General features: G+C 38.9%; 3 protein-coding genes, 4 long non-coding RNA genes and 3 pseudogenes across 12 annotated transcripts in view; 5 read left to right on the top strand and 5 right to left on the bottom strand.

Annotated features, from left to right (window-relative positions):
• The window catches only part of LOC137724407 (TMV resistance protein N), a 4,428-nt gene extending 2,158 nt beyond the window's left edge, over window positions 1-2,270 (top strand). The window contains exons 3-6 of one of the 2 annotated variants that reach the window (XM_088695026.1): window positions 1-65; window positions 164-233; window positions 918-1,255; window positions 1,341-2,270. The exon at window positions 1-65 is cut by the window's left edge and continues 211 nt beyond it. In XM_088695026.1, the coding sequence (XP_088551152.1) occupies window positions 1-65; window positions 164-233; window positions 918-1,255; window positions 1,341-2,030 (1,163 nt within the window). In that variant the 3' untranslated portion in view covers window positions 2,031-2,270. Of the gene's footprint in view, window positions 66-163; window positions 1,256-1,340 lie in introns of both variants that reach the window. The other variant, XM_088695025.1, reaches the window with a different exon arrangement.
• A 13,533-nt stretch (window positions 2,271-15,803) lies between these two features.
• Window positions 15,804-19,471, bottom strand: LOC137726198 (disease resistance protein RPV1). Its single transcript, XM_068465083.2, has 2 exons — window positions 18,812-19,471; window positions 15,804-16,796 (listed from the first exon to the last, which is right to left on the bottom strand). The coding sequence occupies exons 1-2, from the start codon at window positions 19,291-19,293 to the stop codon at window positions 16,202-16,204; spliced, it is 1,077 nt and encodes a 358-aa protein (XP_068321184.2). The 5' UTR covers window positions 19,294-19,471; the 3' UTR covers window positions 15,804-16,201.
• A 632-nt stretch (window positions 19,472-20,103) lies between these two features.
• LOC148697192 (uncharacterized) lies at window positions 20,104-21,911 on the top strand (annotated as a pseudogene).
• A 6,371-nt stretch (window positions 21,912-28,282) lies between these two features.
• Window positions 28,283-33,473, bottom strand: LOC148697191 (uncharacterized). The gene is made up of 3 exons (XR_015963175.1): window positions 30,970-33,473; window positions 29,130-30,790; window positions 28,283-29,012 (listed from the first exon to the last, which is right to left on the bottom strand). It is a non-coding gene; the product is annotated as an uncharacterized LOC148697191 (long non-coding RNA).
• An 11,780-nt stretch (window positions 33,474-45,253) lies between these two features.
• LOC148697190 (uncharacterized) lies at window positions 45,254-45,922 on the bottom strand. Its single transcript, XR_015962116.1, has 3 exons — window positions 45,617-45,922; window positions 45,444-45,521; window positions 45,254-45,333 (listed from the first exon to the last, which is right to left on the bottom strand). It is a non-coding gene; the product is annotated as an uncharacterized LOC148697190 (long non-coding RNA).
• Window positions 45,923-49,677: 3,755 nt separating this feature from the next.
• LOC148697189 (uncharacterized) lies at window positions 49,678-50,556 on the top strand. The gene is made up of 2 exons (XR_015963168.1): window positions 49,678-49,795; window positions 49,934-50,556. It is a non-coding gene; the product is annotated as an uncharacterized LOC148697189 (long non-coding RNA).
• A 3,830-nt stretch (window positions 50,557-54,386) lies between these two features.
• Window positions 54,387-56,648, bottom strand: LOC137727012 (uncharacterized). Its single transcript, XM_088693471.1, has 3 exons — window positions 56,259-56,648; window positions 56,070-56,166; window positions 54,387-55,004 (listed from the first exon to the last, which is right to left on the bottom strand). Exons 1-3 carry the CDS (start codon window positions 56,646-56,648, stop codon window positions 54,874-54,876), a joined length of 618 nt encoding a protein of 205 aa, XP_088549597.1. The 3' UTR covers window positions 54,387-54,873.
• Window positions 56,649-61,212: 4,564 nt separating this feature from the next.
• On the bottom strand, window positions 61,213-70,441 carry LOC137724405 (uncharacterized). Of its 3 annotated transcripts, none has more exons than XR_015963174.1 (3): window positions 70,171-70,441; window positions 69,982-70,078; window positions 61,213-61,548 (listed from the first exon to the last, which is right to left on the bottom strand). It is a non-coding gene; the product is annotated as an uncharacterized LOC137724405 (long non-coding RNA). The 3 variants fall into 3 exon arrangements; XR_015963172.1 differs by lacking the exon at window positions 61,213-61,548 and adding an exon at window positions 68,169-69,526; XR_015963173.1 differs by lacking the exon at window positions 61,213-61,548 and adding an exon at window positions 69,515-69,647.
• LOC137729012 (TMV resistance protein N-like) lies at window positions 62,443-66,808 on the top strand (annotated as a pseudogene). Its single transcript, XR_015963170.1, has 5 exons — window positions 62,443-63,274; window positions 63,367-64,447; window positions 64,549-64,824; window positions 64,914-66,006; window positions 66,103-66,808. The product of XR_015963170.1 is annotated as a TMV resistance protein N-like (transcript).
• LOC148697188 (THO complex subunit 7A-like) lies at window positions 68,251-69,230 on the top strand (annotated as a pseudogene). Its single transcript, XR_015963171.1, has 2 exons — window positions 68,251-68,836; window positions 68,944-69,230. The product of XR_015963171.1 is annotated as a THO complex subunit 7A-like (transcript).
• Window positions 70,442-71,727: the final 1,286 nt, after the last annotated feature.

Below are 71,727 nucleotides of genomic sequence, written 5' to 3'. Positions count from 1 at the left end.
CGGCCGAACTTTCTGAACTTAGTTTGCATCATAGCAAAATTGATCGGCTTTGGAGTGGAATGAAGGTTAGAGAATTGAATAAAAGACGTTATACATTTTATGTTTTTTGTTTATTTATATCTTGCCAGCTAATGATTGTGTCATCTTTTTATATTATCTACAGAACATGTCCTGCTTGAAATATATCGATCTTAGTCACTCTCAAAACTTGACTGCGACCCCAGATTTTACAGGTATTCAGAATCTTGAAAGGCTGGTGCTTGAATCTTGTACGAATTTAGTTGAGATTCACCCATCCATTGCAGTTCTTAAAAGGCTTAAAATTTTGAATTTTAGAAACTGTAATGGTATTAAGAGTCTTCCAAGTGCTCTAGAAATGGAATCTCTTGAAGTTCTTGTTCTTTCTGGCTGCTCAAAACTGAAAAGGGTTCCTGAATTTGTGGGAAACATGAAAAAGTTATCAACTCTTTCTTTAGATGGGGCTGCTATTCAGGATGTGCCTTCTTCGATTGATCACCTAATTGGGCTGATTTCGTTGGATCTCAAAGATTGTAAAAGTCTGTTATGTCTTCCTACTGCCATTTGTAGTCTGAAGTCTCTTAAAAATCTAAACGTGTCCGGATGCTCAAAACTTGAGACAATTCCGGAAAATTGGGAGAAAATTGAGTGTTTGGAGGAGCTTGATTTGAGTGGAACTGCAATAAGAGAGCCACCGTCATCTCTCTTTCTTATGAAGAGCCTCAAAGTACTATCACTACGTGGATGTAAAGGTCCACCGCTTAAATCATGGCATTCATTCCTCCATTTTGGCTTATTTCCAACAAAAAACCCTGACCCCATGGGTTTTGCTTTGACTTCTTTAGATTATTTGTATTCTTTGAGTAAATTAGATCTAAGTGACTGCAATCTTTGTGAAGGAGCAATCCCAGATGATATCGGTTGTTTGCCCTCTTTAGAGGACTTGGTTCTTCGGGGTAATGACTTCGTTAGCCTTCCTGCAAGCATTAGGTGGCTTGATAGTCTCAAGTTTTTGAACTTGGACAGTTGCAAAAGTCTTCAAGAATTACCAGACCTCCCATCAAATGAAGAATTAACTGTAACAACTGATGATTGTACTTGCTTAAAAGTGCTGCCGCATCCACCAAATATAAGTAGATTGAGGTGGTTTTTTTTCAGAGCAGTTAATTGCTACAGATTGGTTGGCAATAAAGCGAGGAATAACATGATATTTTCGATGTTACAGCAATTCCTTCAGGTACTGTCTCGCTCGCTCGCTCGCTCTCCATTTATCTTTCTAAAAGTTGTTTTTCCTGATATAATTGTTCCTATATATGCTACAGGGAACCCCTCCTTTCGTCATTCACAGTTTCAATATTGTAACTCCTGGAAGTGAAATACAAGAGTGGTTCAATATTCAAAGAGCGGGAGATTCAATAATTGTGACGCTGCCTGATGATGTACATCCAACTAGAAGCAAGTTGATGGGATTTGCTTTATGTGCTGTTTTTGCACCACAAGAAAACCCAGCTGCCCTTGAAATTGATTCTTTAGAATGTCATGCATGTGGAATTAAATGTCTTTCGACGGTAACTGGATCAACGAGTGGCAAAACGTCTTTGCTTGTGAAAGGGGTTTATTATCATAAAGCCGGCCAAATTCAGTCAGATCACCTTTGGTTACTCTATCTTTCTTTTAAAGGCTATGATCCTAGGAATTATTGGAAGGGAGGTTTCCATCAAATTGAGTTTTCATTCAAGACCTTTTGTTCGGGGCCAGAAACCAACAAATGCTTGAAGCTGAAGAAGTGTGGGGTGCGCTTGGTGAAAGCAGAAGACGACGACAACTCCTACAATAGCATTTCTCTTTATGAGCCTATGGAAGACCCTCATTGTGCTCTCCCCGAATCAGCAAATGCAGAGAGTGCCATCCATATGAAGCGAACTACTGAACATTTTGATGGCGCGGGATCAAGTGGGAGCTCATCAATCTCTACTAAGGAATCGGTTAACAAAAGATTGAAATATGACTGATCGTCTTGTGCCTATTAAATCATCCGGTTTCTCCAAACAGTGCTTGGAAGTAAAATGCTTTTCTCAGAATTCATTTCAGTAAACCATTATCTCACTCCTCGTTGCAGTTATTAGTACTGTACTGAATTTCCTGATTTTTAAATTTAAAAATTCATTTTCTGATTCACAAGGTGATTTGCTACCCGCCCATTGGGGGCTAGGCAATATATAATTTCATTGTAACTTAAGTAGTGTTTAGTAGCCATATCTTCATGTAATTCAAATGCACAACCACACCTTTTCTCCCTCTACCTAATTGCTTGTTGACTTGCTATGGCGCCCAAAATAAAGCAGCTTCCCTTAACAAATATAAATTCATTGAAAGAATCCCTAAGCAGTACGATTGGATTATTAAACTAAAACCAATGGTAGAGAAAATCATCTATGTTCTTAATGTATGCGAAACGATGTAGAAAATATGGCTCCTAGAGTTTCGGAATTAGATAAAACTAAAATATGTGTGTGGCATTGTACCAAAACCTGTGTCGTAACTTTGAATGACTTTGTTTGAGTTAATATTTGAACATTGGACTTCGATGAAGAAAAGCCCAAGAATACCTGATTAAAGGAGACTTACCCGAAGCCCAGCACTAAGCCCATAAGCAAATTGAAGCCTTCTCAGCTAAAATACAAGCCACGTGCTTGCCATTGAAGTGACAAGTGATAAAGACTAACCTACTACCAGCCAAAGAACACTTTTCAGTGGCATTACAAGTAAAAAATTGATGACTCACTACCCTCCAAGTGCTTTCGGGTAAGAACAAAGTTATAGCAGTCGGGCTAATCTGCCTATAAAAGGAGGAAGAGGCCCCATAGACAAGGACACTCAACCAATCAAACAAACAAACATACAAACTCTGCTCTAAAGCCAGATTTGCATCCAAAAGCTGATATCAACCCAGATTCAGTCCTTTTTAGCGACAAGCTATCTCTTGTTCAGTTTAAAGCTCTGCTATCTCCCTTAGTGGTGTAATATCGATTCCCTTGTGTAAACTTGTTTACCATCCATCCCTTTTTAGCATATAAACCCCTATTAATTCAAAGAGAAGCGATTGCAAGAGGTTCAACCTTGCCATACAAGGTGAAATCTTGCTCGAAGCTTTTTGCTTGTTATCTAAAGTTGTAGATCTATTCCTTAATGCATTCTCATGTATGTATTCAAGTTATTTCCATCAGTTTTCCTATTTTAAGAGTTCCATTTGCATTTGGATATGGTTAGTTTAATAGATATTTTATCATTAAAATCAATCAAGAACCAAGTAAATGACTTAAGGGGATCTGGACTCCCTTCATTCGAACATACAAGACTATGAACTAAAAGTCCTTGTTTACAAGGCAAGAAAAAGAACTTAATGTGGACTTAATCCATCCACGACAATCCTTTGATAACAAGGAGTCCGAGTAACTTGGGGCGCAAGTAATCGACTTAAAACACACTTGTTCTACATCTGCTATACTGAGAAAGCAGTGGCATACCTAGCACTCAGTTAGTTTTGATTGCGAGTCTCAAGGCCTACACCTAAGGCCCCACAAAGGCACCTTTCAGAACTAACTTTGTCCTCTTCTTATAGCACATCAACAAGTAAGAGCCCGACTACACCTACAAAGTGCCAATCCTTTAGGGAGCTGTGCTGAGGTCTGAGGAGCCTTCTCCAGAGAAATCTTCACCCAAACAGACTTCACAACAATTTGCTCAAGTCTTGGGGAAGAAATCAAAGATCATCCGCATCTTTCCTTGAGCTCTTGGAAATATGATGGTTTCATAGTGTTTTCAAGCCTTGGCATATTTCTCGGTGGAGACTGTAAATGTTTATGTTTGGTCTTCAACTTTTTTTGTCAATGCTCAAGTTCAACCATTTTTGATGTTGCAGTTTGCGGAAATGAAGTAACTAAGTGTAATATACAACAGTTCTACTTGAAACCTGCAACATATTAATGTAGGGCCTAGTCCTTTCTATTTTGCCACATTTTTCTTCTTTCCCTCTAGAATTCTCATCTCATGGATGGAGATATTGGACCCTAATTTCTTCTCTCTTTTTTGTGAGAAATGTGAGTAGGAATTTTGCTGTTCGGTTGAGTTTGTAGAGCTTTTATTTGTTAGACATTCTCAGTTCCTGTCGTCGTCTTATATATCGTTCCTTCTTGTTAAGCATTCCAACAATGAAAGAAAATCATGGTTATTGTTGTGTTTCATATAACTGAAGAAAATAATGATGAAATGTGTTTAATTATTCTTCTTTGTTAATTAAGCTTAAGTTGATATCTGTTAATATGAAAAAACTAGCAATATTTGGAAGACTAAACAAATTTATTGGTGTTAAATTGGATGAAGTGGAAAATCTTAGTTGGACATCTGAAAGATCGAGGAAGACTAAACAAAACTTGGGGACGAGTTATCGAGCAATAGAAGCGTATGAAATCAAATTTGGACTCGTCCAAATTATTACATGGTGCATCATCATATTTAATTCAAAGATGGTTCATATTTTCATTTAAGTCATGATTAGTATTAAATTAAGTTCATGCATAGTTTTAAGTCATGGTTCATGTATGAACTTTAATAAGGGTAGTTAACCTATTCATGGAAGGTTGTTCCATGTGTAGACTATTTAAAATCCCTACACATGTACGGAAATGAATGATTCATAAATTAAGAATTACTTTTAAACTTGGTTTATTGAAGAGTGTTTTTCTTCCTATCCTTAAGCTCTTATCTCTTTGGTGGATTCCTTAGAGTGGCGAGTTGTTTATCTTTGAGTGTTCACTTGTGGTTTCTCTTTGATCTCTATTATCCGATGTCAATGTTGCAGTGTGCGGAAATGAAGTAACAACTGCATTTTATATTAGTTGTACTTGGAACCTACGTCATATTATGTAAGGTCTAGTCCTTTATGCTTTGCCACTTTTTTCTTCTTTCCCTCCAGAATTTGGTTCTCATGGATGAATATTGGACCCTAATTTCTTCTTCTTTTCTTTTTTATTTTTTATTTTTTATTTTTTATTTTTGAATGTGAGAAATGTGAGTCGGAATTTTGTTGTTATTGCATTTAGATTAGGGTTTAAATTTCTTCTATTTTTTGTGAGAAACGTGAGTTGGAATTTTGTTTTTATTGCATTCAGATTAGGTGACACACCTAACCCCGATATCCTCCAAATACCTGAGGTAGGCACATGCTGGCTGACACTCGAAGGTGACGAAGCCATGCTAACATGCATGTGAAGTAACGAACATAAATAAAACTTATAAATTTAAATACAATGCTTATGCAATGGAGAAATGTGTTTAGAACATACAACTAATTCGAGACACTAAAATAGGAGTAAAATAAAATTGAATGAACAAAGAGATGGGTCATACATCGAGAGAACTCGAAGATGCCGATGCGAAAGTGCTTTGATGCTTGGATTGTACGCCTCGATTCTAAGTCCTGAGGGGGCGCAAAACAAAACATGAGTGACCAAGTTGATATGTAGGTAGTAATAAAGCAATTAATCTTTAATGTAATATTTAATGTGAAACATGCATATAAATTTTGCGCGAACCACTCAATGTAATATTCAAATACAAACCTTACTAAAATAATATAATAATTTTCAACCGTCAGTAAAAATGATAATGATAATGCATGACATGTTCATAGCATATATCTAATTCAGAATACAAGTGGAAGGTGCTATTACAAGTGATGTCAAAGCAGAGAGGATGTCACGATATCACTGGTAGGGGAACGCCTCGTAGCTCGGATCGTATGCCTCATTCCTATGTCCTAAGGGGGCACAAAACAAACATAAGTGGAACAAGTTGATATATAAATAGTACAAACATAGTTATTTCACAACGTATTAACCCCCAAAGTTTATGCAAACTCATATAGTATAATATGTAATAGGTTTTCTGAAAACCCTAGCATGCCATAAAACCTTTCATAAAACATATATTATATATGGTGTGCTAACTAGTGGTATCAAAATCGCATGAAGGCTCTACATCACGCACCCGTAGGCAAGACATACGTCCGTAGGCAGAACATACACCATGCGCCCATAGGCAGAACATACACCACTCGCCCATAGGCAGAACATTAACCACTAGATAAGCACAAAACATTGATAAAACTCTGATATAACGATTGAATTTCAGAAAATGAACTTTAAAAATGGATCCAGGACGTCAAAATTACCTTAGGAGGGGTTCTGACCGAAACCTAAAAAAGTCAACAAAAAGTCAACGTTACCGATCAATGGTCAACGAACAGAGTTGACCAGAAGTGAATGGTCAAACGGGTCGGGCCAATGGGCTAGGTTAAAGGCCAGTCAAAGGGCCGGGTCACGGGTCTGGGTCACTGGCTAGGTCTGCGTTTAAGGCTACCGAGCTGAAGACCCAAGTTTAAACGGCCTAAGGCCTAAGTCCAAAAGGATTTGGGTTGATTGGGGTTAAGGGTTCGGGCTCACACGGGCTTGGGCTTAAAAGCTTGACCCAAAGGTTTAGATTTGGGTTGGGCTGCAAGGTTGGGTCGAGTCCCAACCTGGGTCCAGATCTAGGTCTGAGGGATTTGGGTTGGGTTGACCTGTTTTAAGGCCACGCTTTGGCCGGTTTCTGGGCTAGTCTTCAAACGCTTGTAACTTTTTTGTTGCTCAACCAAATTAAGTGATCCAAACATGAAAGTTGTAATACTTTATGAGATGAAGAGAATGGTACCTTGCACGATGGCCAACTCATTGTGGTTTGGCCGAAAAATGGCTCGAAAAGGGTGGTGCTTGCTGGAAAGTTTGGAAAAGCTACTCCGAGCTATTTTATGCAGTTAACACGTATGTACAACTTCAAACAAACTTTGATCTAACCTTAAAACACATCCCAAGAGTTTTTAGAAGCTTACCAATGTTGGAAATCATGAAAACATGTTGAGGAAGATGATGAATAGTGACAACATTACTAGAGGGTTCTTCACTTGTCACGAGGTTCCCGAAGCTCTTCTGTCCACGTTGCATTGGTTTGGGGTTGCTATGTATATGTGTGAGTCAGTCACAGAGAGGAGAGGAAGAGTTTGTCGAGAGAGAAGGCACAGGGAAAGGGAGAGATAAAGAGAAAGAGGGAAAGTGAAAGAGAAAGAAAGAGAGAGAGAGCTTTTTCAGAAAAATAAAAGAAAAGGGGAGAGGGGGACTCACAGGTCCAAAAGGAAAAGAGGAAAGAGGGGGGAACCAAAAAGGAAAATGGGCGCTTTTTCAGAAAAATAAAAGAATAGGGAAGATGAGGACTTATAGGTCCAAAAGGAAAAGAGGAAAGAGGGGGGGAACCAAAAAGGAAAATGGGCCCTATATGGCACGCAAAATAAGATCCAAATAGTAACCCTTTTGAAATAAGTATCCCAAACTTAGTGATAAAACACAAAATTTAGGACAGGGTTTCACACCTAGTATGCCATAAAACCTTTCATAAAACATATAACGTATATAGTGTGCTTAGTAATGGTATATATATAAGGCATATATATATATATATACAATATTTGATTCGCCCGAAGGCATATAGAACACTTCTTCATTCATCCGAAGGTTCTACATCATGCGCCCATAGGTAGTATCATTCACCCGTAGGCACTACATCTCCCAGCCGAAGCCAATATAAGTATCTTCCGCCCGTAGGCCTTCATTTGCCTGGAGGCTCCTACAGCACCCACCTGAAGGCATGTAAGTATCAATCACCAGTAGGCTCCTACAACACTCACCCTAAGGCATATAAGTATCACTCGCCCTTAGGCAGAACATACGCCCTTAGGCAGGACCATCCGAATAACCACTAACTAAGTACATAAGGACATTAACATAATATTTCTAATATATATATATATATATATATATATATATATATATCTTAATCGGAGTTCAATAGCTAAAACGTCATATCGTAAAATCACGTCCTCAAGTATGTATGTGGTCATCCATCATTTATACCAAAAGGAATGTAAGGTTGATAAAGCATGTTATTGATAAAGCATGGTAACCAATTCACTCATAAACGTTGCATAAAACGTAATCACAAAATCATGCTTTTCATGTATACATTTCTAATAGTAAAATATGTATTTTTGGAAAGGGTCCACTCACCTTACACCTTTGGCAAAGAGCCGTGCAAATAAGGGTGGATGGAAACGTCATACACAATTGCACCTAAGCACATAAAGGTACCAATTAATAAAACTTTATCATAACATTTGCATTGGGGAAAATAGACGTCGGAAACGAATTGAGGACGTCGAATTACCCTAAGTGGGGTCCCGGGTAAATTTCATAAAAGTGAGCACAAAGAATATTGCAGAGAATATTCCTAAACCGAATATTCCATCTGGGTTGGGCTGGTTCTAATTAGGTTTTGGGCTTGGGTTGTTAGCACTGTTTGAAGGGAAAACTATAATTTACTTTAAATGAGGGCAAATACAAGAAAGACTTACATGTCATGGGTACACTACTTGATAACCATTCCTGTCAATAAAATCATGACATGTGTAAGTTTTTGTACATATGTCAGAGCGTCATGGTGGTGGTGACGTGCCATATAAGTTGTTCTCCAAAACTAAGGAGAAAAGGAACGCGATATTAGTAGGGGTAAGCATTTGAAACGGTACAAATACCATTCCATACTGTTTTGATACGGTTCAGTTTTGTTAAACCCCAAAAATAAAAAATTGATTATAGAACCCGACTCAATTATACTGACGATTGTTGTACCAAATATGGAAACGGGGCATACCGAACAAAAATCGACTTTATGTCTAAATATTTCTGCATTTGGGATATAAATGGGCAATAAATATATAATATTTGGAGCAGGGGTTAGGGCAAAAGGTTGGACGGCTACAAACTTAGAAAAAAATTCGATGATCTTTTTATTTTCCCCCTAAGTTTGGGAATTTTTAAATGGTTTTTTTTATCCAAAATGATCTTTGAGATTTACATAATACATCACTTTGGTCCTTGAGATTAAAAATCAATAGAATTGGTTCCTAAGATTGTCCACCATCCATTATTTTGGTTATTCTGTTAAAAACTCCATTAAGTGGTCCCAGAGCTCATACCGAAAACTGAGAATTTTAGCCGGAAGTTTGGGCAATTTTCAAAGCTTCGTAACTTAATCGTTTCTTAACCAAATTCGACTCCTAATATATTAAAATTAAGATAGGAAAGTGTTGAACAAGATTATACCTATTTGGAAGCCCAATGATTGCTGGAGATGGCCGAAAAATAGTCTGAAAGGTGACTGGTCTGCGGGAAAACTGGAAAGCTTGCCGAAAATTGGGTAAACTTTAAACATTTATAACTTCTTCAATACTCAATGAAATCGAGAGATTCAAACTGAAAATAATACTGATTGACAAGACGAAGAGAATGGTACATTTGTTGACAGCTAACTCGCCGTGGTTTGGCTGGAAAACTGCTCGAAAGTTAGCCGAATGTACAATTCTCTTCGTCTTGTCAAGCAGTATTATTTTCAGTTTGAATCACTCGATTTTGTTGAGTATTGAAGAAGTTATGAACGTATAAAGTTTACTTAGTTTCTGGTGAGTTTTCTAGTTTTCCTGCGGACCAGTCACCTTTCAGGATATTTTTCGACAACACCATTGTGTGTTAGCCCTCCATTCTCTTTGTCTCATCGAGAAGTATGATTTTCATTTTTGAATCACTAGATTTCGTTGAGTATTGAAGAAGTTACGAACGTTTAAATTTTACCCAGTTTCTGGCGAGTTTCAATTTTCCCACGAACCAGTTATATATCAGGCTATTTTCTAGCCAAACCATGGCGAGTTGGCTATTGAGAAAGGTATCATTCTTTTCGTCTCGTCGATAAGTATGATTTTCACTTTTTGAATCACTCGAATTCGTTGAGTATTGAAGAAGTTATGAACATTTAAAGTTTACCCAGTTTCCGGCAAGTTTTCCAGTTTTCCCGTGGAGCAGTTACATTTCAGGCTATTTTCCGGCCATCTTTGGCAGCCATTGGGCTCTTGTTCAACATTTTCCTATCTTCATTTTGATATATTATGGGTCGAATTTGGTTAAGAAACGATTGAGTTACGAAGCTTTGAAAATTGCTCAAACTTGTTAAAAATCTCAGTTTCCGGTATGAGCTTCGGGACCACTTAACGGAAGGACCAAAATAATTAATGGTGGACAATCTCAGGGACCATTTCTATTTATTTTCAATCTCAAGGACCAAAGTGATGTATTATGCAAATCTTAGGGACCATTTTGGCTAAAATTCATTCTTAAATTTTTAAGTTTTGCACGACGAAAATCATATATTTCATAGTGCAAAGTAGATAAAATTCGTGAGGTTAAATACAAATTTTTTCGGGTAAGGCTCAAATTTTCTCCCAAAAATTTTCCTAAAAAATCCAATTTCCCTCTAAATTATGGGTTTACCTGATGAAATGCTTGGATTTTTGTTGGGCAAACTTTATTTCCGACTGTGCTATTTTTTGCTCTTGCCCGAAAGCAACTGGAGGGTAGTGAGTCATCAGCATTTTTACATGTTCTGCCATGCAGAAAGTGCTTTTGGGTTGAGAGTAGGTTGATTTCCATCGATTTTCACTTCTCTTGTAAGCACCTAGCTTTTGCATTAATGGGAGAGCGTCACATTGTCTCGAGATAGGTAGTTGGGCTTGGTGCTGGGCCTCAGGTGGGCCTTCTTACTTTAGCCCTTTTAGGTTTTCCTTACTTTAGGCCCAAAGTTCAAATATTGACCTAAACAGAGTCCCCTTTAATCATTGTTGAGGCTTCAATCCCAGGCGCTTATAATGATGAAATAGCTGTTGCACACGCACGTTATCCCTCGAGACACCGTTCGAAGCAACCATTGAGTAACCGCGCCTTCGCACTAACCCAAGAATTTCAATCGTCAGTTAACCATTTATTATATAATCCCTACTTAATCCCTTCTAACAAAGCTCCAAAGCCATCTCGAGCCTTCGAATTTCCAGAAATCCCAGTATACTCTTGCCTCCTTAGTTCTTCAATTCCTACTCCCTAATCTAAACTTTTCTGATCTTTCCCTCAAACTCTTCCAATGGTACCCAAAGTTGTTCAAACCCAACCTCTCTGCGAAATTGGTGAGAGGATTTCCATTATGTGCCCCTTGCTTAACGGCCTTCATCGTCCTCGGGCATGTCTGTAGACACTTTATTTCTTCGAGGAGGGAGGAGTACACTCTTTAGGACCTGCATGGACTTCAGTGTCATTGAGGAGTAGCCAAGCTATTTTAAACGCACCGGTAGATTCCACTTGTGAATATAAAGCTATATTCTATTGAACTGATCTCCACAAGCCCAGACATCCCCATAGCTTATGCCTTCTTGATCACTTTATCATTATAGGTGTATGCTTCGAGATCAATTACCACGGCTTCTATGACGACGATTTTGGTAGGACTCGCGAAAGAATGCTCCACGATAGAGGCAAAGATTATGGAGGCATCCTCTAAAATTGAGAGGTTGGAGGAAAAAATCGTTAAAATTAAAGATGCACCCAGTGGGAAACCATAGCTTTCAGGCCATTTCCCGATTGTTTTCTGGCCACAGGATAGGTACAACATTCATCTCCTCCGTAGCTTCATTTTGATCTATGGCATGACGTGTAATTGTAGAGTTTTGGGTTGACCGGAGCTTGGAAGCTTTGGCATTCTTCTTCATGGAGACCTACCGACCCACGACCTTAAAACGGGTCGAGCCAGACCCATCACCCTTAGATCGCCCCAACTTGTTGGGCTATGGAACCTGGCCTTTTGGTCAGCCCAACCCCGTTTACCCTAGACCCCAAACCCTCAAGCCCAAGCCTAGTCCTAAGCTACCCAAACCCAATTGTACTCAACCCAAACCCAAAGTGGAACCGGATCCAAAACTTGGCCATGCAACTGGCCTAAACCCATTTGAGAACCGACCCAGCCCGTTGACTTGGTAGTTGACCCAACTCGGATGAAATATTTTGTGGAATATTCTAAAGAATATTCATTCTTGTGTTGACTTTTTGTTGACTTTTTCAAAATTTGCCCGGGATCCCTGTTAGGGTAATTCAACGTCCTGAATCCGTTTATGACGTCCATTTCTCGATTTTCTATCGTTATGGTATAGTTTTATTAATTGGACCCTTTATGTGCTTAGGTGCATTTATTGTGGCGTTTCCGTCTTTGCTAGTTTGCGTGGCTCTTTGACGGCGAAGTATCGGTGAGTAGACCCCTTCTAAAATGCATATTTTACTACTAGAAATGCATACATGAAAAGCATGATTTAATGGTTACATTTTATGAATAAATTGGATTTACGTTTCATGATTATCATGCTTTGTTGATAATATTTTGGAATACCATGCTTTATTGATTTTACATTCTTCGTAGTATATATGATTGATGACTATATACTACGAATGTGTTTTCTGATATGATATTTGAGCTACTAAGCTCCGTTGAGATATATATATATATATATATATATTATGTTCAATGACTTGGTGCGTACTCAGTGGTTACTATTCTGCCTACGGGGCGAATGATATTTCTATTAGCTTTGGGCTGGGCGTTTATAAGTAGATGGCTTCGGGCCAGGAGATATATATATTGGCTTTAGCCGGGAGATATATTGCCTACGGACGAGTATGATACCACTATTTAGCACACTTTATATAATACATGTTTTATGAAAGGTTTTATGGCATGCTAGGGTTTTTGGAAAACCTACTACTTATTATGCTATACTAGTTTTCATAAACTTTGGGGGTTAGTACGTTATTGAATAACTGTTTCAGTATTTCTTATATATCAACTTGGTCCACTCATGTTTTGTTTTGCACCCCCTCAGGACTTAGAATCGAGGCGTACAATCCCGGCGTCAAGGCACTCCTGCATCAGCATCTTCGAGTCCTCTCGATGTAGGACCCATTCGTTTATTCTTTCAATTTCATATTATTTCTTTTTTAGTACTCTAGATTAGTGGTATACTCTGAACACGTTCCTCATTTTCATATTCATTATATTTAAATTCATAACTTTTATTTATGTTCATTACTTCTCATGCATGTTAGTATGACTTCTTCACCTTCGGGTGTGGGCCAGCATGTGCCTACCCTGGTGTTTGATGGATATCAGGGTCGGGCATGTCATTAAGTCAGCCATAATAATTTGATATGCATTCACAATCTACGGAAGTCAAACCTATACATCTTATGTACAACTGCGAGGAATACCACTGGACTAAGTGGCACGAATCCAAAATCTTATTAGTTTAATGCTTATTTTTTGCAATGTCCCCTGAAACTCGATTTTGATCTTATTTTGCACCTTAAAACTCAAAATTTGCCACTTTACACCCAGGAACTCAATATTTGCTTGACTTTGACGAGATTTCTTTGCCACCAAAATGGTGTCAAATGTGCTGACATGTCGGTCGTTTTGTCATATTTGGCATTGTTGGACACTAAAGTTGTAGGATCATGATTTTCTAGCAACTTGGGTAGCAAGAAGGACCAAAGTGTCCATAGCCCATGAAGTTCATACAATGAGACTAGTAAGGCTTCCTAGTCAAAATGGGAGTAAGCTATCCCAACGGGCTGACTAGTTAGAGGTGTAGTTAGATAGTTATTCCGCAACATGTATTACTTGTCTTCCAAGTAAGGAAATCCTAATTCAAGTTAAATTATGATATCTTGGAGATTAGGCAACATAATCACAATCCTAGGAGGATTGGATTGGATATATTATCCTATATTCCCTCATAGGTAGTCTTTCAATTTAATTGGGATTACTCTTTTTACAAGAACTTTCAAGATCTCTATAAATACCTTAATCTGATTATTTATCTCTCTAATTTGACACTCCCCATATGGTCTAATATTCTCTACAAGACTACGATACACATATTCTCTATATGTTTGGTACAATCTCACAGATCCCATATACGCCTAACAAAGACGATGGTGAGGTTGGGCTTTACCCAAAAAAGCTCTATCCAAAACACATACATGCCAAATAGGAATCATATTGAATTTGGATTTATCTGATGATGAGCAAGCCTAAGGTGAGCAAGAACTCGGTAAAGGAAGGGATGAAGAGGGAGCCGAACTCCCAAAAGGTTACCAACCTCAGGGCGATCGACTAGGTTTCCCCTTCGATGTAGGCACTCAAATTATGATGTCGGCTGAGATAAGATACTGCTTCTTCAGTTCCTCTAGCCACGAAGGAGTTATGATGTTGGAAGTATTGTCAGCAGTATAATTCGCAACGTCTTAGTAATAAAGATTGATGGAGAAACTAACCCGATCTCAGAAATAAGGATAGGGTTCCCCTGCCTATTTAGGTCCAACGCATCAGCTAGGCTAGTGAGTATCTCCAGTAGGCTCTTCAAGAATAAGAAGGTTTTCTAATCCTAAGGGATGTTGCGCACTTAGCTGGTAAAAGAGGTTTCTACCAAGTTCGACAGGCAAGTAGTCTTCGAGGGTGTTGGTTGCATCTATTAAGGCGTCAAGGTTGACATTGTCGATCCTAAACGAGTAGTCATAGTCTTACACCTCATGATCGATGTTCGTCGAATCTAGAGCAGTCATCATCGCCTATGCTTGGTATATCTGGGAAGAGCACACCTCATCCTAATCAAGGAAAGTACCAATGTGTGAAACTAATTGGAGTAATGTCAACAAAGAAGGTTGGGGATTCTTCGAAGCAAATTCTTGATCACTAGGAGAAGCTAGGATTGGGGAGGGGGTGAGATTCTGTAGAGTTTTGTTTCTAGAAAAAAAAGGAAAATGAGAGTAGGTTTCTTGGGAAATGGATTACATACCCCAAGCAGCCTATCATGGCCGTAAGAAAGGAAACACCAAGGTGCCAGGATCGTGACACATGGCTATGGAATTAGTTTGCTTCTCGAAACAGACAAGGAATGAAGAGACGACACGACGCATGAGGCCATGCTTACCTGCAACGCATTTAATGAAAGAATGCTCGAGATGAGCAACAAATAGGACAAAATCGACCGGCCACAAGCAACTTCATGATCAAGATAAAGCCCTTGACCAAGGAGTTGAGGGACTTGTTAACACTAGGCCCATTTAGGTCCATCCAAGGACATAAGCCCAAGAGATGGCTAGGAAGCCCAAAGACTTAGGGGTTCAAAGTAGGCTCACTCGACCACTCAGGCCGACCAAGATACAACACGGACTAGTCAACTGAGAAAAGCACATGGGGACGTTGACAACTTTATGGTACAGGTCTCCGTGAGCAAAAGTACTTGAATGCTACTTAACAACATGCATGCCACAACAAAAGCCTAGGACGCGACATAAAAGTAGTTGGGGTAGTGCTAGGCAAGGTAACCATGATCCGAGTAGGTGAAAAGCTGTTAGTAGTCTGGTACAGTGGGATGGAACATTAAATGTTGGTTTGAGAGGTCCCAAAGGGAAGAGGCTTATATAAAGGGGTAGTGACCTCCATTATGGAGGATGGACAAATGAGAGAGAATATAGTGAATGTATTAGCTCAGCACAATATAACCTTGGAATCAATAGATTGTGAAGGAACATAGTGGATGTAACCCAGATTTGAATGGTGAACCACTTACATCTTAAAGTCATTTAAGTCCAATTCATTAGCCCACCTAAAATTATTTATTTAAGTTTGTTAACCTTACAGTTTTGAGCGTTAACAGTTAAGAATCCTAAGCACAAATTAAACTTAAATAAATAAAATGAATATAAAAATTAGGTAAACAATTCTTTTTATTAGAACAAAACGAAGCAGTGTCGCAAATTAAGTTCGAGTCTTCAACAACAACGAAACAAACTTTGAATACAACGATGGACAGTAAAAAACATAGTATCAGGTACAACAGCATTGTACAGAATTCGGTTGGAAAGTAAAAACACACAACAAAAAGAAAATTGCTAAACGTCGGATAACCGTGAGTAATGCTCCCGTTACTCAGCACATATATCTTTATCCAACGAATATCAGGCGACAGTTTTGTGACTAGCATGTACAAATGCCTAGTAGCGGGAGGTTTAGTCAGGGGGTGACCTTTAGTAAAATTCTTTTTTTACTTTATTTTTTTTTTAAGTTTTTCAAGTTTTTTTTTTTTTTTTTTTGGAAAGCCTTCTAATTAGTAAGAGAGCTGAAGAACTTCATCTTTGCTTAATCCTTCCACCACATTCCGTATACGATTTGTGACTAGCAGTTCTGGATCCCTAGTTGTAATGATGATTCTGCTCCCCAGACCAAACCAGTCTTTCTCTCCAGCCAACAAAAATATTTGGTCTGATTGGTCCACGTCATCAAGAACGAGAAGAACCTTTTTATTAAGCACACAACGCTTGATCATATTCTTTCCATCGTAGACGCTCGAAACTTGCATAATATTTTCCTTCAGAATGGATGACAAAAACTCCTGTTGCAGATGAAGTAAACTCTTTGTTTTGGCAACCTCTCCAACATCTTCAAGAAAGCAGCTAACTTGAAAATTAGGGGAAATTCTGTCATAAACTAGTCGAGCAAGTGTTGTATTACCTGTCTCATGAATCCCTTGTATACCTATAAAGCGAACATCTTTTGCCTCATCATTTAAACTTAAATATACTTTCTTCAGTTTATTATCAATTCCACCTGACTTGGGCGTGGAATCTCCCTGCAGTTTGAATGTGGGGTTAACTCTCTCCCACACGTACTGGACAATTTCTTTGATACGGTCTGTTTCATATCTGTGACAAGGACAAAATTATCAGACAGTAATAATATGAATCTAATTTTTTTTTAGTACATCCAATATTTTTACATGAAGGGAGAGGGGTTCAGCTAAGCCACACAATGAGCAGTCTATTTGGTATCGAATTCGTCATCCACGAGATTGGAACCTAAGACCTCTCACTTCTAAGTGAAGGGGAATATCATCAGACCATAGTACTGAGTGGTTGAATATAATTAAACATATCACAAGTAAATAGAGAAGAATTTAGTAAGGACTGTTTTATTGACACCCTATAATTTTGTTGATTGCACCTCACTTACTAAAAACATCCCATAAATGATTTTTAAAGTAAAAATTAATTTAATACAACAACTTAACTTGTCCAAACTACCATTTCACCCCGCACTACCTAACAACAATATGTTCAACATCAAATAAACATCATATTCGTCGTCTTCACAAAGTAGTCTTCAATAACTCGTCTTTATCTTTAGTACAAAAAGAAAATGTTTATTCTCTTCTGTACACCTAGGGTTTCGTTTTGTCTTCAAGAACTCGTCTTTTGTTTGTTTATTCCTTTCTGCACACCTAGGGTTTCGTCGATTATAGGGCTTTCAGGTTTTTTTGAATTTTGAAGTATTAGGTTTCCTAATGACCTTGAAAAAAAATCAGAGAACCAAAGAGCAAGAGAGAGTAATTCTACAGTTCGAAAAAATAAAAGTAAAATAATTTCGAAGTATATGCATGTCCTACATACAAGTTCTTCATGCTGCATCATGTATTGAATATCACAATTATTTCAACATACCATATTCTTTTTGAATTGTCTATACGATAGACTTGTAGTGTGTTTAGAAAATAAAACTATTTAAAAAATATGCAAGGTTACCCTTTTATTTTCACTTAATTACCTGAACATTGTTTTTAGTTCGTGCCAATATACTGCTCGAATTAAATTTTGGGTTAAATTAGCACATGTCATAATATTTGTCATCAATTTGTTAAAAATAAATCAACGGGTTAATACACGATAATTAGCTAATTGGTACACGAGTACTAGGTGGATTGGTTGTTTTCACTACTTTTAGGCGAAAATGTTCTTTAAAAGTGGTCACATGACTCTTAAAAAAAATGGTGAGAGATTTGACAGTTGTGGTATTTTGATATAAAAATTAGGAACCAAAAACAAAAGAAAAAGTCATGTGGTCAAGTGAAAAAACAAACCGAATCGTTTATTTTTTAAGTTGCATTTAATAGATTATTTTTGTAAAATATTACTCAAATTGGAACTGTTTCAAGCATCTAATTGAGTTAAAAAAAATTGACGAATATTATGTTCTACGGAACATTAAAATTTTATCATGACAATTAAATGGGCAAATGATTTCCAATTGAATTGATTTTTTCCAAGGATGATCTACAAATACAGACCTAAAAAATATACCAACTCGGATAGTTAAAGTTCGAAGTGGTATATATGGGTACCACAACTAATCCCCACTTTCTTTTTCAAAATTAGGAATCTCTTCCCTTAAACACCTTGATTGTTTAAATATAGTCAATATAAAGTTTTTATTTATTTATATTAAGGGTAATGTTAGGGAGGATAACATCGTAAACTAAATTGACAAATTATGTGTTGTCAATAGGAATTAAGTACGTTAATCAACACTTGAGTGATAATTCAATCATCAACAACTACATAATTTAGTTCACAAAATTTAGTTACAAATTTAATCAACATAGCATTATGTATTAAATTAGAGCAATAACATTAGTGGGTTAAAAGTTAATTATTAGAAAATAAAGTAATTAGTGGGAATCAAATTCGCAGAATGAATAGACATGAATTCTTCCACTATTGCAATAAAATGACATATGTGCCAATATAAATTTGTGCATGGTAGAACTAAAATGCAACATTAATTTAAATAGAATTTGATTTTCCCTTGATCTATTCAAATTAAAAGGGGTGAATATAAAAATAGAAAAGAGGAGCATCAAATTCATTTTCTTTCAAGAATTTACCTGTCCTCCTTTAACGTCCACCCGGCGAGTTCACCCACTTCTGCTAAAGCATCTTTCCACAGGCGCACATCCTTGCTCTCTTTCCCGAACGTTTTTTCATGGTCGGTGAAGGCTTTAGCAAAACTCGCTCTTATACTTCGTACATCAGAGGGCTCCACATGAAAAAAAATTGGCAAAATTCTTGCCCCTTTCTCTTTCGTGCATTTAACAATATGTGCAAGTTCGGACAAGCACCAGGTGGAAGTAGCATACTCTTTCGAAAGGACAACGATTGCAAACCTCGATTCTTCAATTGCCTTCATGAGTTCTGGATTAATATTTGTCCCTTTTTCAAGCTCTGGGTCGTCCCTGAAAGTTTTGACGTTTTTGTCCTGCAATTTTTCATACATATAGTCTGTAAAACTTGTGCGGGTGTCTACGCCCCTGAAACTCAAGAACACGTCGTACTTCCATTGACAAGTTGTGTTGCTGCCGGATGCCATTAGAAAGTCGCTTCAATCGAATAATCACTGCGAGAAATTTATTTTGCAAGTTGGTAATTGTATCTCCAAACTGATGAGTTATAAAGGAATACAAAACAGGTGGTATAAATATATGCACGGCACCAAGGGAGGTGAAAGGACTGAAGGAAACTAGAGTGCAGAGGGAAGAAAAACTTGGTCTATGCGCGTGTTAGGTGAAACTGAAAATTCGTAGAAAGAGAGCTGATGACTTTTCGTGAAAGAGATACTTCTGACTTTGGGGAAAGCGATTGAACTGGGAAACGCATAGTGGATACTAGAAATATGGCCTACACGTTGTTGAGAGATTAAAAACCGTATGAAAAAAAAAAAAAAAACTGTTTTTGTTGAAAAGTCTCTTGGGCAATGAATGCCCACAGTTTCATTTGTGAAAGTCTTCTGCATGGGCAAAGTTTTCAATGCCCATGCAAAGTGAAAGAGATTGTATAGTCAGACGAAGTTTCATAAATTTCAAGATGCATTAACTGCATCAGTTTGGAGTTGCTCTATAAATAGAGCACTCCGCATGTTTTCATAGAACAGAAAATATAAGAAGAAGAAAACAAGAGAGAAATATCAGTAACATCATCTATTCCTCTGCCTTTTATTTGTTATCCTCTTGTGCTATAAGTTTTAGTGTGACATTTTACATCTACCTTGCACCTACTACTAAAAAGGTTATTCTCTCAAACTTTAACCCTTTTATAACACGTTATCAACACGAGTCTCTAAATATAATTATTCTCTCATCTCTCTTCGCCGAACGAACGAAAGAAAGAAAAAAATGTTTCCTTTAAGGTTTTTACTGTTCATCTTCTTCCTCTGCCTCAACTGCGCCGTGTACCCTCGCGACGAGTTGTTTGCTCCATGCCTGCTCTTAGTTCTCCAACTAACGGTTACATACATCTTTGATTACTTGTTTGGTGTAGAGATTGATTACTAACCCAGTATTTATTTATGTTAATTCTACTGCAATCTAAGATGGTGCGGTACAATCGCCCATCTTGAACTGCAAATTTATTCTTACTGCGATCCAAGACGGTGCGGTATCATCGCCTATCTTGGACTGCAGATTTAATTTTACTGCAATTTTTAGGTGGAGCGGTATAATCGCACACCCTACCCTGCATATTCGAATTTACCTGCTGTTTAATTTCATTGCAATTTTATGTGGTGCGGTATAATCGCCCACGCTGCTCTGCATATTTAATTTTCCTGTTACTTGAGTGGTGCGGAATAATCGCCCATTCTATATTACATTATTTCAATGAGAATGGTGCGGTACGATCGCCCTTCTCATTCACCCTGAAAATCTCGAGCCAGAAGTTTCGAGTGCTTATCATTTTGGCCTGAAGATCAAAATGAAAAATTTGTATGAACCAGAAGTTCTAACATCATATTCCTCCAGGAATACATATTATTGCAAGTTCTTACACATCTCATTTTCTTTCAGAAAAGAAAATGGCGAACTTGGCGAAGCTTGAATTTGCTGCCCTGGATATTACCGGGAAGAATTACCTGACCTGGGTACTGGATACCAAGATCCATCTGGAAGCAGGGAATCTTGGAGATACCATCAGGGAAGAGAGCAACTCATCCTCTCAAGATCGGGCAAAGGCCATGATTTTCATTCGCCGCCATCTTGATGAGGCGCTAAAGAGCGAGTACTTAACGGTTGAAGATCCGTTAGCTCTCTGGAATGCCTTGAGAAACAGATACAATCACCAGACAACGGTGATTCTTCCAAGGGCCCGCTATGAGTGGACTCATCTGAGGATTCAAGACTTCAAGTCAGTGGCAGAATACAATTCTGCATTGTTCAGAATTACCTCTCAGATGAAGCTCTGTGGGGATATTATTACTGAGGAGCATATGCTGGAAAAGACTCTCAGCACATTTCATGCCTCCAACGTGCTCCTGCAGCAGCAGTATAGAGCGCGAGGCTACACTGAGTACAACCAGTTGATATCTGTGCTCTTAGTAGCTGAACAGAATGATGAGCTCCTGATGAAAAACCATCATTCCCGACCTACTGGATCTGCACCATTCCCAAAAGTGAATGCTGCTTCTCTCGAAGTGAACTCCACATCCTCTGGTGGTGATAATCATAAACGAGGACGTGGCCACAAGCGAGGTCGATGGAATAGGAAAGGCAAGAACCATGGAGTTCAGTTTCATAACCAGGTTGCCAGGAATAATTCAAGCCCGAGCTTCAAAAATGCGAATCGCCACAAAGGCAAAGCTCATATAAACAATGCTCCTAGAAACTCTGAAGGAGCCTAACATAGGTGTGGTGGCAATGGGCATTGGGCGCATACTTGTCGTACCCCAAAACATCTAGTGGATCTGTATCAAGCCTCCCTCAAGGAGAAGGGTGTCGATACCAACTTTCTCAACCAGGCTAGACCAATGGATATACCTGATCCAGTGTTTGACTTATCAGGGCAGTTGAACACAACTCATCTAGATGTTTCAGACTATATTGTGGAAAGGGGAAATGAAGTATACCGGTCCGATTGAATCATTAATGTACTTTTATTATGCTGAACTTGTAGTATTTTCAGATTCAATAAAAGTGGCATGTAAATTTCTTGTTATAACTTGCTGTTAACTCTGATTCTCTTACTCAGAGAGCATGGATAAAAATTGTGGTTATTCTCAGAACATGAGAAATGGCGGAGATATTTGTCTTACAGACAGTGCAACCACACATACAATACTTCATGATTGAAAGTATTTCTCAAGCTTAAGACTTACAAGAGTAGGGGTAACAACAATATCAGGACCTTCAGATGTAATTCAAGGTTCAGGGCAAGCCCAGATTATGTTACCAAATGGAACAATATTGTCCATACAGAATGCATTGTATGCTACTCGATCTACTCGAAATTTGTTGAGTTTCAAAGACATACGTCTAAATGGATACCACATTGAAACAAAAAGTGCAGAAAATGTGGAGTATCTATGCATTACCTCCAATGATACCCAGAAGCGTATATTGGAGAAGTTGCGTGGTATGTCGAGTGGATTATATTATACATACATAAGGACAATTGAATCACATACTGTCATGAACCAGAAGTTCATTGATTCAAAGGTTTACATGCTTTGGCATGACCGTCTGGGTCATCCAGGATCTACCATGATGCGTAGGATCATTACCAACTCTAATGGACATCCATTAGTGAGCAGACACATTGCTGCCTCAAATGATAACCCTTGCAAAGCTTGTTCTCAAGGGAAGTTGGTAATTAGACCATCACAACTAAAGGTTGATGCTGAATCCCCATCATTTCTACAAAGAATTCAAGGGGATATTTGTGGGCCTATTCAACCATCATGTGGACCATTTCGATATTTTATGGTTTTGGTTGATGCATCTAGCCGATGGTCACATGTTTGTCTTTTGTCTACTCGGAATGTAGCCTTTGCGAGACTTCTTGCTCAAATAATTAAGTTACGAGCACAGTTCCCATATTATCCCATTAAGTCAATCCGACTTGATAATGCTGGTGAATTTACGTCTTAAACCTTTGATGATTATTGCATGACATTGGGCATTGATGTTGAACACCCTGTTCCTCATGTCCATACTCAAAATGGTTTAGTAGAAGCATTGATCAAGCGGCTTCAGTTAATAGCTCGCACTCTGCTTATAAAAACCAAATTGCCAGTCTCTGCATGGGGACATGCCATCTTACATGCTGAATCATTGGTTCGATTGAGACCTATAGCCAACCATCAATACTCTTCAGTACAACTCGCGTTTGGACATCAGCCAAACATTTCCCATTTACGAGTTTTTGGTTGTGCTGTTTATGTGCCTATTGCACCGCTGCAACGCACTAAAATGGGACCTCAGCGTAGACTGGGAATTTACGTGGGTTTTGATTCACCATCTATCATTAGATATTTGGAACCCTTGACAGGTGATATGTTTACAGCTCGTTTTGCTGATTGTCACTTTGATGAGACAATTTTCCCGTTGTTAGAGGGAGAAAAGACCGTTCCAGAAGAACGGAAAGAGCTGACATGGGTTGTTCCCACCTTGTCTCATTTTATTCCTCGCAGCATTCAATGTGAAAATGAAGTGAGAAGGATCGTTCATCTTCAAAGCATTGCCAATCAAATGCCAGATGCATTTAATGATGCTATGAAAGTGACAAAATCACATATACCAGCTGCAAATGCACCTGCAAGAATTGATGTCCCTGTTGGACAAAATAAAGTGGCAGCGAATGATTCATCTGGTGCACGCCTGAAGCGTGGTAGACCCCCAGGTTCAAAAGATTCAGCTCCTCGAAAGGGAAAGTCGAGGGCACAACTGAATCCAAATGAAGTCATTCAGGAAGAGAAAATGAATGATACATCCACAATTCATAATTATGGACTTCCAGAAAAAGAAAATGTCCTTGATGAGACATCTGTCCCTGAAGAGACAGAAGTACATGAAAGCAAAGAAATCTCCATAAATTATGCATGTACAAATGAATTGTGGGATCGGAATGAAATAATCATTGATGATATGTTTGCATTTGCAGTAGCCACTGAAATCATCTTAAGTGATGATATTGAGCCCCGCTCTGTTGATGAATGCAAACAGAGACAGGATTGGCCTAAGTGGAAAGATGCAATCCAGGCAGAATTAAATTCCTTGGAAAAGCGGAATGTTTTTGGACCAGTAGTCCAAACCCCGCCTAGTGTAAACCCCGTGGGTTACAAATGGGTATTCACAAGGAAACGCAATGAGAAAAATGAGATCGCAAGATACAAAGCACGACTCGTTGCACAAGGTTTTTCTCAAAGACCTGGAATTGATTATGAGGAGACATACTCTCCTGTAATGGACGCAATTACGTTCCGTTACTTAATAAGTTTAGTGGTTTCAGAAAGACTTGACATGCGACTTATGGATGTCATCACTGCGTATCTATATGGAGAATTAGATACTGCCATCTATATGAAAGTCCCAGAAGGACTTAAGTTGCCTGAAACAAGTAATAAACCACGAGGTATGCTCTCGATCAAATTAAGGCGATCATTGTATGGTCTGAAACAATCTGGACTAATGTGGTATAATCGTCTCAGTGAGTATTTGATCAAAGAAGGGTATATCAACAATGTTATTTGCCCTTGTGTGTTCATTAAGAAATCCAATTCTGGATTCGCTATAGTGGCAGTATATGTTGATGATATGAATCTAGTTGGGACTCCTGAAGAGCTCAATAAAACTGCTGAATATCTGAAAAGCGAATTTGAAATGAAAGACCTTGGAAAAACAAAATATTGTCTCGGCCTGCAGATCGAGCATTGTGCTAGTGGAATTTTGGTCCACCAATCAGCTTACATTGAAAAAATTCTGAAGCGATTTGGTATGGACAAGGCTTATCCACTAAGCACGCCAATGGTTGTTCGTTCTTTGGACATTAAGAAAGATCCATTTCATCCAAAAGAAGATGATGAGCTAGTCCTTGGTCCAGAAGTACCATATCTGAGTGCAGTAGGTGCTTTGTTGTATTTAGCACAATGTACTAGACCAGATATAGTTTTTCAGTTAATTTGTTAGCAAGGTATAGCTCTGCTCCAACAATTCGCCATTGGAAGGGTATCAAAGATGTATTGCGATACCTTCGTGGGATAACAGACATGGGTCTCTTCTACTCAAAGAACTCCACAAATGACCAGGTCCTTGTTGGATATGCAGATGCTGGCTTCCTCTCTGATCCGCATAAAGCCCGCTCACAAACTGGATATGTGTTTAAGAATGGAGATACAACAATCTCATGGCGCTCAACCAAGCAAACATTAGTTGCTATATCTTCAAATCATTCAGAAATACTTGCTTTACATGAAGCAAGTCGTGAATGTTCTTGGTTAAGATCAATGATCCATCATATCCGGAATTCATGTGGTCTAACTTCGAAGACAGACAATCCAACTGTCATCCATGAAGATAATGCAGCCTGTGTTGCCCAAATGAAGGAAGGATTCATCAAGGGCGATAAGACTAAACACATATCTCCAAAGTTTTTCAGTGCTCATGAGCTTCAGAAGGCTAAAGTTATTGAAGTCAGACAAATCCATTCAAATGAAAATCTTGCAGACTTGTTCACCAAATCTCTACCAAAGTGCACATTTCAGAAGTTAGTGCAAGGCATCAGATTACGTCGACTTACCAAACAGCTAAATTTGAAGAATGCAGAATCAGGGGAAGATACATATCAGGGGGAGCATCCCTGATACATGCTTGTTGTACTCTTTTTCCTTCGATTAGGATTTTTCCCACTGGGTTTTTCCTATCAAGGTTTTAACGAGGCAACATAAGCATACTTGACACTATATCAACGATCCAAGAAAAATTGTACTCTTTTTCCTTCGCTATGGTTTTTTCCCACTGGGTTTTTCCAAGCAAGGTTTTAACGAGGCAACTCATGTTGATATGTGGGCATCCAAGGGGGAGTGTTGAAAAGTCTCATGTGCAATGAATGCCCACAGTTTCATTTGTGAAAGTCTTCTGCATGGGCAAAGTTTTCAATGCCCATGCAAAGTGAAAGAGATTGTATAGTCAGACGAAGTTTCATAAATTTCAAGATGCATTAACTGCATCAGTTTGGAGTTGCTCTATAAATAGAGCACTCCGCATGTTTTCATAGAACAGAAAATATAAGAAGAAAACAAGAGAGAAATATCAGTAACATCATCTATTCATCTGCCTTTTATTTGTTATCCTCTTGTGCTCTAAGTTTTAGTGTGGCATTTTACATCTACCTTGCACCTACTACTAAAAAGGTTATTCTCTCAAACTTTAACCCTTTTATAACAGTTTTAAGGCTATAAGAGCTTGTTATAAAACGTTAATGGTATTTAAACTGAAAGATGTTTGAACTTTTTAAAAGAATTTTTACATGAAAAGCATAAATTGGATGAATGAAGCTTTTGAAATTCTTTGAACCACTCTCCGAATAACATGACCTGTGAAATTGTGAATGATTGATTATTAACAAAAATTAGTAAAAGAGCGCTTAAGAGTATTATATATGAAACTATATTATTTGAAAGTGCTCAGAGTTAGTTTTAAAACCAATAAAAATGCAAGACAAAATACATAGACAGAAAAGTAAAAAGCTTGTGTCCAAGAAGATTTACACTTTTTAGATTGAAAATGGTACAGTTCCTATACAAAAGGTGATAGATTTTTTTTTTTTCTATTTAAATGGAAGAAAAAAAATTAGATGACATATTTAGGTAGTTTCTGTGGTTTTGTAGTGAAAGGTGTACTTATATACAAAAATGTAAAAGAGCCAAATACAAATTGAAAGAAAGATCAAATTATTAAGAAAATTAAGTAATTGTTAAAATTGACTTGCATCATAATTTAAACTTCTACACATTTCATCTGTATAATATGGAACCAAGAATGTAAGCAATTCCATTACAATTTCTTAAACAAAAGATTGGATTTTGATTTAAACAAAGCTATTCCATATGATTACCTTTCGAAAATTTGACTGTGGCAGCAATAAGTCCACTGTAGATAAATATGATCAAAGTGTAAGTGATCATTACTCATTTAATCAATGATGCACGTCAGATTTCACATTTAACTTATCAGCTTTGGAAATGAGGTCGTTTTGGCACACATTCAACTATGATCTAATTGATAGTGTTGAAAACCCTATTTGTCTTCTTCATTCGGAATCTGTTGAGCACATGCTGCTCCTATGCCCGTGGGTGCAGCCTGTGTGGTTTGGTGGTCCTCTCTGCATTCGTATTATTGGCGCCTCTATTTCCTCCTTTGATGACTGGCTCTCTCACCTGTTTTCGTTGCAGCTGGGGTCCTCTGAGTCTAAGTCAAGGTTTTTGTCTTAGGTGGCTTTCTCCTGTTGGTTTATCTGGAAAGCCAGATGCGACGCGGTGTTCGACGGGCGATCCCCTTCTCCATCTCACACTATTTTTTTATCTGTCCAGTGCTTGGGAAGCCTTTGCTGATGCTAACTCCAGGATCCATGGCCTTGCTCCCTCGCCTAGGAACAGCCATTTGTGTGAGGTTTCGTGGTCTCCTCCTCCTCCTTCCGTGTTGAAGATTAATGTGGATGCGAGTTGGAAGCATGGTGCTTCGTCGGCATGGGTTGGCTTGGTGATCCGTGACACGAGTCGTAGGTGTTTAGAGGTCAGAAGGATGGAGGTCCTGGCTTCTTCTGCTGCAATGGCGGAGTCCTTGGCAGTTTTGGAGGGGTGTCTTCTGGCGAAGGGTCTGAATTTCCCCTGGGTGGTGATTGAATCGGATTCAAAACTGGTTACTTTGTGTTTGCAGGATTGTTCTTCAAGTTGTGCTTGGGAACTCTTCCCAATTCGAGATCGTATTTGGTTGGTTGGGAAGGCTTTCCAAGCTTGCTCCTGGTCTTGGATTCCAAGATCAGCAAACTATGCGGTGGACTTCGTTGCGAAGAACTTCACTCTAGAGATGTGCAATTCTGTTTGGGCTTACAGGCCCCCATCTTCTCTTGTTAGAATTTTAAATAAGGATGGTTTGCCTTGCCCTCCGAGTAGCTAGCTTCGGCTCTTGTTTTTTGGGGATGACGTGTTCACCAGCTATGGCATCGTCTATTGTAATCCCGTGCCTTTGCTCTGCCGTTAGTTCCTTTGCTGTGTTAGCCTTTGCGGCTTTCTTTGTTCTTGGCTGGCCTCTGCGCCTTGGTATTGTATCCTTGGTTCAAAAAGAAAAAAGAAAAAAAAAGAGAACTGTAAAGTAGCACATTCCAGTCGCTGACATTACATTTTGAATCTTGATCTAAACTTGATGGTTAGTTGATGATCACCAACTCTAAATGAAGAGTACAATGTCAGAACCTAGACATTTAGATGTAGAATTTTACAAAATCAATATTTACTAAAATCTAATTATTTTTTTTATTATGTATGATGACTTGTCAAAGACTGAATAAAAAATGCACGACAGAGAGTCAAAATAAGTAAAAAATCTATCTTCAATTTACTATCAAATACATTTACCCAATTTTAAGAAGTTGAAATCTTAAAATTTAAACCCCATCTTGCTTAATCTTTTCTGGAGAAGCAAAGAGAGCTCTTTTTTGTAGTCTTGCCTAACTACTGCACACACAAAAAAACACACATTACTGTTTAACTACTAAAACTCAAAATCTTATATTCATGAATTATACAGAACTTGATAAGTTTGACAATATAAGTATTTATCACAACCGTAACTTGCCATAGGTTGTCCCCTTTTTAAAAAGAAAGAAAAATGGAGTTCTTTTGTTTGCCAACATTTTTCCAGCAACGAACCAAAGGAAACTATAGATAATGAAACAATCAATTCAATCAAAGACACGAATTCAATCTCTATGACATCAATGAAGACAAACCATCGATGTCATTATAGACCATTTTAAATTAAATAAAGAAGGTTGTCTTACATAGTTGGACGCATGGTAGCTGATATGAAATTTATCATCTATGTATCCTACAAAACATCACCGAAAATGATAAAAAATAATCCTCACAGATGACAGTAATTTAATAAGGAGATAGACTTGTATCAAACTTACAGACAGGACAAATACATATTAAGGGGAAAATAACCAAGAATAAAAAGATAAAATTTTAAAAGCCTACCAAATAAAATCACCAAGCAATTTTCCAAAGCATTAAGTGATTTTTGGCAATCCTTCTTCGTAAATCTACAAAAAAAAAAAAAAAAAAATCACATGAGTAATTATATAAGCTCCCAATAAGCTAAAAAGTTGATATAAATTAACGAAGAAAGCATTGAAGTTAAAAAAATTAAATATTTTAACCCAAATTGAATGATTCAAATCCTTGCTCTTTTACTTGTTTCAAGGCTTTCTCTTTCCCATGTTTCACACCAGCTTTTTTTTTCCTTGTCGACGACCATTTCTTTTCTTTTTCTTGATCAGTAACCATAGTAAGACAAACCAGTAGAATAATTCTAAGGGACTACCTTTCGTGCTCAGATACCAAATCAATCCCCCACTCTACTTGGTTCTCAAACTTCTTACCCTTTTTCACAACATCAATTAGCAGATCCACTGCTTATGTATAAGTAATCCATTTAAAGGGTGTTTTAGCAACCATTGTTAGACGATCAATGCAAGCTTTCTGAAATAATTGATTGTTTTTCATATTTAATTTTCACAAAAACTTGCTACCACCAAAGATAATATCCTTTGCAGCACAAAAATGGAAACACCAAGTCATCCAACACCATCCAAAACCGTAAAACAACACAACAAAGACACCAAAATTAAAAAATCAATAAATCCCACAGATTCGACTTTCACACTATAGAACACACAACTTTCACTGTGAAAACTGGATCCATTTCAACTTTAAGAACCGGTGCCTACCACACTAAACAAATCAATCATCCTATATTTCATTATTTTATTACCCATCATCATCACACCTTCCCTCCCGTTTCCCCATTTTCAGCCGGCCTTCTTTCTTCTTTCTACGAACATCATCATGACCACTTTATCTTTGCAACATCATCATCATTATATTAATACTTTCTTTTCTTTTCTCCCCCACTTTCTTCCCGTGTCCACTCTCATTTTTTAAAAGCCAAGTGAATGCCATTTGTTTAAAACCAGAAGCAGAGCAGCCGAGAGTTTTGGGGAAAGAGCAAGGCAGAGAAGCAGGGAGAGAGGCCGAGAGTATGAATGACAGCAAATGCTCTCCTTTGTTATCATGCAAAGGAGTTAGTCAGTATGCATGTAAGCTTGAGTTCTGGAGATTTTTAGATTGAGTTCTGGAGATTTTTAGATGGGTTGCTTTGTCAAAACTCGAATTATCAAGGTCGGTGATTTATGTAATGTGTTGTAAATTATACTTATTTTCAAATATCTTTATTTCAAGTCAAGTATGTTGAATTTGTAGAAATACTTTCGGAATTATTAATATAGTGATGTGTGGATATTTAGAATTGTTCATGCAGCGTGAGAACTGTAATGTTACGTTAATCCGAGGAATAAATGTAAATGACACACGGGACATTAGGGCAGAATGGCCTGTAGATATTAAAATTTCGGTGAAATAAATGCTGACCAATAATTAAAATTTCAATGTTCACATGTCACATAAATTTTACACGTAGCATGTGACTCAACGAAAAATCGGAAAAGTCATCAAACAGGACACGTGTCAACCCCTGGAAAAAATGACTTATTTCATCTGAATATTATATTCAAAATTAGGCCAGGAATATTTCTATAAATACAAGGCCATTTCATTCATTTTAGGGGACCAATTCACATATACATTTCATTACTCCCAAATTGGAAGAGAATTCCCCAAATCCTTGAAGCTATGAAACTATAAAGCTTTCAAGCATCCAACCTCCCAAATTTCCAAGAATCCCCAAAAGATTAAGAAAGTTCTCTTCGTTCTTCGTCAAATCTTCGAAGAAATCTACACAACTGTTCATCAAGATCAAGCCCTGAAGATCCGTTCATCCTCGTTCATCAAGATCAAGCCCAACGGCCCTTGAAAAAATCCACACAACTGTTCATCAAGACCAAGCCCTAAAGGCCCTTGAAGATCCGTTCATCCTCGTTCATCAAGATCAAGCCCAACGGCCCTTGAAGAAATCCACACAACTGTTCATCAAAACCAAGCCTTGAAGGCCCTTGAAGATCCGTTCATTCTCGTTCATCAAGATCAAGCCCAACGGCCCTTGAAGAAATCCACACAACTGTTCATCAAGACTAAGCCCCGAAGGCCCTTGAAGATCTGTTCATCCTCGTTCATCATGATCAAGCCCAAAGGTTCTTGAAGATCTGCTTATCCTCGTTCATCAAGATCAAGCCCAAGGGCCTTTGAAGATTCGTTCATCCTCATTCATCAAGATCAAGCCTAAAGACCTTTGAAGATTCATTCATCGTTCATTAAGATCAAGCCCAACGACCCTTGAAGAAATCCACACAACTGTTCATCAAGATCAAGTCCCGAAGGTCCTTGAAGATCCGTTCATCCTAAGATCAAGCCCTGATGACCTTTTGGATCAACAGCCTATCCACAGATCTACAACTTACGAAGATAAAATTAGAGGATCAAATTGTAAAAGAGATTGCAACCCCAAAATTAATACAAAATATTATTTTGTACACGTGCTCTTGTCTCATTCATCGCAGGAATATTCGTGTTTACAAATTTAGCATACCCAGTAGGACTATCTCTACCTCTCATCTTTATCTTCAAACCTGTGAAAGGGCGCAAATGGCGTCAAGGAAGGTTCAAGCTGTTCCCGCAGCAAACACTAAGAACAAAAGCTCATTCGCCGCAAGTGGTGTCACTTTAGGCGTCACAACTTGAAGCAAGGCAAGAACTCTTTCCGCCACCTCTTCCACCTCTGCATCAACTCTGCCGAAGGAACAAGAGCACCCGAGGCATGAGCATGTGATCACCCTGGCCTCACTAAGAGCACCAAAAGAGGAAAGTCCGAAGAAATACTTCGAGTTCATGCTCTTCGATGGCAACTCGAGCAGCAGCACAACCATGCAAGTCATGACCATCGAAGCGACTTCAATCGATGAGCAGCTGAATGAAATGAATGAAGAGATTGCAAAACTCACACGGACTGTGGAGGAGAAAAACTTGCAAATCGCCGCACTCATCAACCAACTAGAGGTGAAGCAAGACGTGAAAGTCGACCTAAAGGTTGATCCACTAAAGAGAGAAGCCGATGAAGAAAATGAGCCCCTGGTGGAGATAGTAGAAAAGAAGCTGGAGCCAGACCAAACAGTGGCACTCATAAGATCTCTCTCTATTCAGCAGCTGTAGAAGATGATCGTGAACACCATCAAGGTGCAGTACGAAAGGAGCTTACATACCTCTATGTTGTACTCGAAGCTAGGGGTGGGCACGGGCCGGGGTGGGCCCAAAATTGAAAGAACCGGACCGGACCCGTTTGTAAATAAAACGGGGCGGGTTTTGGATTTTTCAAAATAAGACTCGGACCTAACCAGGCCCTTTTGAAACGGGCCGGTTCCTACGGGTCCCCACGGGTCACAATCTTCACTCACCCCAGTGAGGACGACGACTTTAAGGCGGTGGAGGTCAGATATGGAAGAGGGGAAAACGCCGGACAGCAGCTGCACAGATTGAAAGTAAGGATAAAAGCTAACAAAATTTGAATCCCCACATCACAACCCACAATTCCTACGAAGTTCTAGTCAGATTAACCATTCCTAAAAAACCCAGATTTCAACCTCACATAACTTGTCCCCACTTAGATTGACTCAATTCACCATAGAAAATGTGGTGGTCGACGATTTTACCACTCAATCAGATAAATCCGTCTCAGTTTTCTCAACAATCCAATATAAAAAATAAAAATTATCCAATGAATTACAGAAACAAAACAGAATCAGTACAAGATCAAACCTTTAGCTATTCATCTGATTAAATTGGAAAATAAAATTAAAAAACAAAAAAACAAAACCACCTAACTCAAATTCATCAATGGAAATCCATAGCTCAATCTAAACGTACCCAATCGCAGTTTCGAAATAAGAAGAAATATGAACATACCCAACGGAAACCTCATGTTGGTCCAGGGAAACTTGGCAGCACCCTCACCGAAAATAAGCAAACTCTTATCGCTGCTCTTACCCTTGCAAGAGCTTTGCGGCTGCTACTACCGTTCCTTGTTCCCGTAAAGCCAATGTTTCTCGGTGTCGCCCTATTTGACGACGGCATACTTGGACTGGTTGGCCACCTGCTACTTGCAGTTTTGACTCTTGCTGGACGATTCCGATGGGATAGAGGTTCTGGGAGGTTGGGACGATTACAAAGTAATCATGGTGGTTGGAGACTCGGAGTCAATTTCTGAAAAGTTGAGAGGAGGGGATGGTGGTGGCCGAAGACTCAGAGTCAACTTCTGAGAAGCTGCGAGATCTCAACTATCGTAATTCGAGTGGGAAGAGTCATTCTGGACTCTTGGAGAGAGAGAGATCGTGAGGGAGGAGAGTGAGAACCGACGATCGAGATACTAGAGGGAAGGCTAAGGAGAGAAGATTCATCATTCAGTCTAGGAGTCGATCTTTGCAAAAATGAATGGTATCTATGTGTGTGAGATTTGAACAACTTAGATGTAATCTCCACCAAAAGACACTAGGTACGGTTCGGGGCAGGGGCCCGTGTCTTCAGGAATTAAGAACCGCCCTGCCCCGCTTTTTATTTGAACCCGACCCGCCCCACCCCGTTGAGATATAAAAAAATATAAACTCGCCCCGAACCGCTAATACCCACCCTTACTCGTGGGTTCATGACCTGTTTGCCTACCCCTAGTCGAAGCCCTACTCCAAGAAGATTCATGCAGTTTGATGGAAAGGGAAACCCAAAGCAGCACATTGCCAATTTCATTGAAACTTGCAACAACGCATGGATGAAAGGAAACTACCTCGCGAAGCAATTTGTCCACTCTCTGAAGAGGAATGCATTCGACTGGTACACAAACCTAGAGCCTGAGTCCGTTAACAGCTGGGAGCAATTAGAGCAGAAGTTCTTGAGCTACTTCTACAACACTTGCCGCACTGTAAGCATGTTGGAGCTGATAAGTACAAAGCAATGGAAGGACGAGCCAATCGTTGACTACATCAATTGGTGGCGCACTCTAAGCCTTGATTATAAAGACAAACTCTCAGAAATCTCCTCGATCGAGATGTGTGTCCAAGGCATGGAATAGGGATTACATTACATCCTTTAAGGCATCAAACCACAGACCTTCAAAGAGTTAGCCACTCGTGCCCGCGATATAGAGTTGAGCATCACCCATCATGGAAAAAAAGAGCCAATTACTAACTTCAAGAAAGACAAGGTGTTTGCTCCGAAGGCAGACAATTATGGGAAGAAACCCACCAGAAAAGCTTTTACCATCAATACTACCCTTACCAAGACCTCATCCACACCCGTCAAATCTCTTCCAAGAACAAAGAAAAGGAGATAAAGAGAAGTGAGCCTTATCGTACCCAAGATAGGCCCAAAAAGACCCTGCGGGAATTGGAGCAAAAGACATACCCTTTTCCGGACTCTGACATGGCCACAATGCTAGACGACCTGTTAGAGAAGAAGGTAATCGAGTTGCCTGAATGCAAGCATCCTGAAGAGATGAATCGCGTTGACTATCCCAGGTACTGCAAATACCATTGTATCATAAGCCATCATGTTGGCAAGTGCTTCATCATCAAGGAACTCATCATGAAGTTGGCACAACAAGGACGAATCAAAATCAACCTATAAGACACAACCATATTGCACACTACTACGATCACGTTTGGATCCTTCGATCATGTGCCTCTCCGAAGGATGCATGACCATTCCCACCGATGCTCAAGTCACTCGGCATCTTTTGCACAGCCATCGCTGGGGGTAAACGACCAAGATGCACCTACCGACGATGAAGAATGGTGGACATTAGTGACCTACAAAAAGACGAAGATGCCAAGACTGCAAGCCACAAGGCCAAAGAGGGAACAAGGGAGAAAGCATTGTCATCGCAACAATAGAAAGCCTAAAAGAAACATAAGAACTGTTAAGCCAACATATGTTGGGGAACCTATAGAGCAAGAGCCACATATTCCCGTCTCCTTGCATGAGTACTTCCCGAATGACTTCTTCCAATAGTGCACTACCGATACATATCACATGGTCGAAAAAGAGATGAAAGAACCCTTAAAAGGCAAAGCTATCACTATTAAGGAAGAAAATACCCTTACGCGTAAAGAAGGTTTGCCAACGCACGTTAGCATCAAGGAAGCATTACGATTGCCCAAGGAGATGCGAAAAGCACTAATAGCGGTCTTGGCGAGTCCCGACGACCATGGGGTACAAGAAAGCAAGGATGAAGGGTTGAAGATTCGGCGACATGAATATGCCACATGTTGTGCCACCCATAACGCATTCAACTTCACTAATGAAGACTTACTGCTGGGATCAAAGCCTCACAACCATCCTCACTTTGTCTCAGGGTACGTAAGAGAGCACAAAGTTAATCGTATGCTTGTGGATGGTGGATCGGCCATAAACACCATGCCGAAGTCAACAATGACCACAATCAGCATTAAGGTGGATGAACTATCCCTAAGCCGTATGCTAATCTAGGGTTTTAACCAAGGAGGACAAAGAACGATGGGCATGATCCTAGTGGAGATGACCATTGGTGAACTCAAATCAAGCACGATATTCTACGTGATTGATGCAAGAACTTCCTACAACTTGCTCTTAGGAAGACCTTGGATCCAAGAGAATGAAGTAGTGTCATCCACCTTCCACCAATGCTTTAAAATCTATCGAGAAGGAGTGAAAGTGATCCAAGGCGATACCAAGCCATTCACCAAAGCCGAATCACACTTCACAGACGCTAAGTTCTACATGGAGGAAAACATGGTGCCCGAAGCTCTTCCAAAAGAGATCAAATCCATGGGCAAAACAACACCAAAAAAGCAGGAATGGCCAACCATGCCCAAGAAGCAAGAGTGAGAAGCCATGCCATCTTCAAGCAAAAACTATGATGAGCCTACTAAACCTGCAACAACCAAAGGGAGTAGGATGCCTTCAAAAGGACCAAACACACTCGTCTTCCGATACATCTAGATGTCGAGAAGAAAGAATGGTCAATCCCCATTCGAAACCAGAACAAGCAAAATGGACATACAACGGCACAAGGATAATGTAAAGTTGCTCAAGACGAATGCAGTTTTGCCTCTGACACAACTAGGCTATGCTAAAGTTATAAGACTACTACAAGGCTTTATAAAAGGCTTTGTGAAAGGGGGTGGAACCAAGGTTTCTCCCAACCAAAAGGACCAAAGAAGGTTTTGATCCAAACGCCTACAAACTCATGTCGAAGGCTGGGTACAACTTCGCTTCCTCTTCAAATCCTAGAGAGAAGGTTTCAAACACCTTTAACAACAAAGAACGTGACCTCACCAAGACTCAAAAAAAGTTGAAGAAGCATGGTTATGGAGTTCACAACAATAAAGATGGACTTGGCTTCACACCAAACGCACCAATGAAGATTTCAAGCAAAGCAAAAAACGCTAGCACTCAACACATCAGTGTGAGCATTGAACAATATCAAAATGAGCCTAAATCTGCCCCTCATACATCAGTATTCGATAGGGTGAATCGTTCAAGACCCAGAATGTCGGTACTTAATTGCATTGGTGGCCAAGACCGAACCTCTGTCTTCAAGAGGCTTAACGTGCCAACATCCCAAAACTTTGTTTTCAAAAGGTTGTCAAAACCTAAGAAACAAAGCAACATGGCTAGCTCTCATCTGCAACGGTCGGCTTTGGGAAGACTTGAAAAAACCAAGAAGCTTTTTGGAATAGAAAGACAACACCAAAATAAGAAATCTCGACGGTCTAGCAAAAAAAGATGATGTTCGAAGCTCCATTCCTTCAAGGATGAAGCGGCAAGCAATCTTAAAAGTTAACATAATTGGACCACTGAAAGTGAGAAGGCGTACAATCATCCAAACTGGCCAATCTTCACGCTAACAAAACCGAGATGACGGCACTGTAGAGGAGGTCCAAGATGTCTTCCACATCACGATCCAAGAAGGCAAAGAAGACGAAATCCCCGAGGAAGACATCACTGCTGCACCACCACAGCTTAAAGATGTGGGCGGCAAGCCACAGTTGATGATCTCAAGGAGCTCAACTTAGGCACAAAAGAGGAGCTAAAACTTATTTTCGTAAGTGCACTACTAAGTGCAAACGATATAAAAGAGTACTACCAACTACTATTAGAGTACAAAGACATCTTTGCTTGGACCTATAAAGCAATGCCTGGCCTTGACCCTATCATTGTTGTGTATCATCTTGTAGTCAAGCCTGGAATGCGACTGGTAAAGAAAACTTAAAGACGCTATCGTTCTGAGCTCATCGCACAAATTGAGGCCAAGATTGACAAACTAATCAAAGCAGGCATCATTCGAGAGGTGCAATACCCCAAGTGGATCTCTAGCATTGTCATTGTCTTTAAGAAATCTAGACAAATATGTGTTTGTGTAAACTTCTGAGACCTCAATGATGTTTGCCCGAATGATGACTTTCCCTTGCCAATCATCGAAATCATGGTGGATGCAACCACTGGCCACAAGGCACTGTCATTCATGAACGGCTCTTCTGGATACAATCAACTTCATATGGCTCCCAAAGACGGGGAACTAACAGCTTTTCGCATTCCAAAAGGTATTTATTGCTACAAGGTGATACCCTTTGGTCTGAAGAACGCTGGAGCTATATATCAACACGCAATGTAGAAAATCTTCAATAACATGCTACACAAAAAATGTAGAATGTTATGTAGACGACGTGGTGGTAAAGATGAAAAAGAGATTATATCACTTGAAGGATTTGTGAATAGTGTTCAAAAGGCTGTGAAAATACAACCTCAAGATGAACTCGTTGAAGTGTAAATTTGGCGTCACTTCTGGAAAGTTCCTCAGCTTCATTGTCAAGCACCGTGGCATCGAAGTGGACCAATCAAAGATCAAGGCCATTCAAAGCATGCATAAGCCAAGAAACCTACCCAAGCTGAAAAGCCTACAAGGACGGCTAGCCTTTATCAGACGCTTTATCTCCAACCTGGCAAGGCGTTGTCAACCTTTCAGTCAACTCATGAAAAATGATGTTTCGTTCGTATGGGACAAAGCATGCCATAATGCCTTTGAAGGTATAAAAAGGTATTTATCAAGTCCACCTGTCCTGGGGGCACCTGTGCCTAGGAAGCCGTTCATATTGTACATTGCCGCTCAGGAAAGTTCAGTTGGAGCATTCTTGGCACAAGAAAATGCATCCCAGAAAGAATGAGCGTTTTACTACCTCAGTCGAACGCTCACCAGTACTGAGTTGAACTACTCCCAGATTCGAAAAATGTGCATTGCCTTGGTGTTCGCCATTCAGAAGCTCAAACATTACCTGCATGCTTACATCATCCACTTGGTTGCTAAAGCTGACCTGATCAAATACGTCATGTCCAAACTAGTTTTGACAGGACGACTAGCTAAATGGGAGTTGTTTCTAAATCAATATGAGATCATCTACTTCCCAGCTAAAGCCGTAAAGGGACAAGCTCTAGCAAACTTCCTTGTCGATCATCTAATCCCAACCGATTGAAAAATCTCAGACGACTTGCCTGACGAGGAGGTGTTCTACATCGACATCTTCCTGACATGGACAATGTTCTTTGATGGATCCGCATGAATGGACGGAGTAGGGGTAAGAGTAGTATTCATGTCGCCACAAAGACAAGTACTACCCTATTCATTCCGACTAAGTGAAATATGCTCCAACAACGTCTCTGAGTACTAAGCGTCGATCATCATACTCCAAATGACGATCAACATGAAAATCACAGCCCTAGAAGTATATGGCAACTCTAAGCTCATAATCAATCAACTCTTGACTGAATATAAAGTGAGGAAGGATGATCTCGTCCCATACTTTCGGCTGGCAACTCAACTGCTACAAATGTTCGAGGCTGTGGAACTAGAATATGTGCTAAGAAAAAAAAATCAAATGGCAGACGCTCTTGTTAACCTAGCCTCGAGTATGGCACTAGGAAAAGACGAAGCTGCAGACGTGCCAGTCTACCAAAGATGGGTGATCCCGCTTGTTACCGAAATGCTAATAGATGATACAAATGTCATCTCAGTACTTCCAGTCGACGCTGAAGAGTGGTGATAGCCGCTGATCGACGAGCACCTCTCTTCCTCTACTACAAATGAACATTATGTCGACGCTCTTTTGGAGGAGTACTTTTGAGATGCCTAGGTAAGGAAGAAGCCAATCAAGCCATGGAAGAAGCACACTCAGGTGTATGCGGGGGTCATCAGTCTGGACCAAAGCTACACTTCCAGCTCAAGGGAATGGGTTACTACTAGCCGGGCATGGTGAATGACCACCTAGAACATGCCAAAAAGTGCCGAGCCTGCCAAATCCACGCCAACTTCATACATCAACCACCTGAGCCATTACACCCTATAGTTGCTTTATGGCTGTTCAATTCATAGGGATTGGACATCGTAAGACCAATCTCTCCAATGTCATCTGTGGGAGAAGCTTACATCCTAGTTGCAACTGATTACTTCTCCAAATAGGCTGAAGCCGTACCCCTAAGGGAAGTCAAGAAAGAAACTGTCGTCCGTTTCATCAAGAAGCATATCATCCACTGATATGGTGTGCCTCGCTACTTCATCACTGACAATAGAAAACAGTTCTCCAACTAACTCGTGGATGAGCTCGGTGAGAAATACAAATTCAAGCAACATAAGTCTTCCATGTATCATGCTCCGGCCAACGATCTTGCAGAAGCATTCAACAAAACATTATGCAATCTGAAGGACTGCAATCTTTGTGAAGGAGCAATTCTTGATGATATTGGTTTCTTGTCCTCTTTAGAAGTACTAAATCTTAGCGGAAACCATTTTGTTAGCCTTTCTGCAAGCATCGGTGGGCTTTCTAAGCTGAGGAACTTAAAGCTGGAGAACTGCAATCTTTGTGAAGGAGCAATTCCCGATGATATTGGTTTCTTGTCCTCTTTAGAAGTACTAAATCTTAGCGGAAACCATTTTGTTAGCCTTCCTGCAAGCATCAGTGGGCTTTCTAAGCTGATGAGTTTTAGATTAGAAAATTGCAAAAGGCTTCAACAACTGCCAGCCATTCCATTAAACAGATTAAGGCTTTTTTATTCTGTCAATTGCTTCAGTTTGGCTGGAAATCAAGGTTGGAATGCCATTATGTATTCAATGCTAAAGAGAGTCATTCAGGTATTTCTCTTTCTTCTATCCTCCCTCGTCTCCTTAGTTGTGTACATTTATTTACGTTGTTCCTCTGTGCAGAAGTTTCACTTGCCGGAAACCCCTCATTTTATGGAATTTTCCGGTATGGTAATTCCTGGAAGTGAAATTCCTGAGTGGTTCAATAACCAAAGCATGGGAGATTCGGTGATTGAGAAGCTACCTTCGCACTCATGCAAGAGCAAGGTGTTGGGGTTTGCTTTATGCGCTCTATTTGTACCTGCTCAAAATATTTCAGCTCCCAATCGTGGACTAAAATGGCCACGACATCATAGGCATGAACTTGCATGTTATCCCACCTTGCGAGACGGTCGTAAGACCAGCTTTGGAGTTCTGCTTAACGAGGTAGCGTCAGATCACCTTTGGGTGGTATTTCTATCTAGGATATTCCTTTTGCGAGTCCAACCTGAGACCAATCGTTGGGAGGAGAAATGTTGGGATCAGATTCGGTTTCATTTCGAAACAACAGATGCTGTCGGAAGCAAGACATGCTTGAAGGTGAAGAAGTGCGGAGTCCGTCCAGTGTATGAACAAGATACAGAAGAACTCAACCGAACGATGAAACAAAATTCCAACAGAAGCATTTCTTTGTGTGAGGATATTATCAATTGTGATTTTGACGAATAAAAAACTGTACAACGAGATGTGATTAAGCGAACATGTGAATAATACACAGTTATGAAGCAGGACCCAGTGAAAGTGGAAGTTCCTCCAAAAGAGTCAAAGACCAAGTTGCACGATTTTCTCTTTGATGACTTGCACGTTAAAAAATCAAGGCAGTCATAGGACCGGCTTTGGAGTTCTGCTTAACGAGGTAGCGTCAGATCACCTTTGGTTGGTCTTCCCATCTAGGAAATTCCTTCGTTGGGAGGAGAAATGTTGGGATCAGATTCGGTTTCATTTCGAAACAACAGATGATGTCGGAAGCAAGACATGCTTGAAGGTGAAGAAGTGCGGAGTCCGTCCAGTGTATGAACAAGATACAGAAGAGGAGCTCAACCGAACGATGAAACAATATTCCAACATAAGCATTTCTTTGTGTGAGGATATTACCAATTGTGATTTTGAGGAATTAAAAACTGTACAACGAGACGTGATTAAGCGAACATGTGAACAATACAGTAATGAAGCAGGACCCACTGAAAGTGGAAGTTCCTCCAAAAGAGTCAAAGACCTTTAAAAAATCAAGGGTCCAGAAAACCTTTAAAATTAAAAAAAAAACTCTCAAAATATGTGGACCTACCTGATTAAGTGGGTTATTTGGCGTTCCATACTCAGTAGCTAGAAAACCAAAAACATGTCATGGATTGCAGGGAAAGTTAATGGGATAAAAGTTTATCAATCATATTTGCATGATAGAAGCTGCTGGAATACATTTAATCATATACCCAATCTGGAAAATTTAAAATGTAAACATACAAAAGATATACTTCCATATTATATTTCTGTCTTTGGTAAGTGTTGCAGACAATCACACATTTTTTTCCTCTTATTTTGGAAGAACTGCCTGCAATTTTGTTAAAATAATATAATGTTAGAACCATGCCCTTAAACCATGAACATTTAATGTGGAGAAATTGGAAGTTGAAATAAGTGGAACATAGGACAGAGGAGAAAATTCAAAGAATATTGTGATCACAATCGGAACTCAGTGAGAGTTCAACAGAAAGATCAGTGGAAAATGCACTCACACACCAACTTGAAAGAAAACAGTGCCAAATAATTGTGTCAGTAATAGAAAAATTCAAACTTTGTATGGAAAGTAAAGATTTACTTGCAGACCGGCAGCAACTAGGATGACAATTTAATCCGTCAAATTCGATTTCTACAAGTAACCAACCCGAACAATTCAGTTTCGAGGATTAAATTTCGTATTTTTTACAGTTATGGGTAACCGTTGGATAAATTGTTTGGTTTCGGGTTCGGTTATGGTTGTAGGGGCATCCATTCCCAATCTGTACACGAACCCGCCTGTTTTCATTCTTTAATAAAAAAAATATATAAAATATTTATATTTTTTTTTTATAAAAGAATGAAATCCTTATAAATATATACCACCTTATGTGGCATACAGCCACATCATTTACATTAATCAGAATTTAATTTAAATTAAAAACCATTTAATAAACCAATAATTTAAAAAAAAAAAAAAAGCTAGAATTAAATTATGATTGTGGCATACGAGGAGTCTTCTCCTTCCTTACCCGATCAACTTCTTCCCCCCCCCCTTACCCGTTCAACTTCTTCCCCCGTTTCTTCTTCCACGCCAGTTAATCCACCACAATCTAAATTATATCTGATAAGGCCAGGTTCATGCGCTCCTTTATTTGGATTATTGGTACGCATCTATGGATGCCTCCACTGTAAGTTTCCTGACATCCATCAATCCGCTTATTATTTTCCTTTCAGCCTTTGTTAAACTAGGGTGCGCCTGGAGACACGGGAACGAATCATCACTCAAATCTCAGAAACATGACAAGGCAACTCTAGTGAGAAGCGAAAAGCATGACGGAGTAAAATCAAAAGAATAAACAAACGTAGCGGACATGGCTTAAACGCATACCTTCAGGTAGATGCCGATGGCTTTGTACAACCCATCGTGAATTGGCCTTGCTGACTAGGGAATTGATTGTGACAACTCTATGAAACTACTAAGGCTAAGATTTGGGTCAAGTGCAATTTCTGCAAGATACCCATCAACCAGTCTACCAACACTCAACAACGTAAAAGTATCAGTCCCTTTTTAATTTAGATTGTAGTTGATTTGACTGACCTGAAAAAATAGCGTGAAAGAATTGGAGTGGAAAAAGAAACGGGGAGAAGAAGTTTAATATGGAGGAAATGATAAGACTTCTCGTATGCTACAATCATTATTTAATTTCAGTTTTTTTTAATTTTTTGTTTATTAAATGGTTTTTAATTAAATGATGTGATTGTCCACATCATATATCACATAAAATAGTATATAAATGTGGTATAAAAACATAGTAAGAATAGCATTACTGTTATTTTTTTTCTCCAGCAACTTTAATACTCTATGAGAGCACTTCCACCGGAGGTGGAATAGCCCAGCCCCATGTCCAAAACTTAGGCTAGCACCCTGTCAAAGTGCTCTAGCCTGCAAAACAGCCTGGCATCCACCCCACGCCAAGCAGCAGACCAGCCCATTTTGGACAAACCCAGAAGCCGGCCTATTTGGCTAACGCGTGTAGCACACTCGCGACTGGGCGCGAGTAGGAGACAAGGGTGCAGGCGGCGGGGCCCGCTTGTCAGCCCACTTGTGTTCACCTGGATTAGGGCTACGTGACCCTACTCAATGTCGTTGGCTTTCCAACGGCTAGTTTTTTAGACTGTTGGATTTCCAACGGTAAAAAAAATTTTAATTTGACTTTTAAAATGGACCGTCCGATCACAGTCCACGTTTTTTTCACAAAAAAAAAATAAAACAAAAAAAAAAGGCCAACGATCAGAATTTTGACCGTTGGTGACACACCCCGTCCCGAAGGAGGGCATGCTGGCCGTCACGTGAGAGTGACGTAACCATTTGCACAGTTCGGAAGCTTTAAAATATACTACTAAAATGAAACACCCGAAGGTGAGTCCTTATTTGGTCCATTCTGTCAGAACACCGTTGAACTTCTTCGTAGTCACCACACCTTTGCATTTCCTTAAACCTGGAGGGGCGCAAAACAAAATTGAGTGGGTCAGCAAAACGAACGTATTCAAAACCTTCTTTTCTCTTTTGCATATACTAACCTCTCGCTGTAAAACAAGTATAGTTCCCCAGAAAATAACATATATACGTATGTATAGATATGCCAGTGATGCTCAAAGATATATCAATCATGCTCAAGAATGTGCCATGTCAAAGCCTCATAATGAAATGTAAGTGCTCAAGCATAATTCACGTCAATAACATATAATCTGGCAGCCGGGAGTCACCTAACGTGACCTGTACGGCTGCATATAGAGCTCAAATCTCAAACTCAATAACTGAATCTGCACACGAGTCGGAACCACCTAACGTGGTCTGTACGACAGGCTGGGTGTAATATATATATGCTCTAGTGCTACGATCACGTGAAGCTGTGCGATAAATCGCGGGTCACCTACAAGTCGGAACCACCTAATGTGGTCTGTACGACAGGCTTGCACCTAACTTGGATCCAAGGCGAGCATGCGGTGCTGGTGAACATACACGTGAAGGCTGTGCCCTGGCCTCGGGCGGGAGCACTAACACCGGGGGTGTAGATTATGAGCTCTCTAAACATCTCAAACTACTACTGCATAACAACATGAATACCACTTACCTGGCACTTACCTGTGCGTCCACAGCACCAATACACATATATAAATGTATGCCACTACTAATGCATGTGATGATAGTATTTCAATCGTATTCCAAACGTATTTCATATGTATATCAAATGTATTTCAAATGTAGCTTACCTGGGCCTCCTCAGCACCATGCAACAGTATGCATAATTATGGTAATGCACATATTAAAATATGATGCATATATGACAGGATATTTAATTCGTATTTCTTTTAAAATACGTTTTCTGGGAAATACGTCAAACATACGTATATATATATATATATACTGAAAAATAACTGCCCACTCACTGATCACATCGACGTCTCATAGGTCCTTGAGCCTCCCCTAGATTGGTTACATTCTTCTTCTGTATAATTTTCACCTATACAAAAAGTAACCAAATTGACGTTATTTAACGCACATACACCAAACATTCGTCCATAACTTTCTCATACGTTACTCAATTTGGGTGTATGAATATACCACGGTGATCTACACGACGTCACGAACGCGTGACAATTTTCAGAACTCAATTTGGAGCTCTCACGCGCCCCCACGCGCCCTGTTCACGCGCTGCCCACGCGCGCGTCTTCTTCCTCGCGTCGCCGGACTGGTTTCGCCGGCGGTCGGTGTTTTGCCGGAATTTCTGGGTAAACTTCAAAGTGTCATAACTTCTTCATTTCTTAACCATTTTCGACGTACTATATATCAAAATGAAGGTATTGACGAGACGAACAGATCCATACCTGCCTTGACCCCTAACTCGTCGTGGATTCGCCGGAAAAAAGCCCCGAAAGCTCTGGCCAAACTTTGAACTTGTCATTCTCCTTGTTCTTACGTCCATTTTTCACGTAATCTATACCAAAATGAAGCCCTAATCATAATCTACCACGTTGGACTAGTTTTATGGCCTAAAAACAACGGAATCAAACTTTTCCAAAAATACGAAAATTCGGCCGAACTTACAGTTCGTGATCCCGACGTCCAAATCCTTCAAACGAAGCACTCCGAGCTTCCTTAGGACCTCACCAAGCTTCCTACAAGCTTCAAAATCCCAGAAAACATCAAGTTTTACGTGTGCATGAACAGTGCACACGCACAGTGAAATTGAAATCCATGTTTTCCGAAGTGAAACTCACCTGAAATTGGTACCATCGTGTTCGTGTGGTCTTCAGGAGTACGATGGTGGTCTTAGATCCTTCGTTGGTATAGTTTTAGGGTGGTTTTGTGGATGGTCCGTGTGAGTTCGAAGGAGAGAGAGAGAACTTACAGAGAGAATGAGAGGTTTGTGAGGGAGGAGAGAGAGAGACAAGATGCAGAAATGGGGGAGAGATTTGAGGGAGGTGGGATCCTACCCAATCCCCAAATCATCAAGTTACAACATATTTTACGCCCCTTAGTCCCGTTTAAGGGCATTTTCATAACTTCACGTCCTCGGAATTAAAATTCCGGGACGGGTTGTGACAGTTGGCGACGTGGCAGCTCGTTGGCTATTGGATTTGAATATTTTTCAAATCCAACGGTCCAGATTAATTAACAACATTAAATATTATGATTTTTTTTTTAAATATAGAAAAATTTAAAAAATTAATTTTTTTTTTCTATAAATACCTAACCCTCATCTTCCACCTTACACCACATTTCAATATTTTTTACACTTTCTACACTTTCTACATTTGAATATTTTGTACACTTTGAGAGAAAAAAATGACTTCGTGGAAGCTCATTGAAGATGTTACGTTGTGTGAATGTTGGGTTCACACTACTCATGACCCGATTACAGGTAATGAAATGGATAAGCAAGAAATGTGGAGTAAAATTACGAAAGCGTTTTGCGATGTACATGGAAAAGATGCCAGATCTAGTCAAGGTCTTCAAGGTCGTTGGAAAAAACTCAACACATCCTTTACTTGTTGGAAAAATGCCATCTCTCATGCTTACGGTAATCTGCGCAGTGGAACAAGTTTAGCGGATCAGGTAACAATATTTTTATTTATTTATATGCATTCCACCCACATCAATATTTTAATTTATTTAATTTCTTATGTAATTTTTATGCATTCCACGCGGATCAATATTTTACTTTATTTATTTGTGTTACACCCGTATTTTTTAATACTATCTTATCCCACATTTTTGTGGACACTACAAGCACAAGCATTCTACAATGCAATGAACCGTAACAATCATTCAACAAATGGGAATGTTGGCAAATTGTCAAAGATTGCCCTAGATACAAAATTGTGGCAACCAGTCCTGAAGTTGTCATGCACGGTATGGGTCTACACAGTTCGCCAGAAGCAAACACGCCCGAACAAGAAGCCAACACATTTGAAGACACGGAAGGGACACCTGAAGAAGTGCCGGAGACCCAACCGACTCGTCAATCCCTCAGGCCTCAAGGTAAAAAGGCATCAAAGAAAAAAGGTAGTTCTTCCAAAAATGACTACACTAAATATATGGAGGAACTTGCTTGCCAAGGTGAACTGAACATGGCGTGGGATAAGGCTAGAGATGAGGAAAAAGCTACTGCTGTGGTAGCAATAATAGCAGCTACTAAGGCTCGTGATGCGGCGGCTGAGAGACAAAGAGAAACAGTTAATCGAGAGAACGAGATGATTAGAGAAGCACTTCATCAAGAGAATGAGATGCTTAGAGAAGAAATGATGGCTCAAGCAGATCATGACACTATGAACAAGTCTCTAGTAGGACTGTCTCCGAATTCAAAATATTTTTGGACATCGGAAAAAAGAGATGTCGTGCGAAGGAGGCGTGCAGGAGATGCCGAAACAAGTCGAGGGGGTTTTAGCTACAGAAATCCTAGCAACGAAGATCCTAGCACCACATATCCTAACTCCACAAACTTTGTATAATTTCGTATTTATTTGTAGTACTTTATTTAATTTGTTATGTAATTTCTTATTATTTTTAGAATTTTATTTAATTTCTTATTTATTTTTTGTACTTTATTTAAACACATCAAATAAGATTACACAAACTCACTAAATAAAGTTTAAAAAAAACACCAAATAAAATTACATAACATCACCATATAAACTTAAAAAAAAAAACACACTAAATAAGATTACTTAAAAAACAGTACACTTTATTCTTCAACCACAAGCCTTATTTTAATTATCTTCGCATTTGTGCAATCCCCACTGGTGGTCAATCAAGTCATTCTGGCGGGTTACGTGTCAGTATGGCTCTTGCAAAGAAGTGTACCACTGAACGATCAATTCATTGTAATATCCATCCCGTTCCAACGGTTCGTGTTTCACGGGATCTTCGGTCCGGTCATGAGCATAGTAGATTTGTGTTCTTGAGTTGTTCATCGGATCCGGCTCGTATTCATCAATGGCATCATAATCATACTCGTCTTCAACAATCATGTTGTGGAGAATAATACATGTCATCATGATGGATCAAAGAGCCTCGACATCAAACATTCTAGCTGCAGCCCTGACAATCGTCCAACGAGCTTGCAGGATACCAAAACAACGCTCAACATCCTTCCTACACCCCTCTTGACACTTTGCAAAGTGTTTTTCTTTTTCACTCTGTGGATGTGGCACTGTTTTGACAAATGTTGACCACCTTGGGTAAATGCCATCTGCAAGGTAGTATGGTCCCTCGTATTTATTACCATTAACCCAATATGTGCATCTTGGCCCATTTCCTTGTAGCAGTTCATCAAACACTGGAGATTGGGCAAGGACATTTAGGTCATTCTGAGCTCCTGGAACACCAAAAAAAGCATGCCAAATCCATGTATCAAATGAAGTCACCGCTTCCAAAATGATGTCGCCATAAGCTCCTTGCCACACACTTGGACAGTTTTTCCAAGTCCAGTGCATGCAGTCGTTGCTTCCAATCATGCCAGGGAAGCCTTACATCTCACCCTTCCTCAGAAGCCTTCGCATGTCCCTTGGCGTGGGTTTCCAAAGGTACTCATTGGTGTAGAAGGCTTCAATTGCAGAGCAAAACTGCATCAGGGACTCCAGAACAGTTATTTTTCCCATCCTTGTGATTTCATCCACTTGATCTGCAGATGCTCCATATGCAAGCATTCGCAAGGCAGCCGTAATTTTTTGCACAGGAATAAGACCTAGAACATGAAAAGCATTCTCGTTTTGCACAAAGTATGGATCATGGTTGCAAACAGCACTCATGATTTTATCGAACAAACTTCGTTGCATTCTAAAATGATGTCTAAAAACATGATCAAGGAAAACGCTGTTGGGAATAAAATAATTCCAAAAGATCTTTACCTCGTATTTCCCTTCTTCTATCGATGTTTGCCGCATGTCTAGGTTTGGCTATCTGACCCACAGCTTCCATGATACGGCGGGAATGTGAGGCCTTCCGCCTTCTATGGTGATCATCCTTATCCTCCTCCATTGCGAAGGCTTCATCTCCACCTCCACCTTCGTCAAGATTGACTAATTCTTCCTGTTGTGCCAACAACCTTTGCTGCTGCTCTTGCAACTGTTTATACACCATCCTTGAAGAAGACATTGTAAGAACTCAAGATTTGAAAACGATAAAGAAGGATTCTGAGCTAAAAAAAAAAATTGAGTTTAGTGTGAGGATGGATGTAGGGATGTAGGGTTTACATGGACAAAAAAAGAAAAGATGAGGTTCTAGACAATGCCACGTGGCACTACGTGATTCGTTGAAAATTTTATCGAAATCTTGGCTAAATTATTATAAACAGGAAGTGACACGTGGCGCGTCAGGATTGGTTGAAAATCTTATCAGAAATCTATCTACAAAATAGTACGTTCGGATAATGACACGTGGCGTGACAAGATTGGCTGAAAATCTTATCGAAATCTTGCCTAAATTATTGTAAACAGGAAGTGACACATGGCTTGTAAGGATTGATTGAAAATCTTAGCGGAAATCTATTCACAAAATAGTACGTTCGAATAATGACACGTGGCGTGACGAGATTGGTTAAAAATCCTATCCAAAATTAAAACTATTTTTTTAATTTATTATTTTATAAAAAAAATTATTAATATTTTAAATGGACTGGGTGCCAACGCATTTTGTAAGGGTGGAGATCGTTTGTGCCAGCGCATTTTTTTAGGGGTGGAGATGCTTTGGCCTATTACTGTTTATTTAGGGTCTATTACTGTTCACTTAGTGGATAAATAGGCTGAGTGCTAGCGCAAAGTTTTTAAGGATGGAGTTGCTCTGAGAGATTACAAAGGTCTTGAGCATGCAGTGCACACTTCAAAGCCTTTGAGTTCTTCCAGAAAATATACCTCTTGAGCATGCAGATTGTGTAGCGCAGACTGCAAACTTCAAAGGTCTTTATCTTTATTCTAAATATTTTAATGCTTTCAATCAATCATGGAATTTGGAAGAACTCCCAAGGCCAGAAAAGATGGTTCAATACTTCAATTTTGGGAAGAAAAACCTAATTGTTTTCTCTTACAAATTAGTAGCAGCATATATTGCTTCAAGCCTTCAACGTTGGCTTCATCTGCGTCAGCGAACGGTTCCTTGCCTCCTCTCAACTCTGCGAGCCTTCTGCCTCCTCTGACTTTGTCCAGTACTAGTCCTAGTCCAAGGTAAGATCACCTCCTTTCTTATGCACACAACCTGTTTGATGAACTGCCTCAACTAATAAAGCTTGCATTTTTATTGAATTTTGGGATTTTTGATGTGCAACCGCAAGTTGATGTCAAGGGTTTCCCAGAAGAACCGATCAATCTGCTCGCAGCGAACAGCGAAGGCATGTCGGGGAATATTTACTTGTGGAAGGTTAACTTTTCTAATGGAAAAACCGTTAACCGATGGGGAATCCGCTACCAGTTACGGGGAATTCATGTTCGGGTTTTTTACGGTTTCAGGTACGGGGGAAACAAACGGGTTCGGTTATGGAAATGGCACATATGAACCCAATTTTCCCCCGTTGCCATCCCTAGTAGCAACAAAAGCAAACGGAATACAATGGGAGTTACTGCAATAGTGAGAGGGAGGGAGAGAGATTAAAGATGAGTGATCAGTTAAAGCTATAATTTTTTAAGCATGTTCTGCAATATGAATCATTCAGCTATCACAATAACATGTTTGAAATAAACAAAATCCATAATCGTGGTATAATAGAAAGAAAAAAACAGAGATGCAATATCACCAACATTCATGATCATTATCCAGAATCGCTAAAGTAAACAGAAAATCAAATTAACACCTCTCTATTTCTAATTCATCTTTATATTGTATTGTGATAAGCTTTATACTAAACAATGTTTCCACCAAAATTTAATAACAAAAAGATCACAGTAGAAGTTAACATGAGAGAAAGAGTTGACCTCTACCTCTTAAATGTTGATCCTACCAATCCACTGCATACTTGATCTCTTTTAAGTCCACCGGTTAAAAGAAAAAAGAAAAAAAACACAAAATTTGTAACACAATTTGAACAAATAGAGAGTTCTCAATCAGAGAAAACTTCAGTTTCATGTAAAGAAATTGTGTTCTAATTTCAGGGCTTAACTATGAAATATTAGGATTTGTGTTTAGCTCAAATAAGTAAGATAAAGAAACGATGAAAACAAAATCTATATCGATTTGATTATCCATTCAAAAGGACATTTGAACAAAAAAGATTTTTATGCATCCAAACAGCCATTAAACTAAAAAATTAGTTGACTAATCTTTACATTTGAATAGTGTAAGTAGATATTTTTCTTACCAATGCATCAACCAATATGCAGTGCAAATGAGAAAACTGAACATCAGATTTGAAAACTTTTTGTCTCCACATTTTGCTAACACAAACTCTAAATTTTTTGCTAACTTCAAATGGACCCAAACTTTGGATTGGAAATATACTCATTTCGATCTGAAACTAAAAATTTATATTTTGTTAGTACAACAATGTCTCCAAAATTACAATACTACCCATTCAAAAAGGCAAAAACAAAAAAACTAAAGTGAAATATTAAAACTTGAAAAAGAGATTTTGATTTGGTAAAAGAGTTTAGTTGCTTTCAAAAGTGAAGGCGATCAATTTGTTTTCTACGAAACCGTAAAAAAAGTAGCATAACAAATAAGGACACGATGGATGATTTGTTTTCTATGGATACAGCAGATGTTGATCATAGTTTTGCTCAACATAAACAGAAAATCTGGTAGCTTTCAACCACATTGCTACAGAACAGAAAATTGTTTTCTATGGGGTGCCCCACCGAAACTTGATAGAAACGTATCACTCATGTTTCATGACCAACTTTCGATTGTATAAAAACAACCAAATAATCCTCAACGTTGAAAGAATAAAGGAAGAAGCAAAGTTTACAACAATGTCAACAAGGAATTGTATACTCTGTACTACAGCGTGCTTCAAATTTGAAGTGCAGAAGATTAAAATCTCTAATCTGGAAAAAAATAAAAAAATAAAAAGGTAACCAATCCCAACATAAATAAATAGAAAGAAAAAAAGAAGTAACCAATCCCAATTGATTACCTCAGATAGTATATTTCACATTCTTACACACATGACAAACCAAAAAACATTCGAAATGACACATCCCGACCCGGTATGTCCACTTGGACTCCAAATCAAGCTATGTTGGCCGACACCTGGAAAGTGACGAAGTCATAAAGTGTAGTGATATGGAAAATGTAAATAAATTTAAACCTAAAAGTGCCTAAATACAAGAGTGCGCTGTGAATGGGAATGATCCCAATTCACACGTGATGACAGAGCATAAGTACAGTACAGTAAAATAGGATGAGAATTATACCATCGAAGGTAATCTTGCCTACACCAAGATTTGCCAATAATCCTCGTCGGTACGAAAACTCTGCTACTAGAATCTGGAGGGGCGAAAAACAAGGGTGAGCGGGCTTGAAAATAAAGTTTTAATAAAAACCTTTTGAAAACGTTATAACCCCTCGCCGTAAAACCTGTATAGTTTTCAGAAAATAATAATACTACGTAGGTACGAAAATGAATGCACAAGTGCAGTGAAAACAGATGCTTCAATATCTCAGCAATAATAAATGTAAGTTAGGTGTGAAATATGTCTAAACTAGCATGCCAGTTGGAGTCACCTAGTGTGACCTGTATGACTGAACCTATTGCTCATCAATCTATGCTAGCACAAGAGTCGGAGTCACCTAGTGTGACCTATACGACAGACTAGGTGTAAATATGTACGCTTCACTGCTACGATCACGTGATGGCTACCGATAAATCGCAAGAGCAAGGCCGTCGTGGATGCGAATCTCCGGGAGAAGCACAACTTCGACTAGCTGAGGGAGGAGATTAACGGGCAGATTGTGTTGGCGAAGGCCGACATTGAGACGCTCAAGGAGCAGCTCGAGGAGAGTAAGGTCGAAAGAAGGCACAAGGAGGAGTGTGAGGTGATCAGGAAATTGATTGCTACGCACCCGCCGCGGTCTGAGACGCTCAAGATCATATCAGAGTTGGAGAAAGAGATTGCGGCATTGGATGCGGAGCACACCGCAAATTCGCGGACGCTGGAGCTGAGGAAGAAGCAGTTTGCTCTGCTCCTGCACGTGGTATGTGAGCTATATTGAATTCCCGATATGTTGTGTGCATTAAGCAGTAGAATTAGAACGCTTTAAGAAAATGGTGTAATTTCCGGGTGTATGTTGCTCTGCTAATGGAGGAGAAAGAGCAGAAAAATGGAATGGAACGTGCGGCTGGGGGCTCGGAACCCATGCATGTTGATTAGAATGCAATGCATCTCTCGGTTTCTAAGTTGTAAGATTGAGTGTTTCGTAAAAGAGTATTGGCGTATTGCTCTGTAGTTGCAGTATGCTAGCAATTTACGAAATTCTTAGTGTTGTACATTTGTACGATTCTCTTTGCATATATGAATTACCAAGTTTACTTGATGAGAAGGAAATTGCCATAACTCTTTCCTAAATTATTTTTGAAGTAGTTGATCGTGTAAATCTAATGCTTGGATGCATTGCTTTCATTGCATTTGAGTTTACTCTTTTAGTAGTGTAATACTATACGGTTTAATTTCGAATAATTTCGTACTGTAGACGCAACACTTTTGCTTTTCAAATTCCATATAATCTGACTGTTTTGGCTTTGGTCAAGTGAAATACCTTGGGTGCACCATTGCTGCATTTTAAAGTCATTACTATTAGATATTGGTCTTGCAATGCCAACGAACAAATATGATTTGTTATCGCTATCAGCATTTGAAGGAGAAGTTTCTGTATATTAATGACTGTAGTTGTATCTGTATTTGCTTTAGAAAGTGATAGACTTAGCTATCACTACTGGTAGAATTTCAATCAAGGTAAAGATTGTCGGGCTTTCTCTCAAATTCTAGTTTTCAGATTTGAGTTGATTGAGATTATTTGGGTTTGTGAGAAAAAAAGAAATGAAAAGATTAGTGGAGTTTATATTTGCTATTTCATATTTGCCTCATGGTTTTTTGTGGATGTGAAAGAAGTCTTTCTTTGTCATGAAATAAATGAGTCTCGGGATTTCACAAGTGTTTATGGGGTAAGTCAATGATTTCAGTTACGAAACGTGTGAGAGTTTCAGAGGTTTATGGAGATGTTAAGAGTGAAAACAACACCGAAAAATCATAAGACGATATTTCTCTAGTAGCTCGCCTCTGGCCAGTAATTAACGTTAGATTGTTTTGGATTATCAGTTAGGCATTGAATTGGGTGTCCAAGGTTTCCTTGTTGAAGCAGACACTCATTGCATGGTTCACTTGGTACCACTTGTATCAAATCAACTAATTTTCGACCCGAAACCGAAGCTACCCGAAATGAGCACAATTTTTGTTGTTTCGATTTGACATATAAAGTTAGTGCTTTCACAATGGGGGAAGAAGCCCTCATTACAATTCGAACCGACCAAATGATGGGATCTCCAAATGTGATTGATTTGAATTTGTTGCATACTCGGATATCTTTGATTGTGAATTATCTTGCAGTTGCGAAGGGTTGCAGGAGATAATGCTATTACAAACTGTTCTGCACATGTAACACCAATCTCAGCTTGAACCAAACGGATGAGGACCAAAATGACGGGCCTCAATAGGACCAATCCAAACCCCTAACTTGACACTAGACCTGTAAACGGATCGGGTTTATCGGGTTTGGATTGGGTTCAATCCGACCCGTTAAGCTAATGGATCATCCAAACCCAACCCGTTAAGCTAACGGATCATCCAAACCCAACCCGTTAATCTAATAGATCACCCGTTAACACTAGTTTCAATTTTTTTTTTTTTTTTTTTTTTTTTTTTTTGTATTCCGATACAATTACACATTAACTGCAATGATGTATAAAAGGGTGCTGACGACAAGGAGCTGCGACTTGGATTTCTCCTCCGTCTGGTTCTGGAACTCTTCCTGGAGACTCTCGAGCTCCTCTCTACAAGTGAGAAATTTCAAAGCATGTTTCTCTTCCAACCATGGATTTATCACTTCCCTTTAAAGCATCTTTCTCTGCAAGTGAGGAGAACTTTTCAGCCACCTCTTCCTCACCCGCGCTTTCTTTAATTGCTACAGTAGGAAATTTCAAAGGTTTGTCAGGACAATCTTTGAAGAAAGAGTTTGTTACCATGAACCTAAACACTTGCAGGAGGTGGCTTATGTCTCTCCTAATTTCTGCACTAAGGAGGATGGAGAGAAGGGTTGACCTGCGGATCACAGAGCGAGAGGTGCAGCGCAGGAGGAACTGGAGCGGCTTGAGGGAGGAGACTTCTTGGGAGAGATGGTGGAGGGAGCGGAAGACCCAAAGCGGCTCGAGGGAGCATTCCAATATAATTTATAACGTGTGCTAACGGGTTGACCCAAAGTGATCCATTATTTAACAGGTTGTTAACGGGTTCATCCGTTAGCGACCCGACCCGTTAAGCATCCATCCAAATACTAATATTAACGGGTCGGGTCCAAAATGCCAGGTCTACTTGAGACACAAGGAAAGGAAACCTCACAACAATGATGAATCTCCCTTTTAGCTTCAACGTCTGGCCTTCATCTGTTATCAAAATCGAAGCTTCAGCGTCTGGCTTTCATCTGCTATCAAAATCGAACTTGCGTATCAAACAATTCCCTACAATTAGTCCGAGCCAAACCAATTCAAACCGTTCCCTACAATCAGTCCAAGCGAAACCAATTCAAACCATTCCCTACAATTAGTCCGAGCCAAATCGATCATGCGTATCAAACATGCCCATAAAGTTCAATCGAGATGCCAAACCTTCTATCCATCCTGGTCATACAACATTGATTCAAGGAATTGAAAATTAATATGCTTATCTCCATGTCTTGTTCAATGCCATTAGTTCCTAGGCACTCATTGAAAGGGGCATGAATTTCAATTTGGAAAGCTTTCCATTATTTGTAGTGCGTGTGCCATTCACATTGTTAGGTAGATGTCAAGGATCGCAAGGTAAGTGAATTTGACCATTCTATCACTAACGCGTCCGTTGTAAATTTAGTTAAAAGGGCTCCACGAAGAAGAACGCCGGAGCTCCCCGAGCTCCGATCAACCCCAAAACCTAACAAAACCTAGACATATTATATACCAAATTGAAGCTACAGAGGAGAGGAGTAGAAATATACCAATATTTGGCCCTGCCGTGGCCGGGAAGTGTCCGTAAAACGACTCAAAAGCCGTTCGACCCTCGCCGGCAAACTGAGTTTCTTGCTTTCTCTGTTCCTGTGCAAATCCGACGTTTAAATCGCAAACTCTAGGTTATAATTAAACCACCATGACGAAAATGAAAGAATCTTAAGCATCCCGAGGCTTACCCAGGTCGGAGCACCGTGAAATCTCCCCGGGAAGTATGGCGATGGTGGCTGCCATTCCTGCAGCTGTGCCTCGAGCACAGAGGAGAGAGAGCGGGACGAGGGGAACGGGGAGGTGCAGGGTAGACAGTGATGGTTGTTGGTGGCGGTGAAGCTCGTCGGAGGGGCGAGGCGAGGTGGTGCCTCGGGTCGTTGTTGTTGTTGCAGAGGGAGGAGGGAGAGAGATGAGGGAGAGTGTTCCAGAGAGTTCCCGAGTGAACAGGAAGAGAATTGACACGGGGAAGGAAGGGAAGTGGGGTGTGGGCCCCACGGGCCACAAAATAAAATTATAAAATATTTAAAATATCGAATTAGAAAACATTTAAATAATATCCAATAATAATATAAAATCATATAAAATAATTAAAACAGTAATTTCTAAGAAAAACATCTTTCGAATTGGTAAATTCGTAAAATTTGGGGACGGATAATTATAGAAATGGTCTCTTAATTTTTATCTAATTGTATCAATTGTTCTTCTAGTATGACTCGTCTTGACGGGATTTTGACGAAATTGACAAAAAAGACCATAACTAACGTTTTAATAAGTTAAGGGACCGATGTTCATAAATTTTTAGTTAATATTATAGGACTATTGCTCTAATTGGATTAAAATTGAGTGTTCACTACTACAATTTTATCATTGTTTCAAAGATGTATGAGATTGTAATTTCAAGCAAAACTGAGGGGTAATGCAATATGCCCATAAGCTAAACAAGAAAAAGTAATTTGCAGCATGTGCTTTGATGCGTTGATCTGTCCAAAGTGACTAGCAAAAGTCGAAAAAAGCCTCTTTCTCACCTCTTTCTGTTTCACCCAACACACCTAAACTACACATAAAGGGAGAAGAATAATAGAGAAGAATGTTTGAAATCCTAAAACTAATTTTATCTTGATCTACTTACTATGAGGTCTATGATTATCTGTTGTGCAGGTTTTGGTTCATCAAGTCTCTCAAAATTAAACTCTAGTATTTCTATTTTCTAGGTAGTGGATTCAAGGCTCGTTGTAATGCTATTCGATCCTGTGGAACACCAAATCATCCCTAGACCAGTTTTGCTTTTCTCTGAGCCTTTTGAATGGATGTTTGGTTGCAAAGAGTAATGTCCAATTTTGTGTTTGTGAGTTTGCATAGGATAATGTAACATATATAATATAGATTTAAAAGAAGACTTTCTTCGTCACATGTTGAACATAATATATTAGTAAACGATAGTGAGTTGTAGAAACTAAAAAATTTAATATTAATAGCAGCAATAGTATTTAACAGGTATTGTTCTTTATTATGAGAATAATAACACAAATTACACTTGAATTAAATCAACATAACCTAATTTCAAATATCTTGTACATCCACTTAGAGAAGTTTCCCAATAACCTTACTCTATTCCAAAAGAACCTTACTCTATTCCAAAAGTTATTTCACTAGAGACCTTTCACTATTGATTTCTCTTGATTTCTCTTAACCGTGCCCATGAAAAGAGCCAAATGCTGTGGCCATCTCTTTGGAAGCTTCCCTGATGCATGCCCTCTCACTCGGCTAGCATACCCCAATGCAAGCATTTCCTTGCATTAAAAAAAAGCCAAAGGCATCAATCACCTTTCATCCACTAGCTTCTCTAGTCAAATGCTCCCAAACTCAAAAAAGCAAGCCTACTTTTGCTTTTCTTTTGTAACACTCCATATGGTCTGCACCTTTCAATGCATCCCACCGAAAGGTGACCTCTCCACCAACAGCAACCACATTGTTCAATTGTTGCCAGCACAGCATTATATGAGCCAATCACAACGTCTCGAGAGAGGAAGGATCCTCGAGGATTCCAGAAAACCTCCACCGACAGCAACCACATTGTTCAATTAACGAACTTTTGTTTAGGGACTTAATCTAAATTTGAGTGAAAATTTAAGTACCACTTCCAAATCTAAGAATAAATGGATATACAAATTAATGTTAGCTAAGGTTGTCAATGTCAAATTTTGTCTTAATTTATACCTTATTTCCTTGAACATGCTCTTACAATATAGAAAGAAACAATTTGGTGGCAACTGACGACTGCAGTAGTGTAAACCAAATAGATAGGAAGAGACAAAGTAGTTCCCAGGTGGTATGATAGAGGGAAATTCATTTGAAGAAACGCGTTAGATTATTTAAAAAAAAAAACTGTTAAAATCAAACTATTCAATTAAACAAAACAAAGAATGGTAGAACGCAACATCGTCAGTCTTTCCTGGAAATTATATATGATGCCTTTTCCACCAACTCCATCACTTTCAAAGGTGACGCTCCAACCACTTTCGTCGTCTTCTTTTCCACTTATCATGTTCTTTTCATCAATTAACATCGAAGCATCTTTTCCTTTCATCATTTTAGTTATTCAATAGTAATTCATTAGTTTGGAGTTTGAAATATTTGGCAAATAACTTCCAGTCTTTTGTGCTTAGAGCTGATTGCTCGCACCACTGTCGATTTGCGTTGAGCAGCCAAATGGCTTCCTGCAATTTTTCCATGGGAATACCATGTGTTTCTGAGTTTTAGAGGTTGAATTAAGGGAGAATATGAAAAAATAATGAGAAAAATTGTAGAAATTAATCGTCCATCAATTTTAATTCAATTGGAGAAATGATCCCTTAATTTTTACCCAATTGTATCAATAGTTCTTCCAACATGACTCATCTTAACGGAATCCCGAAGTTGACAAAAAAAGACCATAATTAACTTTTTGATGTGTTAAGAGACCAATGATCATGAATTTTTAGTTGATGGACCGGTTCAAGTTAAATGCCTATTGCTATGATTTTCTCATTGTTTTAAAAATGTTGCACAAGATTGTAATTTCAGCCAACCTGAGAGGTAATGCAATATACCCATAAACTAAAGAAGAAAAAAGCAGATACTGATATTTTCATTGTGTCTTATTTCTCCATCAACCATTTAATAAAAATGTTAATAATATATTTATTTTTTTAAAAGAAGACTTTTAAACTCTTATTTAACTAATTACAAAAATTTTGAAACAAAACAAAACATAATTTAAAATAATAAATAAATGTTGGTGGACAGGGTGTGATGTCTGTGCTGGGAGAGATTTGAGCTTTACATTCAAAGGAGGAATGGGCGTGTGCTAAACGAAGGTGATAAACAGTGAGATCTGCAACTTTGATAGAAAAGAAAGAAGAAGAGTGGTGAGGGGCCCATAAATTAAAGAAGAAAAAAGAATTGGCAAGCATGTGCTTTGATGCGTTGAATCAAGTCCAATCTGACTAACAAACGTCAACAAAAACATCTTTCTCTCTTATTTCAGTTTCTCACCTAAATCACCTTAGACCAATTTGAAATTTCCTCGCCTCTTACACGAAGCTAGCATCTCTCTACCTTGATTGGTTTCGTGTTTCTTCATTTAAAGAAAAACGAAAAAGAAGTTGTCAATAGTAAAGGACACTAACACAAAATTAAACAAACGCACCGTGTCATCAATCATTCATTTAAACAAATCAAAGAATGCCAGAACGAAACATCCTCAAGTCTTTCTTGGAAATTATATATGATACCTTTCCCACCAACTCCATCACTTTGAAAGATGACACTCCAAGTACTTTCGTCGTCTTCTCTTCTTCTTTTTTTATTTTATTATATATGATACCCTTCCCACCAACTCCATCACCACTCTCGCCTCTCCCCTTATCTCCATCAGATCCTCTTTGTTCTCTATCCTTCACATTGTTTTCTCTCACGAGCAACTTTCCAGTGGGTCACCCATCATGGGATTGCTCAAGCCCCCTTCGCGCTTAACTTCGGAGTTTCTACGGAACCCGAAGCCAGTGAGCTCCCAAAAGGTCTCGTGCTAGGTAAGGATAGGAATATACATATAAGGATCACTCCCTAGGCGATATGGGATGTCACAATTATAATATAATAAATATTACATATATAAAAAATAATAATGCAAATTCATAACATAACAAAGTAATCGTTTTCATCAAATTTAACAAGGTTTGGTTCCAGTTTGTGAGGTCTTCGAGGAACTGTCGTCAATGCAATAAATTTAACAAAGTGTACACTATTGGTTTTTGCCACTAACTTTCGTAAATTTCTTTTGTTAAGCTGATGATATGGCATACAAGTAGATCTCACATATCAATTCTAAATGTTTGTTGAGGACCAAATGAAAATTAGGGTCAAAGTTTAGGGACTAATTGTGCGTTCTATGTTATTTTACTTACAACTGATGAAAATCTAACGAAAAAACCAATAGTGCACATTTTTTCAAATTCTTATATCTCAATTAATGAACTTTTTGTTTAGGGACTTGATCTAAATTAGAGTGAAAATTTAAGTACCACTTCTAACTTTAAGAATAAATGGGGCATATAAATTAGTGTCAGCTAAGGTTGTCATTGTTGAGCTTTGTCTTAATCTGTACCTCATTTCCTTGAACATGCTCTCACAATATAGAAAGAAATAAATTGGTGGCAATTGACTACTGAAATAGTGTAAACTGAATAGATAGGAAGAGACAAAGTAGTTCCCAGGTGGTAAGATAGCGAAATTCATTTGAAGAAACGCATTAGATTATTTTTTAAAAATTATAAGTTGTCAACTTGTGAGGATTATCTAGATTCTAGAACATGGCAGTTCGTATTATCTCACTCTCATCTCCATTTATCTCATATTCCCTCATTTTTCATTTCTTCTTTGGTTTAGAGGTCGGGAAAAGAAAAAGAACCGCTTGTGATTAATGAACTGCTTGGAGGAGTTAACTGTTGGAAGCCCCTACGCATCCCATACAACACCTTGCCCTTCATGTTTGTGTTCATTTACAATCTCGTACATATTAAACTATTTCAATTCCGATCTTATACATCTTTGAAATATTTTAATTTTATATATTTACTTACTATTTTATTTTAATATCACACATTCGCCTCAATTTCTATTAGTTTCTTTGTTATTTGTTAATAGGAAGTTTGTCATTGGCCTCACAAATTGTGTCACGTGAATCAAAACAAATCATATAATTTTTAATTATACAATGAGCCCAACTCTCCTTCTTCTCAAACAGCTTTTCGGCAAGTCTTTCTTCGACGTCAATTCTGAAAAATTGAATTAAAAAAATTTACTGAGATCCTCGTGGTGTTCTTCAGCTGATGAACACCGAAGCTGTTCTGGCTTCTCTCTTCTTCTTCCATTTTTTTTTTTCGGCATTTCATGAAGTTGCAAGCTTTTTTTGAGTTCTCTCTTGAGGGCACACGACGTCTACATAGGCAGATAACAAAGAATCTAACAGAAATTAAGGGGAATGTATAACATTGAAATGAAATAATAGGTAAATGTATGAGATTGAAATGTTTAAAGATGTTATATGAGGTTACAATTGAACACAAACTTGAAGGGGAAAAATGTAATTTACCCACATTTTGTTTTAGTAGTTGTTTGGCCATGTAACACAAGTTGGCAATCACGTCAGCACAAATATGGAAGCTACTATTGCCACGTAATCACTTAAAGACTAACTTAATAGATGTTTTAACGGTTGTACAAAATTGAAATAAAATAATAACTAAATGTATGTGATTGAAATGTTTTAGAGTAAATTATAAAAATAGTCCCTCAACTTTAACACAATTAGAGCAATGTTCTCTCACCTTAAAATATATGACCAATGGTCCCTTAACTCATTGACACGTGTATCTACGATCATTTTCGTCAAATCCGTTAGAACTTCCGTCAAAATGAGTTACGTGTCACACATGTGAGATTGAATTAAGGGCAAATATGAAAAACCAAATGAGAAAAATTATAGAAATGACCCCTAAACTTTTATCCAATTGTATCAAAAATTCTTTCAGCATGACTCATCTTGACGGAATTCTGACGAAATTGACGAAAAATACTATAGCTAACGTTTTCTATAATTGAATTAAAGTTAAGGATCTATTGTCACAATTTTCTCAATATTTTAAAAATGTTAAATGAGATTGTAATTTCACGCAATCTGAGAGGTTAATGCAATATACCCATAACTAAAGAAGAAAAAATAATTAGCAGCATATACTTTGATGTGTTGAATCTGTCCAATCTGACTAACAAAAGTTGTAAAAACCTCTTTCTCTCTTATTTCAGTTTTCATCTAAAGTGCCTAAACCACCCATAAATTAAAGAAGAAAAAAGAATTGGCAGCATGTGCTTTGATATGTTGAATCTGTTCCACCTGACTAGCAAAAGTCAAAAAAGCCTCTCTCCTATTTCAGTTTCTGACCTAACGCACCTAAACCAACCGGAAATTTCCTCATCCCTTACCCGAAGCTAACCCGTCTCTACCGCCCTTTTTATGTTGATTGGTTTGGTGTTTCTTCGTCCCTTACCCGAAGCTAACGTGTCTCTACCGCCCTTTTGATGTTGATTGGTTTGGTGTTTCTTCGTTTAAAGGAAAACGAAAAAGAAGTTGTCAGTGACTCGGTAGTTAATTTCTGGAGGAAATAATGGAGAGGAAGGACCGATGGAGTACCTCCGCATCTGTTCCTGCAGCTCGCAGATGGAGATATGATGTGTTTTTAAGTTTCAGGGGTGAAGACATCCGCAAGAGTTTCATAGACCATCTCTATGATAAATTACAGTGGCGTGCAATCAAAACTTTCAAGGATGACCAAAGACTTGAAAAGGGGACAAGTATCTCTCCTGAGCTTCATAGAGCAATCAAAGAATCTCAGTATGCTATCATTGTTTTTTCGCCAAACTATGCCTCTTCAACTTGGTGCTTAGATGAACTTTCAACGATTTTCGAATCCATGCGAGCGAGGAAGGCAATTCTTCCAATATTTTACAACGTCGATCCCTCTGATGTACGACATCAAAGGGGGACTTTTGCGGAAGCCTTCAGAAAGCATGAAGAAGACATTAAGATAAACAAAGTCATGCTGGATAGATGGAGATACATCTTGAGGGCCGTGAGTAATCTTGTTGGGTGGCCTTCAAGCGATAGGTAAGCAAGTTAACATGAGCAATATCTACTGGGATGTTGTGTTCCTTTTACCTCCTTTGCTGATTATTTTATCTACTTTTGATTTCTTGAAGGTTTGAAGCTGAGCTTATTAAAGAGGTTGTCGAAGTCGTATGGAAAAAGGTGCATCCTACTCACACACTCTCAGATTCAACAGAGAACTTAGTCGGACTTGATTCTAGACTGAGCGTCATAGGCAGCCTTGCATATACTAGAAATATTGCTTGCTTTACAGGGATATGGGGGATGGGTGGGATCGGCAAGACAACACTTGCTAGACTATATTATGAGAGAATTTCCCATCATTTTGAAGTTAGTTGCTTTATTGCTAATATCAGAGAGCGTTCTTCGAAATTTGGTTTAGCCCACCTACAAAATCAACTTCTTTCCCTGATTTTGGAGGAAAAAACCACACAAGTTTGGGATGTATATAGTGGAAGTACTATGACGAAGAACCTTTTATCTAATAGAAAGGTCCTTCTCATTCTTGATGATGTTGATAAATTGAACCAACTAGAAATATTGGCTGGAAAGGTGGATTGGTTTGGTCCGGGAAGCAGAATCATCGTCACAACAAGAGATGAGCGTTTGCTAATCGAGCATGGTATAGTTAAAAGATATGAGGTTTTGGGACTAAATGATGATCAAGCTCTTCATCTCTTTAGTTTGAAAGCCTTCAAAACAGATCAGCCAGAAGAAGATTATGTGGAGCTGTGTAAGTGTTTCGTTAATTATGCTAGAGGTCATCCCTTAGCTCTTTTGGTCCTGGGATCATCTTTGTATAAAAGAGAGAGAGATGCCTGGACTAGTGCGCTGGATAAGCTAAAGAAAGCTCCTAACGCAGAAATTTTTGAAACTCTGAAAATAAGTTATGATGGCCTTGATAAGATTGAGAAGAGAGTTTTTCTTGATGTTGCATGTTTCCATATTGGGAATGACAAGGAACGAGTAACTGAAATACTAGAAAATTGTGGCTTAAGTGGTCGCATTGTGATAGATGTTCTCATTGAGAAATCTCTTTTAAGTATTTTAGATGGGTATGTGATGATGCATGATTTGACACAAGAAATGGGATGGGAAATTGTTCGACAAGAAGAGCCCGGTAGTAGGTTGTGGCTTCATAAGGACATATTTGACGTATTCATGAACAATACGGTAAGTATGAGAAATATGCATTCTGGATAGCAGCCAAATTTGTTTGAATATGTATAAAACTTGCTTATGAAATTAACCTTCCCTTTCTTCTTGTTTATTAGGGAACAGAAGCAATTGAAGGCATTGTCTTACGCTTGCCTGAATTCGAACAAGTTCAGTGGAATCCTGAAAGCTTCACTAAGATAAGTAAACTAAAGTTTCTCCAACTCCATAATTTGAACCTTTCTGTTGGCCCCAAATATCTTTCGAATGCATTGAGAGTGCTTGATTGGAGTTGGTATCCTTCAAAATCCCTCCCACCAACTTTTCAACCTGATGAACTTTCTGAACTTAGTCTGCATCATAGCAAAATTGATCGGCTTTGGAGTGGAATAAAGGTAAGAGATTTGATAAAAAGCCATTATACAATTTGTTGTTTATTTGTATTTTCAAGCTAATGATTTATCATCTTTTATGTTTTGTACAGTACATGTCCTGCTTGAAATATATCGATCTTAGTTACTCTCAAAACTTGATCGCGACCCCAGATTTTACAGGTGTTCGAAATCTTGAGCGTCTGGTGCTTGAATCTTGTACGAATTTAGATGAGATTCACCTATCCCTTGCAGTTCTTAAAAGCCTTAAAGTTTTGAATTTTAGAAACTGTAATGGTATTGAGAGTCTTCCAAGTGTGCTAGAACTGGAATCTCTTGAAGTTTTTATTCTTTCTGGCTACTCAAAACTGAAAATGATTCCTGAATTCGGGGGAAACATGAAAAATTTAAGGATTCTTTCTTTAGATGGGACTGCTATTCAGGAAATACCTTCTTCGATTGATCATCTGATTGGGCTTATTTCGTTGGATCTCAAAGATTGTAAAAGTCTGTTATGTCTTCATACTGCCATTTGTAGTCTGAAGTCTCTTAAAAATCTCAGCGTGTCTGGATGCTCAAAACTTGACACAATTCCGGAAAATTGGGAGGAAATGGAGTGCTTGGAGGAGCTTGATTTGAGTGGAACTGCGATAAGAGAGCCACCATCATCTCTCTTTCGTATGAAGAGTCTCAAAGTACTATCTCTACGTGGATGTAAAGGGCCTCCGCCTAAATCGTGGCATTTGTTCCTCCAGTTTTCCTTATTTTCAACCAAAAACCCTGACCGTATGGGTTTGGTTTTGACTTCTTCAGATTATTTGTTTTCTTTGAGTAAACTAGATCTAAGTGACTGCAATCTTGTTGAAGGAGCAATCCCAGATGATATTGGTTGTTTGTCCTCTCTTGAGGACTTAAATCTTCAGGGTAATGATTTCGTTAGCCTTCCTGCAAGCATTAGGTGGCTTGATAATCTCAAGTTTTTGAACTTGGAGAGTTGCAAAAGTCTTCAAGAATTACCAGACCTCCCATCAAATGAAGAATTAACTGTAACAACTGACGACTGTACCTGCTTAAATTTGTTGCCACATCCACCAAATATAAGTAGATTAAGGTGGTTTTTTTTTAAGAGCAATAAATTGCTACAGATTGATTGGCAATGAAGGGAAGAATAACATGATATTTTTGATGTTACATCGATTCCTTCAGGTACTCTCTCTCTCGCTCTCTCTCTCTCTCTCTCTCTCTCTCTCTCTCTCTCTCTCTCAACTTGTTTTCATTAATATAATTGTTTCTATGTTACAGGGAACCCCTCCTTTCGTCGTCCACAGTTTCAATATTGTAGCTCCAGGAAGTGAAATGCTAGAATGGTTCGATAATCAAAGAGTGGGAGATTCGTTAGTTGTAATGGTGCATGATGATGTACATCCAACTAAAGGCAAGTTGATGGGTTTTGCTTTATGCGCTGTTTTTGGACCTCAAAACCCAGCTGCCCTTGAACTTGATTGTGAATGTCATGCATGCGGAATTAAATGTCTTTCGATAGTAGACGGATTGATGAACACCTCTTTGCTTGTGAATGGGGTTTATTATCATAAAGCTGGCAAGGTTCAGTCAGATCACCTTTGGTTACTCTATCTTTCTTATAAACGTCGTGATCCTAATAATTATTGGAAAGGTTACTTCGATGGATTTGAGTTTTCATTCAAGACCTTTTGTTCGGGAACGGAAACCAACAAATGTTTGAAGTTGAAGAAGTGTGGGGTGCGCATGGTGTACGAACAAGATGCAGAAGACCTCAACACCCTCTACAATAGCATTTCCCTTTACGAGCCTATGGACGACCCTCATTGTGCTCTCCCCAAATCGGCAGACGTGCAAAGTGCCCTTAATATGAAGCAAACAACTGAACATTTTGGTGGTGCAGGATCAAGTGGAGGCTCATCAGTCTCTGCTAAGGAATCACTTACCAAGAGCTTGAAATACGACTAATCGTCTTGTGCCAATTTAATCATCCAGTTTCTCCAAAAGAAGTACTTTATAAAGGGTAATATGCTTTCTTGGAATTCATTTCAGTAAACCTCCTAGTTGCAATTAGTCCTGTATTGAATTTCTGTAAACCTCTGCTCATTACCTGTTAACTCGTTCTGGTGTCCAAAATAAAGCAGCTTCCTTTAACAAACAGAAATTCATTGACAGAATCCTTATGCAGTATTTTATTGGATCACGAAACTAAAGCCACTGGGAGAGAAAATCATCTATGTTATTAGAAGTATGCGAAACAATGTGGTCAATAGAATATCCTCTAAATCTTTTCCTTTAGCTCTTGGAAATATGATGCGTTCATGGTGTTTTCGTGCTTCAGCATATTTCTCCGTGGAGACTTTAAATTTTTTTGGTATACAACCTTTTTTGTCAATGCTCAAACTCAGAGTTCTCAAACCATTTTCGACATTGCAGTATGCACTGTTCTAAAAATCTGTCTAGAACTGTCTACATCATAAGTGGCTGACCACCATCCCGATTAATCTCAAGGCGTTTGAAAAATTAAGAAAGGTCACATAAACCTGCCTAGCCGCCCACCTAATCTCCACGGCACTCACCTAACCCATCTATACTCATCTAGGCACCCATCTAGACTCATCTAGGCACCACGCTTTGGTCGCAACACTTACTTAGAAAATATATAATTTTCATTTTGCATTGTATTATTTCAGTACTTGTAAGATACTTGTTAAATACTTGGATGAATAGTCATTAAATAATTGTTTGTTTCTATGTTTTCAATATGTTTTAATAATTTATAATATATATATATATATATATATATATACACATATGTGTGTGTTCTTTTATTTTGCAATTTATGCACAATATAATTATGTATTTTTTCTATGTATAAGTAGACATTTATAAAATTAAAAATCCGCTTAAGCCCTGCTTAGGTGTTAGGCCCCAACTAGCTGCCCGATAAACTTTTAGCGTCTTTTAGAACTTTGACAGTATGCAAAAATTATGTAACAAGCGAATTATATAACAGTTCTACTTGTTGGAACCTGCAGGATATTTATTGTAAGGCCGAGTCCTTTTCTGGTTTGCGACTTTTTTCTTCTTTCCCTCTAGAATTTGGTTCTCGTCTCTTGAATTAAAATAGGAATATAAATGCTTCTGGTTTTTAGTGACAAACGTGGTTTCTGTCCCAAATATAATATAAAGCCCTATTAACAAAATAAACATTCTTGATCCGGTGTAGCAGTGTTCTGACGTGAAGCTCATCCGACCGTCCAATCAACCTCGAGCAAACGCAACAAACATCTTCCTTTGCCATTGGATTCCACAAACAGAAGCTGGATCCTCCGCTGTGAACGGGATTTTTCTTTCTGGAGATTAGATTAGGGTTTGTCAAATTTGAAATCGAATTTCCTCCGGACTCATAATCTGCGGTCAGTTCCGATGCTGGCGAAAGGAAGAAAAGCTTCAGGGCGAGGAGAGGCCGTGGCGGCGAACTACGCGTTCGGACCGCTCGAAGATGACGTCATCATCAAACACAGACTTCTCACTCGGACCACAACCACGAGAGGCGAACCGCCGTTGAAGAAGCTCCAGAAGAAGTTTACATCCCTGTTGGTCGAGCTCGACAAGAACGATGACAACTTCGCCGACTGCGACAAGCTCGCTAAAGCTTTCCTCCAACACGTTCGAGATTCCGCTCCTGAAGAGCAAGGCCGTCGTGGATGCGAATCTCCGGGAGAAGCACAATTTCGATGAGCTGAGGGAGGAGATTAACCGGCAGATTGTGCAATCGAAGACTGACATTGAGATGCTGAAGAAGCAGCTAAAGGAGAGTAAGATCGAAAGACGGCATAAGGAGGAGTGTGAGTCGATCAGGAAATTGATTGTTACCCAGCCGCCGAGGTCCGAGACGCTCAAGATCATATCCGATTTGGAGAAGGAGACTGCGGCATTGGATGCAGAGAACACCACGAGTTCGCGGACGCTGGAGCCGAGGAAGAAGCAGTTTGCTCTGCTCCTGCATGTGGTATGTGAGCTATATTGAATTCCCGATATGTTGTGTGCATTAAGCGGTAGAATTAGAACGCTTGAAGGAAGTAGTGTAATTTTCGGGTGTATTTTATGTTCTTGCAGGTGGATGAGTTGCAGAATACCATAGAGGAAGAACAGAAGAGTTTAATTGAGGAGAAAGAGCAGAAAAATGGAATGGACGATGCAGCTGGGGGCTTGGAACCCATGCATGTCGATTATAATACGATGCATCTCTCTGTTTCCAAGTTGTAAGATTGCATGTTTTGTGGGAGAAGTTTCTGTATATTAATGACTGTAGTTGTATCTGTATTTGCTTTAGAGTGATAGATTTAACTATCACTATTGGTCGAATTTCAATCAAGGTAAAGATTGTCGGGTTCTCTCTCAAATTCTAGTTTTCAGATTTGAATTGATTGAGATTATTTGAGTTTGTGTGAAAAAAGGAAAAGAAAAGATTAATGGAGTTTATATCTCAGCTTGAACCAAACGGATGAGGACCAAAATGACGGACCTCAATAGAACCAATCCAAACCCCTAACTTGAGACGCAAGGAAAGGAAACCTCACAACGATGATGAATCTTGCTTTGAGCTTCAGCGTCTGGCTTTCATCTGCTATCAAAATCGAACTTGCGTATCAAACAATTCCCTACAATTAGTCCGAGCCAAACCAATTCAAACCGTTCCCTACAATCAGTCCAAGCCAAATCAATTCAAACCATTCCCGACAATTAGTCCGAGCCAAATCGATCAAGCGTATCAAACATGCCCATAAAGTTCAATCGAGATGCCAAACCTTCTATCCATCCTGGTCATACAACATTGATTCAAGGAATTGAAAATTAATATGCTTATTTCCATGTCCTGTTCAATGCCATTAGCTCCTAGGCACTCATTGAAAGGGGCATGAATTTCAATTTGGAAAGCTTTCCATTATTTGTAGTGCGTGTGCCATTCAAGGATCGCAAGGTAAGTGAATTTGACCATTCTATCACTAACGGGTCCGTTGTAAATTTAGTTAAAAGGACTCCACGAAGAAGAACGCCGGAGCTCCCCGAGCTCCGATCAACCCCAAAACCTAACAAAACCTAGACATATTATATACCAAATTGAAGCTACGGAGGAGAGGAGTAGAAGTATACCAATATTTGGCCCTGCCGTGGCCGGGAAGTGTCCGTAAAACGACCCAAAAGCCGTTCGACCCTCGCCGGAAAACTGAGTTTCTTGCTTTCTCGGTTCCTGTGCAAATCCGACGTTTAAATCGCAAACTCTAGGTTATAATTAAACCACCATGACGAAAATGAAAGAATCTTAAGCATCCCGAGGCTTACCCAGGTCGGAGCACCGTGAAATCTCGCCGGGAAGTATGGCGATGGTGGCTGCCATTGCTGCAGCTGTGCCTCGAGCACAGAGGAGAGAGAGCGGGACGAGGGGAACGGGGAGGTGCAGGGTAGACAGTGATGGTTGTTGGTGGCGGTGAAGCTCGTCGGAGGGGCGAGGCGAGGTGGTGCCTCGGGTCGTTGTTGTTGTTGTTGCAGAGGGAGGAGGGAGAGAGATGAGGGAGAGTGTTCCAGAGAGTTCCCGAGTGAACAAGAAGAGAATTGACACGGGGAAGGAAGGGAAGTGGGGTGTGGGCCCCACGGGCCACAAAATAAAATTATAAAATATTTAAAATATCGAATTAGAAAACATTTAAATAATATCCAATAATAATATAAAATCATATAAAATAATTAAAACAGTAATTTCTAAGAAAAACATCTTTCGAATTGGTAAATTCGTAAAATTTGGGGACGGATAATTATAGAAATGGTCTCTCAATTTTTATCTAATTGTATCAATTGTTCTTCTAGTATGACTCGTCTTGACGAGATTTTGACGAAATTGACAAAAAATACCATAACTAACGTTTTAATAAGTTAAGGGACCGATGTTCATAAATTTTTAGTTAATATTATAGGACCATTGCTCTAATTGGATTAAAATTGAGTATTCACTACTACAATTTTATCATTGTTTCAAAGATGTATGAGATTGTAATTTCAAGCAAAACTGAGGGGTAATGCAATATGCCCATAAGCTAAACAAGAAAAAGTAATTTGCAGCATGTGCTTTGATGCGTTGATCTGTCCAAAGTGACTAGCAAAAGTCGAAAAAAGCCTCTTTCTCACCTCTTTCTGTTTCACCCAACACACCTAAACTACACATAAAGGGAGAAGAATAATAGAGAAGAATGTTTGAAATCCTAAAACTAATTTTATCTTGATCTACTTACTATGAGGTCTATGATTATCTGTTGTGCAGGTTTTGGTTCATCAAGTCTCTCAAAATTAAACTCTAGTATTTCTATTTTCTAGGTAGTGGATTCAAGGCTCGTTGTAATGCTATTCGATCCTGTGGAACACGAAATCATCCCTAGACCAGTTTTTCTTTTCTCTGAGCCTTTTGAATGGATGTTTGGTTGCAAAGAGTAATGTCCAATTTTGTGTTTGTGAGTTTGCATAGGATAATGTAACATATATAATATAGATTTAAAAGAAGACTTTCTTCGCCGCATGTTGAACATAATATATTAGTAAACGATAGTGAGTGGTAGAAACTAGAAAATTTAATATTAATAGCAGCAATAGCATTTAACAGGTATTGTTCTTTATTATGAGAATAATAACATAAATTACACATGAATTAAATCGACATAATCTAATTTCAAATATCTTGTACATCCACTAGTTTCCCAATAACCTTACTCTATTCCAAAAGTTATTTCACCAGAAACCTTTCACTATTGATTTCTCTTGATTTCTCTCAACCGTGCCCATAGAAAGAGCCAAATGCTGTGGCCATCTCTTTGGAAGCTTCCCTGATGCCTACCCTCTCACTCGGCTAGC

Source organism: Pyrus communis, chromosome 5 (genome assembly GCF_041283825.1).
Source record: "Pyrus communis isolate YQ-2024b chromosome 5, ASM4128382v1, whole genome shotgun sequence".
Taxonomy (NCBI): domain Eukaryota; kingdom Viridiplantae; phylum Streptophyta; class Magnoliopsida; order Rosales; family Rosaceae; genus Pyrus; species Pyrus communis.
The sequence above is the reverse complement of the archived record's forward strand: the minus strand, read 5'-3'. Positions and strand labels throughout refer to the sequence as shown.

Bases quoted from the DNA above. Each gene is read 5' to 3' on its own strand.
- LOC137726198 (XM_068465083.2), bottom strand. From the start codon at position 19,293: ATGGCATCCGGCAGCAACACAACTTGTCAATGGAAGTACGACGTGTTC. The intron at 16,797-18,811 runs GTAAATTCTTGA...TCCTTGTCACAG, and splicing joins TGGACGTTAAAGGAGGACAG to ATATGAAACAGACCGTATCA.
- LOC137727012 (XM_088693471.1), bottom strand. From the start codon at position 56,648: ATGATTTTATATTATTATTGGATATTATTTAAATGTTTTCTAATTCGA. The intron at 56,167-56,258 runs GTAAGCCTCGGG...GGATTTGCACAG, and splicing joins TTCACGGTGCTCCGACCTGG to GAACAGAGAAAGCAAGAAAC. The intron at 55,005-56,069 runs GTATATTTCTAC...TTCCTACTGTAG, and splicing joins CACGGCAGGGCCAAATATTG to CAATTAAAGAAAGCGCGGGT.